The 72,089-nt window shown below is 40.6% G+C and overlaps 1 protein-coding gene across 1 annotated transcript; it reads right to left on the reverse strand.

The window, feature by feature from the left end:
* Nucleotides 1-33,291: 33,291 nt before the first annotated feature.
* LOC120537802 (kyphoscoliosis peptidase-like) lies at nt 33,292-48,629 on the reverse strand. Its single transcript, XM_039767047.1, has 5 exons — nt 48,364-48,629; nt 46,617-46,675; nt 43,262-43,355; nt 38,744-38,845; nt 33,292-33,421 (listed from the first exon to the last, which is right to left on the reverse strand). The coding sequence occupies exons 1-5, from the start codon at nt 48,405-48,407 to the stop codon at nt 33,292-33,294; spliced, it is 429 nt and encodes a 142-aa protein (XP_039622981.1). The 5' UTR covers nt 48,408-48,629.
* Nucleotides 48,630-72,089: the final 23,460 nt, after the last annotated feature.

Genomic DNA, 72,089 nt, shown 5'->3' on the forward strand with positions numbered 1-72,089 from the left:
CCTATTTTTTCCTTTAAGGAATGGCTTTCTTACTGCCACTCACCCTGTCAAACCTGCAGCACCAAGTCTCCTCTTCACAGTAGAAACTGAGACTTGTGACCACAATTAAGCTGTTGGGCTGTGAGGCGCCTATCACACAAGTCGGTGGCCCTCAGAAACCTGTGTTCTGATTGGGTTGTGACTTTGGCTCTGCCAGATTTCTTCCTATCAGAGTTTTGTTCCAGTTTCCAGTTGCGTTTGGATTGTGTCGGACACCACTGTGCTCACTGACACTTTATTTTTTTTTGCAGTTTCTCTAAATGAAAGGCCAGCACTTCTAAGGGTAATAATGCATTGTCTCATTTTTTGGTTAATTGCTGTTTTCTTGCCATTATTACTGGAATTGACAACTTTCTATGGTGTAAAGGGTCTAGGAACACAGTCTGTTCCAACTCTGCTTTAACACAGATGGAGGGGTTTTAAGTAATCAAAACAAGTTGGACCACCTGTACAAATTGTGCGCTTCAATGTGCAAGGCTTAATTTACTGTAATTGCTGCAGAATACCTGAAGGTTGTAACCTCTTAGTTGTTTCCTGAAGAAGGCCAATTTGTAATTCTGAAATCTGATGTTTTCTGTTTTTGCTAACCTAAACTTTAAATGTAAACCTCTGGCAGTTTATCACTTATCTTTTCACCATTCTAGGTCATTCATTGCATTCAGTGCTGTACATCTCATTGCAAATTTAATTAAATTTGAAGGAAAACTGAGGTGTTGTAAAACGTTTGACTGTTAGTGCATATACAGTATACACAATAATAAAAATAATAATAAAATAGTAATAATATAGGTTAATAATATAATAATTGTGAAAATATAGCAACACTGGAATTGGGTAACTGCCACATGGTCCACCGAGGCTCACGTGATCATTCTTTTCTTGGTCATGTCGGCTGTCCTGTTCAGTCATCCACTGAGTGAGTGAGTGCAGCACATATATATATATGTATATGGGGGCAGCAACATCTTTTAATTGCTTAGGACTCTAAAGTTCTTATTCTGGCCATGCCAAAGGCTCAAATACTTAAAATGTGCTATAAACATTGGTTCCACAATAAAGACATCTTCATTGAGTTCAATTAGCCTCGTTTAGTAACTGTTTTTGTGCCTGGATGGAGGATCAAGGTCTGTGCTTCCCCACGACGATAAAGAAAGCTATAAAGATATGAATATAGTGAAGATTTATAATTATATTATAATCTAGAGAAAAGCCAAGCAAAATGACACCTTTTATTGGCTAACTAAAAAGATTACAATATGCAAGCTTTCGAGGCAACTCGGATCCCTTTCTTTAGGCAAGATGTAATCAGCCTGAAGAAGGGGCCTGAGTTGCCTCGAAAGCTTGTATACTGTAATCTTTTTTAGTTAGCCAATAAAAGGTGTCATTTTGCTTGGCTTTTCTCTACATTCATAATGGCTAACACGGCACAACAACCTAATTATAATCTACAATTCTAAAATTGAACTGATATTATATTTTAATTTAATTAAAATAAAGACACAGTATCTTGCCTTGTGTTCTTGCATATCTTTTTTAGTCCTTACTGCCCAGCTGTTATTTCACTGAGAGTCGAAGTGTTGGTTCCTGGCATCTGAGAAAACTAAAACAAAAAATATCATTCTGCATGGTGTTTTGCAGGTGATGCCAACTGTTTCTGTGATCCCATACAGTTATTATGATATACCTGTCCTTAGCAGGGCCGGCTCAACCGTACAGGCGAACTTGGCAGTCACCAAGGGTGGCAAAATATGGAGGGCAACATTTTTTTAAAGAATACAGGCCTACGAACACTCAGACACAATACAAGTGTCAGAGTACTGTATACTGTTTAATATTATTTTCACATACTAGTGGTGTTTAATCTTAATGTCTGATGGGTTGTACAGTCCAACAGTTATATGACCAACAACAATTATACTGATGATTTAATAATCCTCAGACTGTACCATAGAAGACAAAAACATAGCAAAATAAAATTAAACAATCAAAACGGTAAGAAGACTGCAGCTCTTGAACGCATTGCTATAAACACTGATGTAATTCAAGATACAGTATAATCATCTTCCAAGTTGGGCTACTTTAAAACTTGTGTAATGGCAAATATTTTTCTTTGTTGTTGCCACCATCTATGTAAATTGCTCTTAGCAGGCTATAGCAATTCTATCCATAGCCCCCCAAAAAAATATCTGAGGCTGTGCATTGACTGGATAGTTATGCTGCTTTATGTGCATACAAGAAGATACAGTAAATAGAAGCTGTGGGTAAAGATTCCTATTAAAATATATTCATTATATTTGAATGCTGTATTTATATTTCGTTTATCAATTTCAGTCAGTCATTATCCAACCTGCTATATCCTAATACAGGGTCACGAGGGTCTGCTGGAGCCAATCCCAGCCAACACAGGGCACAAGGCAGGAACAAATCCCAGGCAGGGTGTCAGCCCAATTCAGGGCACACGCACACACACCAAGCACACACTAGAGACAATTTAGAATCGCCAATGCACCTAACCTGCATGTCTTTGGACTGTGGGAGGAAACCCACGCAGACATCAGGAGAACATGCAAACTCCACCCAGAGAGGACCCGGGAAGTGAACCCAGGTCTCCTTACTCCAAGGCAGCAGTGCTACCACTGTACCAGCCTATTTATCAATTTATTTTATTATTTATTTGTATTTATATTAAGCTTATCAAGTAGACCGTCACCATCATCGTAAAGTATATGTTTGGGTAGAGGTTTAAGTAGAAACCAATAGTTTTTATCTATAGTTATATGGAATAATATGATGATGTGAGAGATCTGGGGCCTCATGTATAAACGGTGCGTACGCACAGAAATGTTGCGTAAGAACTTTTCCACGTTCAAATCGCGATGTATAAAACCTACACTTGGTGTAAAGCCACGCACTTTTCCACGGTACCTCATACCTTGTCGTGACGCAAGTTCTCCGATCAGTTTTGCAGACTGGCGGCACCCAGCGTCAAAGCAGTGCTACTGTTCCTGTGTGGTTACTCATTATTTTCATGACGCTGCTTTATAAATACACAGAAACTAACCGCATATTGTTTATTAGTGTAACGCATTTGATTGTAATTAACTTGTAACAATATAATGGTTCAGGGAACAGCCATAGTATTCCAAATATCATAACTGCTTTAGCTTTGTTACTCTCACTTCTCCTCCTTCTTCTTTCAGCTCCTCCCATTAGGAGTTGCCACAGCGGATCATCTTTTTCCATATTTCTCTCACTGCACCACTCGGAGTATTTATATCACTGTATGTGAGTGTGAATCACAGCAGCAGCTGATCGGAAAGAGAATTATCGGTATACAGCTTCAAGGACACGCTGTCTCAGCCACTGCAAAACGTTTAAAGCCTTTCCTGTACGGACCTCGCGGTTCAGAAACAGTTTCATCCCAAGGCACTCAATCAAGAACTGTTTGTACTTATAAGTACAATCAGTAAACTTGCACTACGTTATAATATCACAACCTGAGCCACTTTATAAAGGTGAATATCATTTTTAAGGTGAAATGCAGCAAAATATGTTTATTAAATTATACAGATAAAACTTTAACTTCATTTAAATAATCTATATTCTTCACTGGGAGTGTCGTGAAGGATAGAATAATTAAGCATGTACTACGAAGATATTTCAATGTTCTTTAAACGTTTTGAAGAATCGGCGCTAAGCTTACAGATGGCTTAACGTCTATTACAGAGCTGATTGTGTGGCGATCGGTTACTTGGGGAAAGAAAAGCACTGACTGCAGTGGCGGCTACGCCAATATATATTGAATATAAAACAGAAAGAGAAAATAACAACACAGCTAAGAAAGCAGCACAAATTTTGGCAAAAGTTAAATGCTTGTGTCATGAGCACGAGGCGGCTATGCAGTGTCTGCAACGGACGAGGCCATCCACCGTGCATAAGATAACATATTGACATTGGCCGACGAAGGAGCCACCGATTCTGCCACCACAAGCCTAGAGCACCCCTGAGTACTGCTGCAATAAATTATTTCATCAAGTGAAACACATGTTTAATAACGTGCTTTAACTCCTATCATCATGAAAATGATATCACGTATACATCTCAGTATTTTAGTTATTCAGAGAGCTGTAATATCACGAATGTAATGGACTCTGTGTCCAGTTGGAGGAAGAGAGCCAGTTTAAGAAGCAAGTAGTGATTCACACACAGAGCACATAGAAGATCAAATACAAAACAAAGCATTTAACGTGCTACTTTAATTACGATGTGATTTGAGAAACTGGTTAATTAAACGATTTTAAGATGAAGTTTATGATGTTCTACTTTAATGACAAAATAAACTACGTGATTAAAGTGGAAATGTCGAGATTGAAGTTGACATTTTGTGCTTTTCCCCACCGTGTGCCTTTTTTCTCTGTACCCTAATAAGCTTTCATATGACACTCAGACAGTGGGCTACAACTCACCTTTCACGCGACTTTGATATGTGACTTCTTTTTTATTTCCGGCACTGTGCGATTTTGTGAATGTGAGCTTTCAAGTTTCTCCAACACGCTATGTCACTCGATCAACTTCATTTTGTTGATTATACCACGGTTTATTTGAACAAATAGTATGTTTTTAATTTGCCTCCACTTGGTATTCGCTGAAATTCTTATATTTTCCCCGTGCTTTTCCCATTGTCTTTTCACAGAAGGCTGTGCTTAAGGGCGATTTATATTGATTTGCATATTCAAATAGGCATAATTCTGGGAGGATTTGGGGCGTTACATAATGCGCATGCACGAGCGTTAGTTTTCATGCTGATCGGGATTTATGTAGCGGAAGAACGTGGAAGTTGGAGTACACACAGATTCCTGCATCTGGATTTTTCTGTGCGTAAGCACATTTCGGCTTTTGTGCTTACGCCATGTTATAGTGCGAGTTCTACGCACGGCGTTATATATGAGGCCCCTGGAATCTGTTCCACAGAGGTTAAAAAATTCTGGTTTGCTTTAATGTGAATTTTCAAAACCATGGATTTTAATCAGCTCAGGCAATCCAGGATACATTGATTTGAATTAACTCATGTTTACAGCAAAATTTACAACTCCTTACACCAGTTACGCCCTCGTGCAAGAACACTGGACAGTTGATCAAATAAGGATTATAAGTCTGAGAAACAGAGGTGCTGGTGGCAGTGCCTGAAGATTATCAGCATATCAGATAAAAGAGGAGCATTACAGCAGCAGCAACTGCCAACGAAAAGGAAATGACATGGTGGAATACCGCTGAAAGAATGAATATTAGAATGAATATATAGTTAGTAAAATCTGTGTAAATATTGTGTGGTCAATTTTCGCATGTGCAAAATGTATCCGGGCTATTACTTTACTTGAAACATTAAATGCCCTCAAAACACATCACATTCTATTTTTTTAATATGAATGATGATAAAAAAAATTAAAAAACATGGCAATAAGTGTTCAGCATACAAAGAGTTGTTTTAGTCGTTACTCTAAGAGAGAGAACCCTGTACTGTCTGGTGATTACATCCAAAAGAAAGCAAAGATTAATGATTTTCATATACAAATCTGCAACAGAAGACTGACAATACAAACTTGTATATAAAAATTGTAAATTTTATATTTTGTATACAGCTCTCCATACTTTGCTGTCTCCCAGTCCTGTTTCTAAGTTTAAATGTACAAGTCTGGTACTGATATTTCCAAAACTTCTCCTAGGGCAGCAAAAATGCTGGAGATGGTGAATGCCATCCTTGTAAAAGCTTGGAAGGGAAGAAAAACAAAATCAGGGTAGTTACACCACTTCTGACTATGAGGCATGTTTTGTTAAAATAGTTTTTGATGAATCAGACCAAATTCCAAAATATCAATTAGCAAAGATTTTGTTTCAGCTTTTTAAAAATTTTTTACATCTCATACTTAAGGATGTTTTAGGTCTCAAAGTGACTACAAAGTAGCTTAAATGGCTACAAATATTAATTTTATCTACCATTATTCTAAGGACTACAAATTATCCAATCTCCTGCCAAAACCTGTAGAAATTGACTTTAACCCCAAAATTGATTTAAAAATTTATTTTGTGCGGACTGCTTTTCGATAAAGATCTGATGGCGTTTTTATCATTACTTGAAGAGAAAATGGCATCTGAAATTTTATAAATTTTAACGTTTGGGGTCAATTTTAAAGTTTTTTTTTAACTGTACAGTTTTCATTTTGACATGAAAACAGTAGATTTACCATTTTGATTATTTAATTTATTTATGGTTTTTGTGTCAATTTAGCAAATCTATTTACACATATTCTTAGTACAAGATTTGAAGAATATTTCGTGAAAAGTTTGTTAATAAATCTTTATTAGTAAAAAAGTTATAAACAATTTTATCCAATAGTAATCAGCTGTACGATTTTCACATTTACATAATGTAAATGAATTTTAAAATACCCAAGAATAGACTTTAAAAATAGACTTACCAGAATATTTTTTTCTCAAACTGGGATGATTTTGTGTTTTTGCTTAAAACAGAAAATAACGCTTTCTACACAATAGAATTTTTTTTTAAGTTAAATAACAGATAATTCATGAAACACGACAATTACGTGATAATAATTTTTAATCAACTTAACTATTATTTAAAAATATAAAAACATATTGTTTTGAATCAAATTATTGTCACAATATTTTTACATAACATGGCGTTTAAGGGAATCACCATGAAACGGGAATTCCCATCATAGATGGCACCAGTATGCAGAACGCACTGTGTAAGGCGCCATATACGAACAATGATGGCATAGGGAGGTACAGGGAGGCATTATTCATTTTTCATTCAATTTTGAAAATGGCTATAAAAGTTAATTAATTTTATAATTTATGTGATAAATTCAACCATGAAAAATTTTACCCTTGATGCCCTAAGCATGTGCTTACTTTGCTTATATGGTTATTCCAGCACTGGTCTTGTGGGACATTTTGCAATGCATTTATAAAAGAAAAACTAGATTTCATACATGATGGCATGTGTGCCTGTGACAGTCTGGATTGGACCCACTCACCCTGGATGCTTCCAGGAGCATCTTCAACTTGGAACTGTCAGTAATGTACCCGTGGATTAGCCAGGCAAATGAGGAACATACAATCATCAAGGGGTTAGTGCAAAGAATCTAGTGCTTTTATTGCAAAAACAAACAAAGTGTCCAAAAGTCTTCACGATCAATAATCCATAAAATCTGTGGTAATCTGAGGGATAAAAAGAAAATCCTATTTTAAAACTGGAATAAAACCACACAGGAATCATGTCCTTTCTTTTTGTCTACCTTAATTCAGCAGGGAATGATCCACCTCATGGAGTACTGACTGCTTTGCTGCTTCGTCCAGGAACTGGCTCGGGTACGACTGCCCCCTACATCTGACCAGGGAGTAACTCTGTCATGCTACCTGTGCCCCACCCAAAAATACGAGTACATTATTTATAAAGCATGTGTCACTGTTTCCGATGGGAGTGTTAGCTGTTCTTTTATATTGCAGCGTTTTAATAAACCTTTATTTAAATAATTATAAATTATAACGGCGATATTCGTCTTTTCAGCGATAGGCGGCGACAAAATCACAGAAAAGAGAGAATATACTTAGCTTGTTTAATGTGGCTTACGTTGCTGTACAGACAGGAGAAACAAGTCAGCTTCCTTCCACCGAAGATTTGTTTTTCGGGGATTCGGTCGTGTAGAAACTGCTTTTTTTTTGTCACAACGGAGATGGCTTTTGGGTCAATATCTTTCCCCCACACAGTTTCTCAAAGTTGGCAAAGATCCAGCTTCTTTTATATTGTTTTCTACACGACCAAGCTCCCATTACATTTCCAAACAAGGCAGACAATTTTGTGCTGAACATCAAACAGTCGGTTCAAATGACACTTAGTCCTTTTTAGGGTTTACAACACAGCCTTCCAGATGTCCCTGTCTGTCTTTATGCTTTGCTTGGCCCAGGATTTCTGAATGCTGTCACTCTATGCTAAATCTGGCTCAGCTCTTTATGGCATGTTACACAGAAAAAGAATGAAAAGTACATATAAAAAGTTCTAAAACAGATACAGTGACGCAATTCTTAATATTATAACAGACTTATTATAACAAACCACCCTTTGTCACTGGATCTGTGACAAAACAATCCCTGAGGATCTTATTCACAAAGCAAAAGTTACTCAGTCCTCCTTCACAATGTAACCAGCTCCTCAAGAATACTTGTAAAGACGTGGGGTGTAGTGCCGATCTAGCTCCTGCTTCATTCGTCTAATACGCAAATGTAAGTAAATATTTGTAATAGTAAAAATGATAATAATAATAATTAACAGTACAATTGGATGAACAAGTGCATTTAAAATAGTGTTACTAGATGGTGGCCACTTAGTGAAAAAATCCCACCAGCGATGTGTAGATATCTCTTTAATTTCTTCTGCAGAGGTAATTACTTTCGTTTCATCAGTTTTCAATCTTTCTAGTAGGTCCCTTGCTTTTTGTAACTTACATTAAAAAGATGTTCATATTGTTTAGCATGCTCTAAAATAGCTTTATATTTAGGTAGGTCTATCTCATAAGCAAATTGTAAATTCAGGAATGGGTTGGCTTCTGCTTCCCAATGTATATCCTCCCATGTAGTTAACATGTAGGTTCTTCCATAATAGTCATCTCGTATAGTACTGACATTGGTTCGACAGGATACCCCTGGGCCCTTGTAGTGGGTACCATCACTCCAAGTGATGTTATTTATTGTCACTACACATGCAGAAGTGGTATCAGTTTGAAACACTTCAGTGGAATTTACTGCCATTTGGCGCCAATAACAGTCTCCAGCTAAAGGATGCAAACAGAGGTGTGGCAATGTACCCACCCTTTGACATACAAACCCTTCTTGCCAGTTATAACAAAAGGCAGGTTCAACAGTATTATTATTTAGATCTATCCATTGTCTATCTACTATGGGTGCCCACCATGTTCCTCCTAGTAAAACAGGTAAGACATGAAACGGACACCAAACATTGTCCTCTTCAGCAGTGGTTGCTACCTGAAATACAGCTTGGCATATTGATTCCTCACACATGAAGGACTTTGGCTGCAACCACCAGTCTGATGGTAATTTTAATTCTTTTCTCCAATGTTGGGGGTCTTTGAATCCCCAATCTGTCTTAAAATTTAAATACTGCTGTATAGCAATAATCTGTTTTAAATAGCAAGCTGATTCTTCATCTATGGCCCATTGGCTTTGCAAACCAGTCCATAAGGACTCATTTAACCACCCATGGTGAGTCTTCCATAAATGCAACTCTTGTATATGCCTGTCTGCCAACTCTGGCCCCCAATGAGCCAAAGTTTGCAAACTATTGGCTTGTTTCACACCAATAGATGATATTTTGTTATATATTGCTGCTATATCAGCAGTATTAAGAGACCCTAAACCTAAACCTAAACCTCCTACTCCTAAACCAATTCCTATAGCTCCCCATAAGTCTCGCTTTGGCCTTCGTTTTATTTCTACCTTATGAGGAGGCCATAAGGATTGTATGTTTTGACAATTATATGTTGCACCTGTACTGTGTGGTACTATATTCCCCTCTTGGAAACTCGTGACGTTTTATATCAAACCCACTAACATTAATGTTGAGTGCTACAGTAATTATTTTATGTGCTATCCTAGCTTTTTTACAACCTTTCATTTGTCTAAGTAATGTTGCATCAAATGGATAACCATTCCCTCTCCTAGTCTTATGAATTTCCCATAACATTACTGGTACTTTTACATTTGTTGTTGCTTCCTGTTTAAACACATATAATATTACATCATTCTCGGGTGTTGATATTGCAGTCAGCTGTTGCCCCCCTTCAATTGTCCAACATGATAGTCCATTAGAATCAGGTTTACAGTTCATCATAGCCAACCAGACAGATACGTTATTATGCACAGTCACAGTTATTGCAGTGTGTTTATAAGTCATCACAGGTAAAGGTAACAGGTCAGGATATTCCAGTTTCATGGAAAATGGAGCTGTAGATGTCTTGTCTCGTAACTGCCAGGTACAGTTCTTGGTAAGTGTGAAGTTCAAGGTCACATACTTTTCCGTTCCTGGCATATCAGCAGCACAAAAGACTTTATTATAGGGGTGCATCGACTCCATCCGGTCCATAAACCATCTGTCCTGATTATTCCACAGGTGAGGATAATCTGTGTAAGGGAAAGCATAGGGGCGACTGAGAGCCCGTTAAAAGAACCATTCTAGTGTCTCCTGGTCCTGCAGCTATTATTTCTCCTGCCCTAGGCTTTTGCCCTGGAGTTAAAACCCATACATTCCCTCCAATTTCTCCTTTAAACTGTTCAATACTGACGAAAACAGGTGTGACCTTTTCTATGTGCAATTTACATATGGCCTGTCCTTCAGCTATGTGTATGTTTTTACTGCCTTGATTTTCCAATACTAAACACCATTCATTTAAACAGATATCTAATGTCTCTGTTAAGTATGCATCTGTTACACGTATTTCAACATTTATTCTAACCTCCCATTCCTTTGGCCACTGACCTGTTATTCCCAAGCTTAGTCTTTCTGAGGAGTTTAACTTAATTGTAAGTGATTTAGGTGCTCTAACCCACAACCCTGTGGGAATTAATTCATTGTTTGCCAGTGGACTAATTGTTGTCAGGCGGAGGGCACACACAGGTGGCTCTCCTCCAACATTTTGATGTCTCATAAAAGGTGTGGACCCAGCCAATGGACGATTATTGAGATTAAATAAGGCTTGCTTCAAAACTTTAGTCCAGCCTTTAAGATGATTGTGCCCAGTTAGTTTTTTAACTTGTTCTTTCAAAAGGCCATTCATTCTTTCAATAAGTCCTGCTGCCTGTGGGTGATAAGGGATATGCAGAGTCCACTGAATGCCAGCTCCTTGAGCCCACTCTTGTATGTCTCTTCCAGCAAAGTGGCTTCCGTAATCACTTTGGATTTACTTCAGGCACTCCATATGCTTGGATTAAATGGCTCAGTCCATTAAGTGTAGCTTTCTGGTCAGCTCTTGTTGATGGATAAGCTTGTAACAGTCCAGAATAAGTATCTACTGCAGTTAAAGCATATAATAGTTTATTCCATAGCGATGGCAATAAGTTCAGCCCATTGGCTTGATTTACCTTCCCCTTGTTGCTGCAGGATGGTCTCAGTGTGAGGATGATAAGCCACTGCGCTCCAAAGCCTTTTTCCTCCTTCTACGGTCGCTGACCGTCTGTGAGCCAGCTGTTCTCCTGTTGCGCTGGTGTCAAATGATCGTAGGCTGGTGCTTCTTTAAAGGGCGACTCCACTACAGGCAGAACAGGTGGTATGTCCTCTGGATCCTCATAAATCACAGCTCCAGCCATGGCCCCTTGTAAGGCACTCGTGTCTTTGCCTTCATCGTGTGCTCTTGCTTGCAAATACCATTTCCACCTGCATAAAGTTTGAGTTTGGGCAGCGCCTGCTCTCGCTCCCAGGCCATTATCTCTAACCCACCCAGCAATGGGCAAGTTAGTGCGTAGCTTTACCGGAGCAGGACCTGTCTGTCTCTCAGTGTGCAAAAGAGCCCAGTATGCTGTAAGAAGCTGCTTTTCAAGTGGTGTATATTTAGTCTGTGAGCCTGTCAGCTGTCGGCTCCAAAAGCCGATGGGCACACGTTTACTTCCATGCTTTTGCCATAAGCTCCATGTAGCAATATTATTCTGTTCTGTGGCTTCAAAAGGCAAATTAGCTTTTAAAGGTCCCAGTCCTTGGTGTTGGACTAAAGCTTCTTTAGCTGCCTCAAAAGCAACTTCTTGTTTTTCTGTCCATTCAAACTATGCCTTCTTCTTGACAACATCATGTATAGGTCTTAAAATCAGTCCCAAATGTGGCACCAAAGCTCTCCAAAAGCCCATTAATCCCACAAAGGATTGAGCTTCTTTTTTGTTAGTTGGTTCCTTTAATTTATAGAAAGAGTCAATTACTTTTTGGGGCACTCGTTTTTCTGGTCCAAACCACATCATGCCCAGAAATGTAACTTCTCTGGCGGGTCCTTGGATTTTGTCTTTATTGATAGCCCATCCTCTGCTCTCCATGTGGGATATTAAAACTGGCAATGCATTTGTTACTGATGCTTCATCCCCAGTTAACATTATATCATCCACATAATGGAAACATCGTACCTTTTCTAAATCTGAGCAGGTAGCCAGATCTCTTGCTACAAGTCCATGGCACAACGTAGGGCTGTGTAGGTATCCTGTGGCAGTACTTGAAAGGTGTACTGTCTGTCCTTCCATGTAAATACAAACTGATCTTGACTTTGGGTTGCAATTGGAATAGAGAAAAAAGCATTAACCAGGTCAATAACAGCATGCCACTCTCCTGCATGTCTTCTATGATGGTAACAATATCAGGAACTGCAGTAGTCAATTGCGGTGCTTTAGCATTTAGACCTCTGTAATCGATTGTCATTCTCCATGAACCATCCGGTTTTCTGACTGGCCACACAGGAGAATTGAAAGGGCTAACTGCAGGTCGAATAATTCCTACCCGCAATAACTCTTCCACTGTTTCTCCTATTTCTTGCAAACCTCCTGGCAAAGCGATACTGTTTTAAATTTACAGGTGTGTCAGGGACTGGAATTTCTAAAGGGGTCCATTTTGCCTTTCCTCTTACTTTTGCTTTCATTACTCTACACATTACATTACAAATCCCAAAAGAAAATGTTCCCCATTCTGTTTGGAATGACTTTCCTGTAAGAATATCTATCCCCAGAATATATTCAGGCAATTCTGAAATAAGCACCTTAGCTTTAAAAGAGGGTGACTTTCCTATTGCTAAGTGTACTGTGATTAGTTTGCCTGGATATCTGAGCCTCCGTATCCGTTTACATTTACAATTGGTCCTGAAAAGTTATGTGGATTCCCTGAATTAAAGTGACTTCTGCCCCAGTATCCATAAGTGCCATAACCTAATGTGTTTTTCCTTCACACCTGTAAATGGTTAGTGGGATGTACGGGCGTCGATCTCCTGCATGAATGAGCCGTACCTCCCTGCCTACAGGAGACCTGCCCTCTCCTCAATATGTTGGTTGAGGTGTGCGCCACTCGTTTTGGAAAGTTAAAAAAGCGTTTGGTGTTTGTTCGGAGTGTTTCTGTTCCTCCTCACTAGGCGGTGTAGTTGGAGGGATTCTGCCCTCGTCTGTTTTAGACTTTCTCAGAGCTTGCCATCTCTGAAAAAGTTCCCCTGTTGGTTTGCCATCATATCCATTCTATTTATTCCTGCTTGTATCAAATCACGCACCATCTTTGTACAGCTTATTCTTTGTATTGTATGTCCTGCTATGGCTCTGACTGGTCTCTGCCCAGCCGAGACCGTTGCACCCAATTCATTTAACTGTCCCAATAATGCAGCCACATCCCATACTGTCTGCTGATTAACTCCGGCGAGCATAGATAATAGAGCCCCTTTTAAATGATGCGGTGCATTTTTTATTAGACGGTTTCGCATTCCGGCAGTGAATGCTTCATTATCAGGGCCAGCAAACGCAACTCCTGATGCGGCTTTATAAATAGCTGCCTGCACACCCATTTCTCGCAGCTGCTGAATTGCTTCAGAAGCTGTATGCCAAGATCTATCAATGTCTTCCGCGTCTCTCGTATCTGGATATGCGTGTTTCACGGCGTTTACGACCCATTCCACTATGGATACGATCGTTTGATTCTGTTCCCCTTGTAACACATTTCTTAATTTCGGATTCGTGGTGATAGAGCCTAAATGTTTGATCTCTGTATCTGTCAATTGACAACTATCACCCCCTTCATCCCACATTCGTAATATCCACTACATCAAGCTCTCGCCTGGTTTCTGTCTATATTGTTTACCAAGTTCCAGAAACTCTACTTGTGTAAAATCGCGGACGGTTCGCGTTACCCTGTGCTGTCCACCTGGGTGCCCCTTGGCTTTATTTTGCTCGACCGGTCTCGCATCTACTGTATAATTGTACACTTGTCATTATTATACGTTAGCGCATCTACGTCCTCATCGTTGTCCTCCCAGATATTGTCGTCACTATCTGAGTTATGTATACTGCCATCTCATGTTTCTGGGTTCCAATCGCCTTGCATTATGGCTCGTATTTTAAAAGAGGAAACGGGGTGTGTTTTGCCTTTTTTACGGTGCTTAGCATGCACTAAATGGACAGCTAGCATAGTACATTTAGTTTCCCACTCGTTCGCCCGAGACGTCGCATTTTCCATGCATTCTCGAGTAATAAGTTGCTTTTCTTGTAGGTTTTCTATTTCTTGTTTGAGTTCCCCACACTCTATAATCATATTCTGCAGTTTATGATCCAACTCACATACTGCAGTTAATAAAAGCCAGCCGATTTCACCGGCTGCTTGTTGTTCCTTTTTTCCCCTGCGTTCTAGCCTGAGTGCCAATACCGCCTGTTGGACATTTGAAGGATTAATATCTCCCTCTAACTCGGGCCATGCAATTGGGGCTGTATAAGTATTAAATAATTCAGCCACAGGTGTCCATGACAGTGCGCCCAACCACCCAGGCAGGCTGACACCACCTCGGCCAGCATTTTGCGAAGCATATATTTTAAATATTATGATTTATGAATATTAATATTGGTTATTAATATAGCCACAATCCTGCCAACTACGCCAGAATGTGTCCGATGGGAGTGCTAGCTCCTTGGAAATATGTTCTTTTATATTGCGGCGTTTTAATAAACCTTTATTTAAATAATTACTAGCAAAATACCCGCGCTTCGCAGCGGTGAAGTACTGCCTTAATATTTTTATTAAGAAGAAAATTAAACCTTTTTAAACTGAGGGAAAATATACCAATAATTATTTGTTAAGGATCTCTTTTTATACCACATCGTCAGTACAGCCCTCCGGTTGTAATATGACCAAGCTGTGCGCTGAGCTTACTCTTGAGCATGCAACGTACGGTTGGCCATGTGAACAGTAATCTTGGTTCAAATCTCACAGCTTGGATTGCTGCTGTCATAATCGGTTTGAGTTTCATGATTTGTTTCCATTACGACAGTATTTGTAGGACTTGTGTTGAAGAGACATTCGGCATCTGTCAAGTGTTGTAAGCATACAACCGGTTTCATCGATAACTTCACATCCAGCTTTTGAGAGTTTAAACATTCATAAACATCAAAGTGTCCACTACTGAAATCGTCACCTGTCAATCTAAGATGTTTAAGAGGCATTGGCGGTTGTCGAAAGGTGTAAAATATTTGGCCATTTCGGTACACTTGAAAGCAACAACCGAACAATTCACCGGCATCCATCAACTCACATGCAGATGCATAGGTGAAGGGCTTAAGCATTTCACTCTTCTAGTGCTCCTGTGTAGAATAATTATCTCCTGTACCGTCATCAGTCCACACCTTGAACCTGTCCCAGTCGTTCAATACATAAGACAGAATGTTCCTCCGGATATCAAGAGTGAGTCTGATATGGCCGTGCAATATGTAACAAAGAGAATGGAAAAGGTAGGTGCCATCTCCGGGCATGGAAACCACTCAGTAAGTGACAGTTCTTTGATCGATAGTGATCACCTCGATAGACATGTTAATGGGGGTTGGAATGATAAAGCAATGTAAAGTAAGTGTAAAATACCTACACAATAACTATAATTGTAATAAACAAACAATGAAACAGCGGAGAAGCCGTGGATTAAACAAAAAGGCTGTAGTTATCAGTAGGGAGACATGAATCCTGTGGCGAAGCAAGGAAGGGAATGTAGAGACCGGAGCGACGGACGGTCTTATATAGGCAGGCAGCCAACAACGTGGGAGGTGTTGGGATCGGGGACCCAACGCCACCTCACACAGTGACCGAGGTGCAGGCTATGGATGTATATATGTACGTAAGTAGGATTCAGTTAGCGTTGGGAACCCGTGTACTAAATTTCTTGAAGATGGGCCCATAAGTAACAAATACTGTTGAAAAGTTCAATATGGCGGCCGACAGTGGCATCATACCACTGGTATAAGTAACAAATTTCAGCCTTCTACCTACACGAGAAGTTGGAGAATTAGTGACGTTGGAAAGTTCAATATGGCGGCTGACACTGGCGTCATACCACCAAAATAAGTATGTACATTGGTTTCAGTTAGTGCAGGGTAGCCGCCTACCAAGTTTCGTGAAGATGGGGCCATGAATAAGAAAGTTCAACATGGCGGACGTTGTTGACCGTTATGACCGTTATGTGTAGAATTTCGAAATGAAACCTGCTTAACTTTTGTAAGTAAACTGTAAGGAATGAGCCTGCCAAATTTCAGCCTTCTACCTACACGGGAAGTTGGAGAATTAGTGACGTTGGAAAGTTCAATATGGCGGCCGACAGTGGCATCATACCACCGAAATAAGTATGTACATCGGTTTCGGTTAGCACATGGAAGCCACCTACCAAATTTCGTGAAGATGGGGTCAGCCTTCTACCTACACGGTGTCACGCATGCGCGACTAGGAGACCGCGGATGGATCTTTAAACACATCGAAGGACGTTCGCCGTCCGGGGAATGGCGGGGTACTAACCTTGTTTCTTTGTTTTCCAGGACTAAAGACGCTCCGCCATAAGACCTTGCCCGCAGTACATTCACTTCCGCCCTTCCTCCTCCATCTTCCCTGACGTCAGCAGTCCCATCATCCATCACGCCTCCTTCCCAGCATTCCTGCACTTGCGGCTCCTCCCATATAAAATTGGCCGCCGCGCATGAATGTTGTTTTCTTGTGTTTTGACCCTGCATTATTTTGTTGGAAAAGTCTGGAGTGTCGACAATATAAGGGGCCGGAAAACCCCAAACCTTTTTGTTGTCTTCTATTGCATCTTTTACATTGGCGTAGTCGGCAGGATTATTGTCCGAAGGAAATGTCTGAAGGACAGGACTTGAACGCGGTACTCCAGGGATTGAGTACCCAAATCGTCGCCCTGCAGCAAGCACAGGCCGCGACCAACAGGGAGTTGGAGCAGACGAAGGCCCAACTGGCCGAGGCCCGGAGAGCAAGACCTGATCCACCTTGTCTCACGCCTCCACCCCTGGTACCTATGACCGAGGCCGACGATGTTAAGTCGTACCTCGGCATCTTCGAAAGGATGGCCACCCGAACGAAAGTGGCAGCGGTCAGTGGGCGCCCATCCTGGCCCTACCTGAAGGGACCCGCAGCAGCGCACTTATTACGACCTCCCCGAGGAGGAGGCCGCAAACTACAACGTCCTGAAGCAGGAGATCCTGGCACGCTACTGCATAACGCAGGGCCAGTAGGCGGCCGAATGGTGAATCTGGCAGTTCGACCCGGAGAAGCCGGCCCGAGCGCAGGCCTTCGATTTTTGGGGAAAGATGGGACGATGGCCACGTCCAAGGCCCCAAGCCAGAAAGGTAGTCGAGCAGGTGGCCTGCGAGGGCCTGGTTAATGCCCTACCTAGTTCTCTCGCCCAGCAGGTCCGGCGCCATCCATATAAGGACATGTCAGGTCTCCTGGAGGTCTTGGAGCGTCAGCTGGCAGCCTACCAAGCCAGGGGGTCCGAAAGGGGAACCGACAGGGACGGTGGCCCACCGAGCCTCTCGACGCTGCGGAAGCGCCGCAAAAACCAAAAGAGAAGCCAGCCTCTCCGCGCTGTTACAAGTGCGGGGAGACCGGTCACCTACTGCCGACCTGTGCACTCAACAGCACAACGGAGCCAATGGACTGCACCTGGGCTTCCAGAGAAAGGTACTGTACTCCGTTAACACCCGCTGGCAAGTCTAAACATGGGAGTGGTGCTGGTAAATGGGCACTCGGTGGTGGGTTTGTTCGACTCCGGCAGTAACATTACCATTGTTGCTCGCCGTTACGTATTACCGCGACAGTGGCTTATGCGACATTTGCGAGTCACCTGTGTACACAGGGAGACCAGGTCTTACCGTTCTGCCCGGTGTTACGTTACCTGGAAGGGGCAGGTTTCCAGTTTGATGGTGGCGGTGTTGCCTGAACCCCCTTATCCGTTAATCTTGGGGCAAGACTGGTCACAAACTATCGGCGGTAAGACGAACACCGCTCCCGGAGCATCCCTAGGTCTACCAATGAGGGGACGAGGTACCCTTCCCACGGTCTCCACGCCATGCTCAGGGGCAAGCCAAGAAAGCGCAGGCACGTCGGGAGTTGTTTCCCGAGCAACATCCTCTGACCCAGAAACTTCCACAGGGGAAGGGACAAGCCGGGGAACACTTCCGCAAAACCCCTCTCAAGATCCGCTGAGCAACCTGGACTATCAATTCCGGTCCACGCCTGCGTCATTCAAACGAGAACAGTGGAATGATGATTCCCTGCGGTTTGCACGGAATGCAGTTGTTCTTCCTGGCAGCTCACACGCTGACGGTTCCATGCCACGCGAGCCCTTCTTTGTTCTAGAAAATTATCTGTTGTATCGGGTGGCAACTTACGAGGGTGAGGTGCGGAAGTTGCTGCTAGTACCGCGTACCTTCTGGCGGGAGGTGTGTGAACTAGCGCACGCTCACCTTCTAGGCACCCACCTCGGGGCCGAAAAGACATCAGAGAGAGTCAAACTCTCTTGAGGAGGTCCAACGTTTCTGTCAGTCCTGTCCGGAATGTCAGATTCGCCAGATTCCTAGGAGGGACCGCGCTCCTCTCGTCCCTTATTCCCTTAATAGACGTTCCCTTTGACAGAATAGGGGTCAACTTAGTAGGACGCCTTGAACCCTCAAACCGTGGCTACAAATACATACTAGTCATGGTTGATTATGCAACACGATACCCAGAGGCGGTTCCCTGCGCTCTGCTAATACGAAAAACATCGCACGGGAATTAGTCAACTTATTTTTAAGAGTGGGTATTCCCAAAGAAGTCCTCACAGACCAGGGTACTCCGTTCACCTCGGATACATTCAAGGAGGTTGCCAAATTACTCCGGATAAAGCACCTAAAGACGTCTGTCTACCACCCCCAAACAGATGGGCTGGTAGAACGCTTTAATCAGACGCTGAAACAGATGCTTCGCAAGGTAGTCAGCGCCGATGGCAGGAATTGGGACCAGCTCCTACCGCTCGTCCTTTTTGCCTACGAGGTACCCAGGCCTCTACGGGCTTCTCCCTTTTGAATTATTGTATGGGCGACAACCCCGGGGACTTTTGGACATACTAAAAGAGGGCTGGGAGGCTGAGCCCCTGCCCTCCTCTAATGTATTGGAGTATGTTGCGCAACTGCGCGTCAGGCTCGCTAAAATCAGGCCTATCCTAAAAGACCACGTGACTCGTGCGCAGGCAGCGCAGGCCCGGTGTTACAACCGCAACTCCGTCCTCCGAGAGTTCCACCCGGGGGACCAAGTAATGGTACTCGTTTCCACCTCCCATTCCAAGCTGCTAGCTCATTGGCAGGGGCCATACGAGGTTAAGGAGAGAAAGGGACTCGTCGACTATTTGGTTCTTCAGCCAAATCGTCGACCGAGCGAGAGGATCTACCATGTCAACTTATTAAAGCCTTGGAAAGACCGGGAAGAGTCTCCCAATGCTTGTAGGTCCCTCTCTCTATTCGCTGGTACGACTGCCCTTAACCTCGGGGACGAGCTGACCTCCTTACAACGGCGGGAGATCACACAGACTATCCACTCCATCCCTGAAGTGGTGAGCGAGACACCCAGTCGGACCACACTGATTGCACACGATATAGTCACAGAACCCAGAATGATCGTCCGGGAGAGGCCCTACCGACTCCCGGAGGCAAAACGCGCCGAAGTGGAACTGGAGGTGCAACGGCTGTTGGATATGAACATTATTGAGGAAAGTAATAGCCCCTGGTCCAGTCCTATCGTCCTTGTTTCCAAGCCGGACGGCTCCTTGAGGTTCTGTAACAACTTTAGACGTCTGAATCAGGTCTCCAAGTTCGACGCCTACCCGATGCCCCGCATTGACGACCTTCTCTTGCGGCTGAGTGCCGCCAGGTACTTGACTACCCTTGACATGATGAAAGGGTATTGGCAAATTCCTTTAACGGCATCCGCGAAAGAGAAAACAGCCTTTAGCACCCCTAGTGGTCATTGGCAATACAAGGTCCTCCCATTTGGGCTGCACGGGGCCCCAGCGACCTTTCAGCGTCTGGTGGACAGAGTGTTGAAACCCCACCAGTCCTATAGTGCCGCCTACCTGGATGACGTCGTCATCTATTCCGGCACCTGGGAGGAACATCTATTGCAGGTCTCAGCTGTCCTCGCAACACTGGCTAAAGCCGGCCTCCGTATTAACCCCCGTAAATGTTTCTTTGGTTTGAAGGAGGCCAAGTATTTAGGCTACCTTGTGGGGCGAGGACAGGTGAGACCACAATGCTCCAAAGTCAAAGACATCCTAGAATGGCCCCGTCTGAGTACCAAGAGACAGGTGCAGGCTTTCTTGGGGCTGGCCGGGTACTACCGCCGGTTCATACCCCGTTTCTCCGAAAGGGCAGCACCCTTGACTAACTTAACAAAGAAAGGCGCTCCCCTTCAAGTGGTATGGAACGATATGGCGGAACATGCATTCACTGACTTAAAAAAGGCCCTAACGTCCGCACCTGTGTTACGGACTCCGGATTTTGGAGCTCCATTTATCCTCCAGACCGATGCTTCGGACACAGGCCTAGGTGCCGTGTTGAGCCAAAGTGTCGATGGTGTTGAACACCCAGTACAGTAATCCCTCGCTATATCGTGTTTCGACTTTCGCGGCTTCACTCTATCGCGGATTTTAAATGTAAGCACATCTAAATATATATCACGGATTTTTCGCTGGTTCGCCGCTTTCTGCGGACAATGGGTCTTTTAATTTAGGTTACATGCTTCCTCAGTTTGATTGCCCAGTTGATTTCATACAAGGGACGCTATTGGCGGATGGCTTAGAAGCTACCCAATCAGAGCATGTATTACATATTAACTAAAACTCCTCAATGCTATAAGATATGCTTCCCGCGTAGCGCTTGTTTTGTTTGCTTCTCTCTGTCTCTCTCACTCTCTCTGCCTGGCAGAGGGGGCTGTTTACACAGTGGCTGTTTGCCTAGAAGATAGGACGCTCCTCTACAAAATGCCGCTTTATCGCGGTGCTTCTGTATACTTAAAAGCACGTATTGATTTTTTGATTGTTTGCTTTTCTTAGCGAGCGCTCTCTCTAACATTATCTGCTCTTCACGGTGCTCCTTTGAAGATAAAATATGTTTGCATTCTTTTAATTGTGAGAAAGAACTGTACTCCCTACTCTGTCTTGTAATGAAGCACAGTTTAAACATTTGACTAAAGGGTGTCATTTCATGTCTAGAGGGCTCTAATAATGTTAACAGTGTGGGAGAGTTTATAAGGGCTTAAAATATATAAAAATAACCATACAAACATATGGTTTCTACTTCGTGGATTTTCACCTATTGTGGGGTGTCTGGAACGCAACCCCCGCGATCGAGGAGGGATTACTGTATTTAGAAGGTTGTAAACAGGTTTTCTATGCTCTAACTGCGAAGATATTCGATTTATAAATAAAGAATCCTACTTCGCAGAAATTCATTTATCGCGGCAGAGTCTGGAACGGATTAACCGCGATAAACGAGGGTTGACTGTAATGTACTTGTGCCGGAAACTGCTGGACCGGGAGACCCGCTATGCGGCGGTGGAGAGGGAAGCCCTGGCCATAAAGTGGGCCGTGACTTATCTCCGGTACTACCTGTTGGGTCGCGAATTCACTCTGGTGACTGATCACGCCACATTGCAGTGGATGTCCCTCCATAAAGAGTCGAACCCGTGGGTCACCAGGTGGTTTCTGGACTTGCAGCCCTATAAGTTCACGGTCACTTATCGCCGCGGCGGCCTTCAGGCCAACGCCGATGCCCTCTCTCATATCCACGACCTCTCGGTTCGGTCCGCCCGTCCTGACGGTTTCGGGCTAAGGGGGGGGTCATGTCACGCATCTTAAAACACATCGAAGGACGTTCGCCGGCGGGGAATGGTGGGGTACTAACCTTGTTTCTTTGTTTTCCAGGACTAAAGACGCTCCGCCATAAGACCTTGCCTGCAGTAATGCTCACTTCGCCCTTCCTCCGCCATCTTCCCTGACATCAGCAGTCCCATCATCCATCACGCCTCCTTCCCAGCATTCCTGCACTTCCGGCTCCTCCCATATAAAATGGCCGCCGACGCCTAGTATGGCGTCGCGCATGAATGTTGTTTTCTTGTGTTTTGACCCTGCATTATTTTGTTGGAAAAGTCTGGAGTGTCGACAATATAAGGGGCCGGAAAACCCCAAACCTTTTTGTTGTCTCCTATTGCATCTTTTACAACGGGAAGTTTGAAAATTAGTGACGCTGGAAAGTTCAATATGGCGGCCGACAGTGACGTCATACCATCGAAATAAGTACGTACATCGGTTTCGGTTAGCGCAGGGAAGCCGCCTACCAAATTTCGTGAAGATGGGGCCATAAATAAGAAAGTTCAACATGGCGGACGTTGTCGTTTATGACTGTTACGTGTAGAATTTTGAAATGAAACCTGCTTAACTTTTGTAAGTAAGCTGTAAGGAATAAGCCTGCCAAATTTCAGCCTTCTACCTACCTGGGAAGTTGGAAAATTAGTGATGAGTGAGTGAGTGAGTGAGTCAGTCAGTGATTAGTATTAGTATAGATAAATTATAACGGCGATATCCTTCTTTTCAGCGATAGGCGGCGACAAAATCACAGAAAAGACAGAATATACTTAGCTTGTTTAATGCGGCTCACGTTGCTGTACAGACAGGAGAAACAAGTCAGCTTCATTTCACCGAAGATTTCTTTTTCGGGGATTTGGTTGTGTAGAAACTGCTTTTTTTTGTCACAACGGAGGTGGCTTTTGGGTCAATATCTTTCACCCACACAGTTTCTCAAAGTTGCCAAAGTTCCAGCTTCTTTTATATTGTTTTTTACATGACCAAGCTCCCATTACATTTCCAAACAAGGCAGACAATTTTGTGCTGAACATCAAACAGTCGGTTCAGATGACACTTAGTCCTTTTTAGGGTTTACAACACAGCCTTCCAGATGTCCCTGTCTGTCTTTATGCTTTGCTTGGCCCAGCAATTCTGAATGCTGACACTCTATGCTAAATCTGGCTCAGCTCTTTATGGCATGTTATTAAGAAAAAAAATGAAAAATACATATAAAAAGATCTAAAACAGATACAGTGACACAATTCTTAATATTATAACAAACTTATTATAACAGTCACCAAGTACACTATACACAAATACATAAACTGTTTAAACTATTAAATAAAGTATGGCTTAATATTATAGGGTATCTTTTTAAAAAGCTATAGTACTAGCATATTTTCTTCAAAATTTTAAGGATTCAATTTGAAAAATCAGAACACTTTTGCCTGGTTTCTCTGAATTGTATTCTTTAGTGCTTTGTAAAAACATTATGGTGATATGTTTTGCAAAATTTGCTTAAAATAGATTACCGATCAGAAAAACAGTTAAACAGGGGACATGTATTACTATCTGTATGTGAACCAGCAACAGCGAGCACATAACTCCCATCCTACTTCGCCCTCACTGGCTCTCTGTATCTTACAGGATCTTATATATAAACGTCTATGCATGGAAGTGTGTCTGTCTGTCCGGCCCGGAAGTTCGAGGCTACAGCATGAAGCTTTAGGAGCCGGCATGGCGGCCCAAGTTAAAAGCTGAAGTTATGAAGCTGAAAGAAAATGACTCTGTCACCAAGGTCAAACCACCGAGGAAAGACAAACGAGACAGAAACTTACTTAAATGCTGATAAACAATGGGTATGAGCATGCCCGACTCTGCAATTCAGTTTTTTTTTCTGCTGATTTCAATAGTTTCTAGGAGCCGGGCTTTTTACAGCATGGGATTACACAATTAGTTGAATATAAAATCCAATGAATTACCTACAAAGCTTTAAATGGCCTTGCACCAGACTACATCTGTGAACTTCTCCATCACCGTGCTCCTGTTTGTCCACTAAGGTCTTCTGATTCTGTCAATCTTCGTGTGCCCCACACTAACCTGCGCTCTATGGGTGACAGGGCTTTCAGCTTTATAGCACCCAGACTTTGGAATGACCTCCCAAAAAACTCCAGTTGACAATATTTTCTGGAGAAAATAAACCACTAGAAGGTTCACAGATCTTTTCAGTAAGCAAAAGCAAACCTTGGATGACCTAGTCCAACTGAGCATCGGTACCCTCCCAAGCCTCATACAGTATGTTATGGTGTACAGCATTGCTGCTCTGTTACTAGGTAGGAAAGGCAGGTACAAGACTGATAAAGAACCAAAAGATAAACTGTTATTGTTGAAGTGGGTGTCAGAATGAGAAAGTGTCATGGCAGAGGTCACGGCAGCCAGGCTTCTCAAGAAGGCACACAAAGTCTCAGGAAGGCAGTAGAATCAGGTTTTATTGTGTGATGCATGCACAGACTCAAATCGAGTGAAATGAGCGCCCAATGATGGGCAAACCATACTTCTGTTGTAATTCTTATCTCCCAACACATTTGTCTCTGTTGTGGTAGATTGCCGGAGTCATTACCTGGCCGGGATGCCTGGAAGGACCGGAAAGGGACATTAATAGCTTCCGAGTCATGAGGGGGCAACCACCCTAGACAAAGAGAGGACCACAGGAAAGGGACAAAGAGGTTCTGGCCTGTTGGGAACTGTGGCCACCACCAGGGGGCGCCTTGAGCCTCGTTGGGCCTGGGGAACTGTCACTTCCGCCATATCAGGAGTGCGTCTGGTGCAAAGGGCAGCACTTCCGCCACACCAGGAAGTGCTATCGGAAGATCATCACCAGCCACCTGGAGCACATCCGGGCGAGAATAAAAGGCACCGCCTCCTTACAGTCGACGAGCCAGAGTCGGGAGTGGGAGTAGGACAAAGCTCCCAGGAGGAGAATAGAGGTGGCTAAGGCTTGAGTTAAAGTAGAGTTCATTGTGGGAGATTATTGCTGTGTGCTTTGTGTAGTGTTTGGGACTGAAACCTGTATTTGTTTATGGAAAATAAATGTGTGACTTTGATAAAGATGTGGTTTCCAACTGGTGGTGTCCGGGTAAGTCTCACACTGTCATCTGAAACCCCAACATTCCATTCCCCTGTAGTCTGAATGTGGATCCCAATGCACCAGTGCAGTATCAGAAACAATGTGCTGTATAAGTGGCACCGTCCTTCAGATGAGGCCATAACACATGCCTGGGCACCCTTGGTAAAGAGTAGGGGGTATCCCAATGTCCTGGCTAAGTTGCCCACCATGGCCTACTCAGTCTGGCCCCTCTCTCACCACTTGATCACCTAATAGCTAATGTGTTGTAAGAGTACTGGTGCAAAAATGGCTGCCGTTGCATCATCCAGGTTTATGCTACGCATTAGTGGTGATTTAAGTGGCTCCCTACTCACTATGTAAAGCACTTTGAGTAGTGAGAAAAGTCCTATGTAAATGTAAACGGTTATTATTTTCACACTCTATGCAGAGTTGACACATATGTCAATCATCATCTACATTTCTCTGAAACAAAAATAATTTTGAAAATAAGTAGCCAAGTTAATTGTTGTCAGGCACTGTCTAACACGATTATCTGCTTCTTAATATATCTGACCTTCCATTGAAAGTCTAATAAAAGCAGTCATTTTTAAACTCAGAAAATAATTAAACAGCACATGTTACATCCCATGTTATAATTTAACATGTACTGTAAGTCAATAAGGTAATAATTAGTCAATACACGCGGACTGTCTGGAAATTTCTCAGATGCCACAAGTCAAATTAAACCAAACTTTCAGAAAGTTTTCCATAAAAATAACTTCTGATTTACCAGAAACATGCTTTTTTTAAATTGGCAGGGTTTTCCAAGGTTGTTTACAATTAAATATATTTGAAACATTTTTAAACACGATATGACTATAGTCTAGAAATTGCTGGCCAGGTTTTGACCAGGTTAATAAATGAATTGAGACCAGTGTAGCAGTGATAAAGCACACATGCACAGGGGACCGTTTTGCTTTTCCATTGGTGTAAATGAGTTAAACTGTCTCTTAAAGTAGATTAGATTAATTGTGGTAACAGAATCTTTAAAGTCAGGAACAGAAGTTGTGACATTCTCGGCACCAAAATACACGACATAATGATGGAATGATCAGGTCAGATTATTCTGATTTTAGTAAATAAAAGTTCTGATAGTTTGTGTGGTTCTATTATGAATCAAGTCATTATGTGGAGGCAGAAGGATCAAACTAGCATCTGATATGGGTATAAAAGGAAAATTAATTTGAACGATGATCAAAAAAATGGTGACAGCAGGCAGGCATATTAGCACCGTGCCTAACTAAGATTAGCTACGAAATATGACTATTTGTGGGAACCACTGAAAGCCAAAAAGAATCTGATGCAGTAGATCCTAAATATAAGACCAATTCAATTGCTCAAATGCTTAGATAAGTCATAAACCATGAAAAGCAAAGAAAGTAAAAATACAAAATTAATAATAAGCAATAATTAACAGAGATATTCAATTGTGATTTGGGATTTGCTAAAACCAGTAGATTTGGATTGATCAAGTTTGAAATAACTAGTTGTAGCCTTAGTTGATGAACCTTAACCAGTGGAAGAGACGGCTGGCAGCTCAACCCGGGCCAGGACGTCCCTGATGGAAGGATGGGGGAAGGCAGCTTTTCTAGCAACTGCCTCCCCCAAGACACTAGATGGCAGCTCCCCTGGACTGCAGTGGTGTCACAGGTTCCCGCAGGGCACTATGGGACATGGAGATCTCCAACACAGCCCTGCTGGGTACTGTGGTTGCCACAAGGGGATGCTGTGGGAAGATGGTGGGAGTCTTAGTGCTCACCTTGACAAGAAAACTCAAGTTCTCCATCTGATCCGGAAGTGCTGGCAAGTCACTAGGACGGAAGGAAGGAAGCACTTCTGGGTCAAGGACTATATAAAGGACTGTTGGAGGCTCAGCAAGCGATCCTGAGTCTGGAGGAGGTGGACAATGCTTGCTAGGTGGTGTGGAGGAGAAGATTATTGTGATTATTGTGTTTTTTTTATTGTGTTTAATGTGGCTGTGGTGCTTTGGAGACATGGTTAGAGAAGATGAGAAATATTAAAATACTTCTAAGTACTTTTAATTTGTGACTATCTGCCTGTTGGGTTTAAAAGAGGCAATATTGCCCCAAAGCATCCATTCATTTACACTGTCTAAGCACTATTTTTTATCTGTATGTATCTTAGTTTAGGTCTGGTATCCCTGGCATGTACTTTTAATATGTAAGTTAAAAAAAGCTTAAAGCAACACAAAAAACACCAAACCTGCTATTGTTTCCTTCACTTGCCAACCACTGCCTCCTTTTCTTGAATTCTTCAAGGAATCAGTGTTAACAAGTTGTTTCTTTCTCCAGTCTCAGGATTGGAAGTTGTGAGAGCATCAAGTTCACCAAAAAAAGAAGCAACGAAATAAATTATGATATCCTCTCGCATGCAATGGCACTGAATTGCTGCTACATTGAACAAAAGGCCATTTGGCACCTGAATCTCAGATTTTAATGCAACAATTCAGAAGGTGAGCTCCTCCCTTCTGTTTGTACTGCTTCAATGGCTTGGTGATGGAACTCTGATAGTAATGGGGCATGGGAAAGGGCAAAAATTAAGGGTTTAATGGGGTTTTCATGAGTCAAAAGTTTTGTCTTCAGTTCTATCATGCTTTGTGTTACCTTTTGAATTTTAACTAATGTCTGTGCAATAAATTACATGTGTAGTACCTGTAACTGATGTACCTGATTGAAGTAACCCAGATTAAGGCAAACAAGAACATTTATTGATAAATTAGTCACATCTGCATCCTATAAATCTATGAACCATTGCACTCCTTAAATGTAAAGCATATTCATGCAGTTTCCCACCCAGAAAGTAAATTTCTGATTTTGTGAATGAGTGACTCCATTGATAGATCAGGATAAAACACTCAAGATCATAGAAGGTCTTTCTAGAAATTCATTGAAGTCAGTGAAACCAATATATGTTATTAGTGGCATAATGATCAAGGGAACTGCCAATGGAAGAGGCTGGGACTTGGCATGGAAAGGGCAATGCAAGGCTGTAGATGTGAGTGGGCTTTAAACTGGCAGGAACACTGCATATTATCTTGCCAACACAAAGGAAAAGGCACTACTATGTGGATAGTAAGCTGTATTGGAATCCAGAATTTAGAGTGCAGAATGTGGAAAGCAAAGCAAGTAACCAATGTCATTAAAAGACTTTTAGGATAATACAGGTTAAAATATGGTCCTTAAGCAACTGAGTGGGCTCCCTTAAAGGCTGAAGGCTTGGAGATACAGTGGCCACTAGTGGGTGTTTGATGTTAATGCGCACACTCAAGTACACAAAGATTATTATGAGAGCCAAAAAGAAGATGAATGGCAAGACTCCCAAAACACAGTCAGACAGGCAAGTGTCTGAGTGACAAGATAAAGGGGACAATTAAAAAATTTTTTGCTAAAGTCAAGAAACTGTAAGAAATAATAAATGAAACTAAACTTCCAAAAACTGCAAGGATGTGTTTCTTTATCCATCCAGGGATACCTCAGTGTGTAATTGCTGCCAAATTTATGCATGGCAGAAGTTATATCTTTAATGTGACAGAATGGGTTGTGTGACTACCAGATGGCATTGCACAAATGCAAAAATAAAATAATTTAAAAAAATATTAACGTGACTAAAAAAGACACGGAGGGCAGAATAAACAAGAGAGTCAATTTCTCCCCACAGAAATAATAAACAAAGGCAAGTAAAATATGTATATAATTAACAAAAAACAAACACAAAAAATAACCATAATCATAACACTTTGCCATATTCACTGGAATGGAATGGTTTCTCATTTGTGTGAATTCCTTTGTGACTTACCAAGTGAGATTTGCATTTTAATATCTTTAATACACATTCCACTCACTAACAGCATTCTCAGATAGCTTCATCAAAGACAAGGAGCTGCTTTGCACAACGACAGCTTGACTGTTCACTGACTGACTTCAGACTCGACTTTGTCAGGAAATTACATTTCAGACATCTTTGGAGTAAGTTGTCCATCCATCCATTTTCTAACCCGCTGAATCCGAATACAGGGTCACGGGGGTCTGCTGGAGCCAATCCCAGGGCACAAGGCACACAAGGCAGGAACCAATCCTGGGCAGGGTGCCAACCCACCGCAGGACACACACACACACCCACACAAGCACACACTAGGGCCAATTTAGAATCGCCAATCCACCTAACCTGCATGTCTTTGGATTGTGGGAGGAAACCGGAGCGCCCAGAGGAAACCCACGCAGACACGGGAGAACATGCAAACTCCACGCAGGGAGGACCCGGGAAGCGAACCCGGGTCTCCTAACTGCGAGGCAGCAGCGCTACCACTGCGCCACCGTGCCGCCCTGGAGTAAGTTGTGCTATTATTTATTTTTTATGGTTTATTATGTCTTTTCCCTGGCAATGCTATTTTATTTATTGTTTTCTATGGAGAATCTAGCATTACCACAGGCTTTATGGTTTATGGCTTTTATGTCCATTGCCAGTCACATGACGTATTATGTTATCATGTCCTGCCTTAACACAGTTTCTGATATGCAAGTATTGGATCCTCCCTAAAAAAAACTTTGCGGTAATGATAGTCAGGACAAAGAATTTTCAAATAAAGATCTTTGTTTTTGATTTTGTTCTTGTTTTTTTATCCTCTCTGTTTCGGGTATAGCAATTTAGTTTTTCTCTTCTAATTTTCATTTTCTCATCTGTTCCCTGACTATGAATTTGTCTGTTGCTTAACTATACCTGTCATCTTCTAGTTTTTCTTTGCTCAAGAAGTATATACCTTTCCTGACATTCACAAAAGACAGCAGAGTTGGTTTAGGCCTTGCATCTGATGGCATCAAGATAAATTCCACTTCTACATAAACACAGTGATTGATTGACTTGGAAGACATTGTAGATGTACAAGTCTTGAAAATGTAACACATTACATTGGAAATTGCATGTTTCCAGCAGTCTTAATTCAAGATAATTATATATAAATGTGAGATATGTCTAGATGAATCAACATAAAAAGGTTCAGACTCACTCACAGAAACTTACTGAACTCTCTTCATATCTTTCTATTATAATAAAAAAAAATATTGGGAGTAGAGACGAGACATGACTTTCACAGAGAGACACTTTCACGTCCCGCGAGATGAGACTTTGTGCCAAGAGATTTAACCACACCCAGGGTTGGAAATAAAAGACAAAGAGTAGATGAAAAAGTAGAATGTCATAAAGAATTCAAAAACGTTGGTGTGATACACATGGAGAGCAGGTTAGAGATAACGAAAGTACTAAAATTCGAAAAGTCTCAAAAAATGATAGTAAAGATCGCATTAGCACAATCAAATTGAAATTATTACTAGGTGAAATAATGGAACAGCAAAAATAGATTGAACATATTGTTTGGATTTAAACTTTAAGTTGGAGACTTATAGATTGTGTAATTCGTGTTGCCATCAGGTAAAAGTAGTGTTTCTTCCCAATGAAGAGGCGTATCCGCAAGAATTAAAAGATTTGTTGTTTGGTGAAAGTGAAATCCACATACACTGTCATGCTTGGGTCACAGAGTTTCACAGATACTGTACACAGGAGATTTTAGAGACAGAAACGTTATTGAAACATTTCAAACAAACATAAGTCTCTTTCAGGTGTGAATCGAGCTCTGTGTGTAGTCAGAGGGGACAGTTCAGTCCCTCAATTAAAAGAATAGAGAATCTATCTATCTTCCTATTCATAGGGGCACGCCTAGGCAGTGGGACCCCCCACAGGAGCAGAGGATGTCTGGAGGAGAAGAGAGATAAGGCAGTGAGACAAAAGGACAGCTGCTGTACAGGCTTTTAAATGTTCATGCGGCATGGCAGCAGCAGCAAGCCAGCAGCTGATCGAGCAAAGAGGAGGTTAAAAAAAAAATTAATTTGTTTCCCAGTGTATCACCATTTAAGACGGGTTTTTGGAGGAGCAAACGCGTCTCTTTGGGTTGCATTCATCATCCCTCTTCACAACACGAGGAGAAAAGATGTGAAGTGGCTGGTGTGTAGGGGGGTGGTTGGCGAGCAAAGTGAGCAGGAGGCAAAGTCCCCTAGTATGTCATTAAAATTGTTTTCTTTATTGTAATTTTTATTTGTTTGACTTTAATTGTTGATGGGTTTCTTGAAGTCTTCAAGTTAATAGATTTGTGATCTGTTCATCTATTGTCTACCATTGAGCTGGGAAAGCTAACCAAGTTGTGGAATGATAGTGGCCAAATGGCCACATGTATAGAATTTTGCATACATGAAAACTTTACAGGCACACATCTACAGACATCATGCTATAAGACTTGGTGCACATCCATATACATCTTGCCTGAAGAAGGGGCCTGAGTTGTCTTGAAAGCTTGCATATTGTAATCTTTTTAGTTAGCCAATAAAAGGTGTCATTTTGCTTGGCTTTTCTCTACATTCATAATGGCTAACATGATACAACACCCTAGTACTATTTTTTGTTAGCAAATTAATTTATAAAGGTTCTTTAACTGACATTCTGTGTGCAAACTGGAAGGTTTATGGTCATCATCCTCCTTCTTGTGGGTCCTTTGCTATGTTTTGAGATATTTCTTATTATTTTGCCAGGTGCTGTTGTTTGGGGCCAGCTATGACAGAAGCCTGCAGCTAGCCATTGTCAGACAAGCTGAATTTGAGGTTTTGTGATTCTTTTAGGAGGCCTCACAGCCATTTCAACAAGTTTGTGACTCCTAATCACAACAATAACACTGTTATTGTTACTGTATACACTTTTAAAAGGAAAGATGTTATAGAGTGAGAGCAACTTAACTCATGTTTGACCTAAGATATCCCCAGATATCCCCAACTAACAGCTAGCTCTCTATCATGAAACACTTTTCTGACTGGAAAAGAAAAATTCTGGTCAGTATAGTTGTTTGATTTTTCACTCCTAACACGGGTGTTATTCCAGCTCTAGTTTTAGGTTGACATATCAGGACAGTGATAAAAGGATTTTTACATGCAATAAGCACTAGGGTGTTGTACCGTATTAGCCATTATGAATTTAGTGATAATTATAGCAAAATCACACCTTTTATTGGCTAACTAAAAAGATTACAATATGCAAGCTTTCAACTCAGCTCAGGGCTAGGCTTCTTCAGGCATGTGTTCTTTACAGGACGTGTTGTAAAATGCAGCCTTGTTCACTAAATACCATTTGTTTACATGGTGGTTGTTGGCAGTGGGACTGAGGCCAGCATATTAAGGGCTGTCCCAACCAAGGATTTACAGAATGACGTGTATGTGTCTGTTTATGATTACATTTTGCCTGAAGAAGGGGCCTGAGTTACCTCGAAAGCTTGTATATTGTGATCTTTTTAGTTAGCCAATAAAAGGTGTCATTTTGCTATAATTCTTACTACATGCAATAAGCAAGTTGAATTGCAATGCACTTACTGTCACTGCCAAAGCATTGTTTTTCTTTGATAATAAAATGTCCTGATAAATCTATTTTCTAACCTTTTGATTTCTTTGATTTGTTTGAAGTCTGAGTCTATCCTGAAGTATCAGGAACAAGTTATGAACCAACCTTTGATGGAAACCCCATGGCACAATCATGCATACACAAACCTTAATCTATACCTTTTCAATATTTATATTATTCAATAACTTTGGGCAGTATAGGATTATAAATTTAACTAACACACATGGCTTTTTGGGTGCAGGAGACAGAGCCTGGAAAATATTTGGGCAGACATGATGCATAGATGCAGACTCCACACAGTCAGTAGGCTAGCATTGTGAGGCAGTAGCTATAGCCATTGTTCTGATCCAGGGTTAGATATGGTGCCAAAATGTGGTAATGTTTTGCATGATGACTAGCACATACAAGTAGAAATTAACTCTGTACATGTGACAATATCGATCCCATAAACTTATATAACGTAACATTAATAGCAATATAATGTTTCCTATACTTTTTAACTGCACCTTTGCTCAGAGTAGTCATTTTCTTACTTGATCCTGAAGGGATTTATTTTAATTATTAATGCATCTATCCAAAAGTAAGAATATGTAATTATTTTTTTACTTTAATATAAATTATATTGCTTTATTCTTTCTGATTTCTTGAAGAGTAAAAAGATAAAATAACAAAACATAAGCATCATAAAATCAGGCAAATTTCATTGCTTATTAGATTAGATTTTAAGTTTCCATTCAGTAGATTCCACTTCTCTTCATGTGGTGTGTGATCCTTTTGAAAAATTTCAGGATGTGTCAAGAAATATTCCTCTCTGCAAAAGAAAAGAGAACATTATGAGAGGCAAGAAATAAGAGCAGATGTAGGGAGGCACATGAGAATATGAAAGGCATGAAATTGTTACTTTTGCTTCAAAGTTAGGAATGACAGAGTATTATCTTAATAACTACACAATCAGTTACTCCTCTTTAAAGACATGGGAACCAGTGGAAGCTATATACAGTATTACTAGACTGGGCATAAATGGATGAAAATTCTTTCATTTCATTTGGTATGTTGTGTTAATCCCCAAGGGGAGATTGTCTTTTCATGTAAACTTTGGGGGTCAGAGTGCAGGGTCATATGCATAACTTCAAATCAGTGCAATATACTGGTATATTAGAAAGAGTGGTGAACAGGACTTTACAGCCGGTTTTATGATAAACCAACTTAATTTTGTTAAACCTTATATGGCTTGACTTGAACAAATTAACAATGTCTGTACAGAGGATTGAGAGAGAAAGAATTTGGACTAAGAAATAATAAAATGGATACTGTTACTTTAAGAAAAATACACAACAAGAGATATAATGATGATCACAAAAATCTTAAATGTTTAGACAAAAATACAAATCTGGAAATTATTTGTTTAATAATACACAGTAATACAGCATTTTCAAACCTGCTAACCCCAAGTCAGAGTCATGGGGCAAAGCTTATAATGGCAGCACCGGGAGCAAGGCACACAACAGCTAGTCCATCATAGGGATCACACACACACCCTCAAAGGGCCAGTTTGGAACCATGATGTTAGCTCGCCATTCATGTCTATGGAGATGCGGGAGAAAACCAGAATAACCCAAAGAAAAGCTCAAGGAGAAAGTACAAACTCCATATGGACAACGGCCGGGCAGGGGATTTAAAGCCAGGATGCTTTATCATTGAGGCAGCATGACTGACTTACTGCTGTACCTCCCTGTTTCCTAATTCTGAGCTTCAAATTAGTTCCTTCTAAATTTTGACTTGATATTTTTGAAAAGTGATGTGAAATTAAAGAGTGACATTTAATTTTCTTTTATAATAAAGCAGAGCTGTGCCATAAGGAAGCCTAAACTGAGTGACTGTCAAGTGCTTCAGTGGTAAAAGCAGGCAAACTGCCTGCCATTCGGGAGTCACTTAAAGGCTTAAGTGCAGAGATCAGGGTTTTTTTGCATTTTGCTTTTCATAGTTAAATCCCTTGAATTGAATGAATAGCAGACAATTCATGCCAACAAAGCACTGTAATACCTATGCACTTAGCACATCTGAAATAATGTCAAGACTTGAAGGTATTCTAATGTGTCATATCTTTTTATCTATGTTTAAGCAAAATAGCGATTCTCAACTTTTTAAATCTATTCTTATAGCTAATATTCTGGTTTATTCAACTTCTTTCGTTCTTAAATCTATTCTTATAGCTAACATTCTAGATTCTAGAGTATTTATTGTCATTTCATCCATATACTGTAGTACAGCACACAGAGAAACGAAACAATGTTCCTCCAGGACCATGGTGCTACATTGAACACAGGACAACGAAGAATCCACGACACATAACATAAAGACACGTAATATATAGCAAGGTGCATATATAACAAGGTGCATGTGAGTCAAATGTGCAAACATGTGCAACCATGTGCAACATTGTAGAGCAGGAGACATATATCAGATATCAGATAGGTCCATGAGTGTTCAGGAATCTGAGTGCTTGGGGGAAAAAACTGTTAGACATTCTGCTGATAAGGGCCCGAATGCTTCGGTACCTTTTTCCCAATAGCAGAAGTGTAAACAATGAGATTGAAGGGTGTGTTGGGTCATTCACAATGCTGGTGGCTTTGAGGATGCAGCGTGTGGTGTAAATGTCCATGATGGAAGGCAGAGAGACACTGATGATCTTCTCAGCTGTCTTCATTATCTGTTGTAGGGCTTTACAATACCTGACCGTGCAATTTCCAAACCAGACAGTGATGCAGTTGCTCAGGATGCTCTCTATGGTTCCTCTGTATAATGTTGTTTGAATAGCTGGTGGAAGATGGGCTTATCTCAGCCTATGCAGGAAGTAGAGCCACTGCTGGGCTTTCTTGGCTAAAGAGCTGGTGTTGTAGGAACAGATGAGGTTATCTGCCAGGTGGACACCCAGGAATTTGATGCTATTGACGACCTCCACAGTTGTGCCGTCAATGTTCAGTGGCAGATGATCACTCTTAGTCTTCCTAAAGTCAACAATCATCTCCTTTGTTTTGTCTACATTCAGAAACAGGTTATTGGCTTTACACCAGTCCTTTAACCACTGCACCTCCTCTCTGTATGCTGACTCGTTGTTGCTGATGAGACCCACCACAGTCGTGTCATCTGCGAATTTTATGATGTGATTAGAGCTGTGCATTGCTGCACAGTCATGAGTCAGCAGTGTGAACAATAATGGACTGAGCACACAGCCTTGAGGGGCTCCAGGGTTTCCAGTCTTGACTCACTGAGGTCTCTTTATTCGATTGCATTTTGCAGCTTTTCTGCAGATTTTCTGCACACAGCTTTCCAAGATAGGCCTCACAAATGTGCTTCACGACTTAACCTGGCTTCTCTTGACTTGTCCTCAATGTGGCATGCTCTACAACTAGTCAGTTTAATTATTTCTGTACATCTGGTTGAGAGCAGTGATGAGTCCACTAAGATTCCCAAGTCTTTTTCATGAAGTTTATTTTCTAACTCCAGACCTAACAATGTACAGTATATACATGGACACCATCTGTGAAAAACTGTATTTGTTAAGAGTCAGTCCACGAGAATTATTCTGAGTAACCGACAGATCAGGAGATGTAAAGTTCTAGTCAGTGCCAGGCAAAAGTCAAAACTGGAGATCAAAAAGAGCAGCACAAATGAACAAAACACAGGGATAAATCAAAGTCAAAGGTAAAAAGAGATTCAAAACTGAAGAAAAAAAACTTAACCTTGGGCATACTTGAATGAAAACTAAGTGTCACTAAGGATTTTGTTTATTTTATCCTATAGAGGTATGATTTTGTATGTTGCTCCTACACTTATGTTATTTGTAGATCATGTTGTGTAAACAAATAACGGAACAAGTTAAAAATAATTCCAAAATGTATTGAATTACTTACCAAATTTTGTGAAATTTCAAAAAATAAATTCAAACCAAAGAGTAACTCCATACATATATCAATACAATGAGTATATTATAACAGTATTATTATGTCTATCTAACCTTATTTACTGCATTTGCCTCCAAATAAGATTTCTGGCTGGGTTCATTTACAGAGATTCTAAAATATCTCCTAATCCAGTTAGCTAACTCATTTTTTAAATTCTATCCAGAATATTCCTTAAACATAGGAGTAATGGATAAACTGATTCTCAGATACCTGACATTAAAAAGCACCTAATTCAGAAAAAATACTCTTCTAAAAACTTGTGTCAGGCATTCTGACCTATTAGCTAATAAAACTTCCTGTGTTCCCTAAAATAAAACAACATATACAGTATATCTCAGATGTATATTTTTTCCAAAAACTGAACATTGCCAACCCTGATGAAAATCTTTGACCCGGATGGCACTCAACAATCCTTTAAAGGAGATCCCAGTACCAGGAGATAGGCCCTGGAGAGACAGGCCCTGGCCTATGAGAAGCAACCTTTTGAAAACTATGTAACTGCCCGGAGCGTATCCTGCATTTTCTTTTCCAAATGTGAAAATTAAAAAGGGATTTTTCTATTTGTGATCCCTACTGTTCAACTTGTTTTTCGGTTCAGTGCCTGTTTTAAAACAACGTCAGTGTCTCGCTATCACCTTCATTTTCTTTAGTACTTTTTTGCTCTCCTTAGTCTCTTTCCTGTATTTTTTTTTAATATCTATTGAAGTCAAGGGGATGAGGCTTGGTAAAGGATTATGGCATTCAAGTGCTAGAGCTATTAGAGCTGAAGTCGCCTGAAAGTTCTAAAAGGCATCCATTTGTCATGGCGCTTTGTTGTGGTATTTGCTGCATTTGCTGCTGTATCTTCCTCCCTCATCTTTTTAAGCTGAATCTACTGCTCTTTATCAAAAATGTTTTTGTTAAGTTTGGATTGTCAGGTTTTAAACTTAGCTTGTTTTTACATAACCATTATTGTGCTGCTCAGACTAATAATTTTGGCTTGAGGCATATTGGTTTTGAATTAGAGTTTATAGTTTTCTTATTTCTGGCTCTTGGTACATAATGATAAGATTAAGAATTCCTCTTTTCATTTTTTTGTCCCTTTGTATTATTTCCTTATAGTTGCCTCAACAATCCATTGATTTTTTTACTTTTTTTGTTTGCCTGTTTTGCCCTGTACCTTATTATTTGTAATTTGTGTTGATTATTTTATTAATTATTTCACACTGTATTTAATTAATTATTCAATATATTAATTATTATTTGACTGTAGCAAGCTTTGGATATTAAACATAAAATTCTGCTGTTTGCAATATGAAAACTACTTTTGCATGACTATTACATTTTCAGCATTATTTTTATCATACTATTTTGTATCACTTCTATACAAAATTCAAACATATCTGTAAAAGTAAAGCCCCTATTTAAACTTTTCAGTTAAATCTCTCTATTATAATAAAAAAAATCCTGGGACAAGACAAGACTTTTTAGCCTGGGATGAGATGTGACTTTTTCAGAGAGATACTTTCAAGTCCCGCGAGATGAGAGTTTGTGCCAAGAGATTTAGCCATGCCCGTGGCCGGAAATAAAAGACAAAGAGTAGATAACAAAGTAGAACGTCGTAAAGAATTGAAAAATGTTGGCACGAAAACACATGCAGAGCATGTTAGAGATAATGGAAGTACAAAAATTCGAAAATCTCAAAAAAATGATAGTAAAGATCGCATTAGTGCAAACAAACTGAAATTATTACTGGGTGAAATAAAGGAACAACGAAAAGAGACAGAATATTTTGTTCGGTTTTAAACTTAATCGGAGACTTGTAGATCGTCTGATTCATGTTGCCTTCAGGGAAAAGTAATGTTTCTTCCCAATGAAGAGGTGTATCCGCAAGATTTGTTGTTTGGTGAAAGTGAAATCCACATACGCACACAGCAGAGATGTGAAGTGGCTGGTGCGCGCAGGCTGGGGGGGTTGGCAAGTGAAGCGAGCAGGGGGCAATGTCCCCCAGTCACATATACTATCCAGCTTATTTTCCGTCTTCTATATTCAATCCTAAAAATGCAGAACCCTCCATTATTTGCATGTCTAGGTTGTTAATTAAACGTTGCTAGTGAATGTGTCTTTTAGTTTTTCACTAACAATTCTCAAAGAATGGATTCAGTAGCAGATAAAGATAACATACTTACTTAATCCATGTAACATCTAAAAGGTGCCATCTGTCTTCAATGCAAACTGCATTCCATCTGTGTCTTTGTCCAGAAATGACGACACACTCAATCCCTGCAAACCTAAAAACAAAATACATGAATGATGATTCCTTTCATTTTAACAAAATAACAATAATGGAGGCTTCTCTAGCTGACAATTACAAATTCAGTATGTCTTACTTTATCAGCCACAGCTTCTGCCTTCTTTGAAATGTGCCCCTTTCCCCATTGGTAATTGCTGTGAGACCACTGAAGGTGTACAAATTTCATTAAGCATGCAGAAAAGTGCAACACACATCTTAGAGCCAGGCATATTCCAAAATGTTTCTGTCATCTAATATCTGTTGACCATTTTCAGTTTGCAGCAGCCTCTTGTCCTCCCTGGAGGCTCTTCAGATTATACGGTAAAGCGTGGAGGCTAATACTTGATGGCAATTGGTCTTTTATAGCGAATATTGTGTCAGTCAGTCACTTTTCAGGTGAATGTGGAAGAAACATTTTTTAAATTGCAAGAGATTTAAAAAGGACTCATCTGCTATCTTAATCCTATCATATATACTGTACTGAAAGAATATGGATACCTCAAAAATAGCATACAGACCCAGTAGAAGAATGAGATGCAACAAGCAGACAACATTTTCTGCGCTGCATTTTTCTGGTGTACATTCACCTTTAAACCTGCATAATCCAACTGAGGACCAAAAAGGGGGCTGTTGTCTATCCCAACAACTGGAAAAAAATGAGAGGGGCAGCTTCATGTGTACACTCATATGCACACACAGACAAGGCCAAATTAGAATTACCTCTTTGTGATGTGGCACAAATACTGGAACACCAACAGAAAATCTATTAACACCATACATGCCGTGAATGCACTTGGAGTCAAACCTAGGAGAGTTAACTTTTAATCCTTAAGTGATTCATTTGGTCAAGTCAATTTTATTTATAGAGAACATTAAAAACAACAGAAAGTTTTAAATTTTACTATGTAGTAGTAGTTCATGCTTGGTTTAAGCAACAGCAAGCAGGTGAAGCTAGCAGGACTTCCCACCAGCAATCCGCTTTGTTAGTTCTGTCACTGTATGTGTGTGCTTTGTGGAGAGAAAGAATACTTGTATTAATTGGAACAGCATATTGCGATCATAGAATATATGTTTGTACAGGCTCTATCAACTTGACATGTGAGGGACTCTTGGAAGAACATCTTTCCGTTAAGAGCTCCTTTGAAACACACAATTTACTAATTAGTGAAAAACTGATGTCCTACTAGCTCTGTGAGCAGTGCACCTAAACCAGGAGACTGTTCTGTCCACACAGTACCCCAGTAGTTGTCAATAACATTGCAGATTGCATGGAAGGAAATCTTTATAAGTTGAAATGGTGATTATCACAGTAGATGGGCTAAGGTCTGGTTTCATGAACTTTGCATGTTTGCAACACAACCTTTGAAATGGTTATTTTATAACAATTGGTATAAACATTATTTAATACCATTCTCTAATAATAATAGAATCTATACTAATAAAAGGCAAAACCCTCACTGACTGACTGACTGACTGACTGACTCACTGACTGACTCACTCACTCACTCTCTCACTCACTCATCACTAATTCTTCAACTTCCTGTGTAGGAAGAAGGCTGAAATTTGGCAGGCTCATTCCATACAGCTTACTTACAAAAGTTAGGCAGGTTTCATTTCAAAATTCTACACGTAACGGTCCTAACTGAAACCTACTTACATACATATATATGGCCATAGCCTGCAGCTCGGTCGCCGTGTGAGGCGGAGTTGCGTCCCGCATCATCACGACTCCTATGTAATTGAGTGCCTGCCCGAATAAGGCTGTCCGTCAGCAGCAATCCAATAGACACGCTGCCGCTAAATATTCGCGGGTTAAGGACTGTGCTTATGCAAACAAAGATGAGATGGTCAGGGATAGACTAGTGTTTGGCACAAACTCAGCGAAAGTGAAGAGAAACTTTTAAGTGCCGGGTCTTAGCTAACATTAAATAAAGCCGTGAACATCGCAAGATCACACGAGATAGCACAAGCACAGCTGAGATCCTTCGATGCATGTACTCCGAGCGGCTCACGTGAACTGACTGTGAAGAGCTCCAAAGAGCGCTGAACAAAAAACGCATTACACAATTGAGAAGGCAGCAAAAGAATATGAAGCGAGTGACGCATAAACGCATATTCATAAGTTCATCTACTGTGGAAACAGACCACACGGTGGAAAAAGTCAATGTCCAGCTAAAGGAAGACAGTGTAAAAAATGTGGTAAATTGCACCAAAGTTTGCAGGACTGGGAAAGGTAAACCCGTGCATGCAGTGTGTGATGTTCTAGATAAAGAGGAAGACAAGCTGCTTATTGATGCAGTAAGAAAGGAACAACCCTCTGAAGCTGAACAAGCCTTTGTGGACATATCAATAGGAAAGTTTAAGTTTAAATTACGTTCATAGACACGCTGCCGCTAAATATTCGCAGGCAAATCCACAACTTAACAACCCTCTGAAGCTGAACAAGCCTTTGAGGACATATCAATAGGAAAGCACGGTGTAAAGCTTAAGTTTAAATTAAGTTCATAGACATGCTGCCGCTGGCGTTTGTCATGCCTACGACGAATATGATATTCGCGAGATACAAGTTTAATGAGAAGACGCAGGGTAGAAACGAGACTTTTGATCACTTTGTAACGGAGTTAAACTTGCTGGTGAAGGACTGTGCTTATGCAAACGAAGATGAGATGGTCAGGGATAGACTAGTGTTTGGCACAAACTCAGCAAAAATGCAAGAGAAACTTTTAAGTGCCAGGTCTTAGCTAACATTAAATAAAGCCGTGGACATCGCAAGATCGCACAAGATAGCACAAGTAAAGCTGAGAACCTTCGATGTATGTATTCCGAGTGGCTCACGTGAACTGACTGTAAACGCAGCACGCAGACAAGAAGCAAGAGCTCCAAAGAGAGCTGAACAAAAAACGCATTACACAATTGAGATGGCAGCGATAGAATATGAAGCGACTGACGCATACATGCATATTCATAAGTTCACCTACTGCGGAAACAGACCACACGGTGGAAAAAGTCAATGTCCAGCTAAAGGAAGACAGTGTAAAAAATGTGGTAAATTGCACCACTTCGCTAAAGTTTGCAGGACTGGGAAAGGTAAACCCGTGCATGTAGTATGTGATGTTCTAGATAAAGAGGAAGACAAGCTGTTTATTGATGCAGTAAGAAAGGAACAACCCTCTGACGCTGAACAAGCCTTTTGTACACATATCAATAGGAAAGCAAGGTGTAAAGCTTAAGTTTAAATTACGTTCATAGACACGCTGCCGCTAAATATTCGCAGGCAAATCCACAACTTAATACACGGAATGCCTGTTAAACATCTTAGATTCATGAGTACCAATTTGGGTAGTGAACACTTCGATGAATGAAACCTGTTATCTTTACAACGGTTGACAAACATGGTATTTAACTTGAACACAACACATCCTCCAAATACAAACCTGATTGAAAGAAATAATGATAATCAAATCCTTGATGACAGCAACACTCATAACAGTCACAAAACAGTTACATTGACAATCAGGTTATGTTATTTTTAAAATGTTTCCTTTTCTTTTCCATAACTTCTTTAACACACTACTTCTCCACTGCGAAGCGCAGGTATTTTGCTAGTAGCAAAATAAATAGTTTAATACTTTTATTACTAATAAAACTCTCGTTAACACTGAAATTAAGATTAGGGTACTTTTTTGTTCACCTCTTGCTATCAAACACAACCAACAGAAAAGCAAGACATTTGAGCAGCAAGTCATTTTTAATTACTCAAAAGTGAAAATGAATATAAATCAATATAAATAAACCGTGTTGTAATGTCTGAATGCTCCAAATTTTCCAGCAACTTGCTATTGTATATTACACTCTTATTAAAATAAAATAGATTTTTGGCAGGCACACCACAGCAGCTATGGCTATGACAGGATGATTGGTATCTAAATTTAATTCATATGCACCTTTCAAAGCAAACATCATCCTGAGATGCTTTAAAAAGGAAAAAAATAAATAAATAAAATACAGTGATGCATAAAACAACAATATAAATTAGAATATAATTTAACTTAACCAGCATTTCAAAGAGTTCTAGCTCAGGTATTTTCCAATTTTAAAATTATGCAAACCTGGCGAAGTGTTTCAATTTTACCTTTAAATCTGCCTGCACATTTCCAGTTCCCTCTTCCACCTTTGAACATCTTGTATCTTTTAGAGGGATGTCAGACTTTTTAAATTTAGTTTACACAAAGCTATTTGGACTTCTTTAAATACAGAGGATAACAGCCACAACTGAAAAGATGCTTTGCACCTTTCTCTTGAGGTTTATAGCAATTAGAGAGGATTTAGACTAGTAGTATACTGCAGCTTTCTTAAGATTTACAAGATTTCTTCTTACCTAGAAGCAACAAGTTTTGTTTCTGCTGTTCATTACCTGCACATTTCCTTGAAAAGGTTAGCCTGGCCAACACACTTTGCTTTTCTTCTTCGAAACACTTCTTCAGGATCCCTGGGACTCTGTTCAGTGTCTGAAAAGCATTTCCAGTTTTGGTTACTATTGCTGTAAGACAAAACTGTTACTAATAATGAAAAAGCTCGCAGTGCAGTTTGGGTCTCTAAACCATTTTTTGACTTTTGAAACACTATTTTCACTAAGTTGTAACTGACTTAAGAATTATATTTTTTTCTGTAAGGAAGGACACCAGTATTTATTCTACATACCGTAGTTGCTACTGCGTATATTATTTTTGTGTCAAATGCTTTCACCTCATGTAACCATGTGTCGCACAGAGCCACTTGTCTTTTCAGCATTTGTAATACAGTACAGCCTTTACATATGCTCTTTTGGATTTCTAGGGAGATGGTGAGCTAATGGTACTAGATGTGTGGATTGGAAATTAGGGTTCACCGACAAAAGCGTGATAGACATATGCACCCCTACAAAACCGCGACGGACAAATAAGCGGCGACAAACCCGCTAACTGGTTTTCAACAAATGCGCGCCGAAAAAATCGCCACGACAAAATCGCGAGAGAGGCCAAGAGAGTGGGATGTGTACATGCGCATTATGTATACATTATGTGCTAGGTTATAACTGTTATAACTGCTGATGACATGCCAAGAACAATTAACTCAGTCGAGGGTTGGCATAACACGTCATATACAAAGCGGAATTACCAGCAGTCAGGCAGCCAGCAAGTCTAAATACGCTCAACTATCAAGACGTCTGGCTGCATGCAATTCTTCCTACATATGCAGGGTGTGATCTTAAGGACTATCTGCGTGCCGTGCTGATGGCATGCCATGTCTCATAATATTGACTTTTAAAATAAACATTATTATATCTATATATATAATTCACTAAGTCAAGACAACCATGAAAAGCACGCCGGAAAGGGTGTGGATTCACTAAGCCGCCGACAAGTGAGACACCTATGGCGCACACAGGAAGGAGCCACGCCCACCAACTCCAAGACCATTGGATACGACGACAACTCGCAGGGCCACGCCCACCAACTTGGACGCGATGACACAGAAAAAATGGCGTCATTTATGTTTGTCTGTCGTAGAGGCCACATGCAGTGCAGGTCGGGTTAATGTCATGTACCTCCGAGCTACGTTGACTGTTTATAGAGGCATGTTTCTCGTGGAGGTGAATCGCCATATGCAGCGTGTGAAACGGTTTGCGAGGGGTATCCCATGGGATCCTTAAAACAATCCTTTAAAACTGAGGTTAAAGCACAATGAAGGAATCAGTCTTTAAAAACCAATAAGCCCTGTGCCTCTGTTTCATTACCGTCTCACCTGCTTCACCAATGCAGGCCCTGCAACAGTCGAGACGCTCTCTCAACAGCTGACCTTCTCTGTGCCTGACCGGTTCACACAGAGGCAGCGCAGGGGAAGACGCGCCAGAGGCAGACAGAGGCACACACACAGGCAGCTGGTGGGCGGCTCTCCGTGAGTTTCTCTTGCGAGCGGACACATGACCAGGCGGTGTGTATGCTTCGAGAACGAGGCTGGATGCGGCTTGCGACCGGGCACATGAACAGGCAGTGTGTATGCTCCGAGTGCGAGGGTGGACGCGACAGGACCATCTAGGAAAAATCATGTCGCGGATGTGATTCGCTGTATGCGTGTGTAAAACAGTTTGTTTGTCGCAGATGTGAATCGCTGTATGCGGCGTGTAGAACAGTTTGCGAGGGGTGTGCCTGTGTCTTTCCAGAAGTGTTCAACCATCAATAAATAATTATGCAGCGTTTGTTATGCCGCGGGTTCACTTTTGTGTTGTATTTTGCTCTCTCCAGAGTTCCATCTTTTCATTCACTTACTGTTGTATTCTCACACTGTTTTAGACAACCGTGTCTTTCCAGAAGTGTTTACCATTCAATAAATAATTATGCATGAGATTGAGCGTGTGTATAGGCGTGGGTAAGCCGTTGAACCCCATTCAGGCTGCAAACCGTGGAATTGCCACTAAGTGCGACTCATACGCTCCCACTGTTTTCGTCCCTACCCTTTGTACACACCCCCTCCCACACGTTGACTGTTAAAGAGGCATGTTTCTCGCGGAGGTGAATCGCCATATGCAGCGTGTAAAACTGTTTGCAACGGGTATCCCATGGGATCATTAAAACATTCCTTTACAACTGAGGTTAAAACACAATGAAGTGAGCAGTCTTTAAAAAACGAGTTTTCGGTTACGACACACGACCGCGTGCAGCATAGCAGAGTGTTGTACACCCTACATACAGCAATTCACATCCGCGACAAACATGCGTCTTCTTAGATGCTCCTGCACTTTGTACACACCCCCCTCCCACCTCGCTACGCCGCACAGACGATTGTGTGTTGGTTCGTTCCGTGCATTGTTACAATGTTGCTTTTCTTGCTGATTTATTACATTACCGATTTTGCAAATGTTAAATTTTCTCCCTGTGCTTAAAAATTATTAAAAAACCGGCCTGATTATGCGGCGTATGGTATGCCGCGGGTTGGCTAGTATGCTTTAAACTAGTAATTCATATTTAATGAAACTTTCGCGATTTTGTCTGCGCGATTTTGACGCCGCGTTTTAATCGGCGCTATTTTGTCGCCGATCATACGTCCATTGTGCAAATGTTGGGTCACAGGAAATTAGTATCTAGTTAGGAAATTTAAATAGAACAGCATGATATGCGAATAGTGATGAATGAACGAGCTGATTTCAATTCACCATGCTCACGTTGAGGAAATGCTTGTGATATTTACCAAACTTGGCAAGCTACATTAAAGTCAATGGGGAAGGACTAGCTGAACTTGATTTGACTGGGTTATAATGGTGCAGTAGTCTTTAAATTGTCCCTGAGGGCTTTGGTTAACGTCTGGCAACTATACTGGACCAATTATTGTGGCCAAAAAGGTGACCTGAGCTGGGCGGCAGCAGTGCCAACCAATGCAACCATCATGCCTCCATGATATCAATGAAGAAAGCAGTCAGAGACGCATAATCATGTATCTTATCCAAAAAAATGCCAAAACTGTAGTCAAAAGTCAGAAAAAATATTTTGAAGGCAGATCATTTTATGATTGAAACCGCTGGCTTGTTCTATTTTTTGAAATCACGCTGAAGGCTCTCTAAACTGGCTGTGCTGATCCTTTACACTTTTTATTCTATCAAAAGGAAAGAAACATCTTGTAAATAGTAATACATATTGCTATTATGCTATTATCCCAAAAACAATGGAGGCATGTAGCACATTGTTTGGATATGCAAGTAAGAATTTGCTACTACCAGTTCTTTCAGAGCTCACCATAGGCGATATTGTTGATTATCCATGTCCAAATTGCTCGGATCTTCTGCAGTTCTGTCCTAGAAAATTTGAGCAACTTTAAAACCACTCCTCTTATAGATATACAATTTACCTGGTAAAGGAAACAAGCAGAAAAGTGTTGAGCAAGAGACTATTTGACCAAACTTGAGGTGATCTAAAGTAAATAAACAACACAAGATAGCTTTAATTTGAAGATTAAACAGACCAATGGAATGGAGTCCCGTTCAGGTGTTGCTTCCCTCTTGCACCTGATGATTGCTGGTATTGATTGCAGCTGCCCCCCATCTATGCCCTTGGTAAGTGGGTTAAAGGAATAGATGGATGGAAGGAAGGTTTTGCTTTCAGTTTAAACTTTTTAAAGAAAAAACATTCAAAGAATGACATTTTGAAAGCCCCTGATTCTGGAAGTGATTCTTGGGACACTCCAAACTTAAAGAACAAAAGGAAGAAGGAAAGTATCTGAATACCTAAGTGTGAGAGAGGTGGACAGGTGATTTTGTTTGTGTACTTGTGTTTCTCCCTGTAATTTCCCTAGGATTCAGAATAAAAATGTTTCCTGGTTATATAATCTTCTTGTTTTCTAAATCAAAGGTGGCATACCCAGTCACGGTATCTCAAAAAGATATCAGAAAAAAAATGACTTATATACTGTGTATAGTCAGCAGGGAGTGCCTAAAATCCAGACACCAATGCACCCAACACAGTCCCGGGATCAAATAAAGGGTTTGTTTATTAGAGACAGTACTTTTTCAAATGAACAAGATCCACTGTTATAACCACAGGTAATACTGTTAGTTTCCCCTCCTTTCACTCCTCCAGGTGAGTATTGTCTTCTGCCTCCCAACTCTGGCTCACCTCTTTGAGGTCAAGCGGCTTCTTTTATGTTGGACCCAGGAATACTTCCAGTGCCATAGAACTTAATGGAGGAAGTACATCTGGATTACACAGAAGCCAAACGAACTGGAGTTCTTCTCCTTGCAGCGCCCTCTGGTGCCACCCAAGGACCCAGACAGCGTTGTCCTTCAGGACTATGAATCCTGCATGTCCATACTGGGTCCATGCCAGAGGAGCACTGCCATATATTGTACTGGGGGAGGAATTGTTCTGGATAGACAATCCCTCCCTGTCCATCCACTATGGCCTCTTGGCCAGGACAGGTGCCAACAAACAACCTGGCTGGAAACCTGTCCATACACCTTTGCACCTACATATGATCACATTATTTCTCCAGATCTTGATGACCAAGTAACATTTTAATTTCTCCCATTATTTACTCTAATGGCAGTTTTCATGCCTACTCTTCTTTCATCTGTCCTCATTCCCCTTCTTTATAGATGACCTGGTCTTACCTTTTCAATTACACAGCCAAATCATTGCGTCTGTTATCTTTTGTCATTTTCAGTGTGAAAATAATATTTAATTTTTTTCTGTTGTACACTATATATACCTACCCTGGCAGCAGGTGCAAGGAAGGAAACTGCCCATTACAGGGCACACTCACACAGATATTCATTAAGATGCCAATTATCATGCATTACCCTAATGGACATGAAAGGAAGAAGAAACACATGCAGCCATGGAAATTCTGCCCAGACATTGTCCAGGTACAGAACATATTAAGCACTGTGCTGCCATGCCTTTGGTTAAACTCCATAATTTAATAAGAAACATCCCAACACTACTTGAAAGACTTAGAAGACGGATAAACAAACCAAAAAACTCTTACTTTTGAAGCTCGTCGGTCAAGAGATAGAAATTCCAGTACGTCATACTGTAGAGATTTCTTGCCAGACATACTCTCTGAATAAAAAAATTGAGAAACTGTTGATAGATGCTGACTGTGTGAAATTAAAGAATAACTAAAGCGTATTGTTTGAATTCTTCAGAATCCAGTACAGTCAATAATTCCCATGTTAAATTTGTGAATCCATTTTCCTCTTGAATGTTTTGGCTTGAATTGCAGAGGTTCCTTATTTTGATTCCTAACCCCAGTGTGTGTGACGAAGCACTTTCTGTTCTTCTCACTGCTATTAATTTCTCACCTCTTCAGACTTTGCTCAGATCCTTTAAAAAATAATCCAAACTTAGTTTCCCTTTCACTTCTTTTATTAGTCATCGCAGTATTTTGTTTCACTGAAGTAGTTTGTAGGGTACCTAATAATTCACAACAAGAATTACAGTTTCGGTTTAAAACTTTAATATTTCTTGTTCTGTAGAGCCATTTGGGTGTCATGCCAGTACATTAATCGACATCAGTTTAGTAATCAGATAAAATCAACCTAGGACGTGGCTGCCTGCCTTCAAACACAAACACAACCATTTGCCCTGCTTGCATATCTTTAATGCACAATGAAGCCCTCTTTATAATTATTTTTAAGTAAAATGTAAGAGTAAGCCATGGATCCTTCTCTATTATTGATGTCCCCAGTTAAGTTTGCGTTGAGTCTGGAGCAGCTACAGTCTTCTAGCTGCGGATATATTCTGTGAATAGGGACGGCTTTTTAAATCACATTAATTGACCAATAAATTGCTTGGGTGAAACAGTCCAATTTACTAGACGCACAGTTTTCTTGGTAGATAAGTAAAACGGTGCATTATATAAATGTTGCATAAATGGATATAAGCAGTTTTACAGAAAATGTTAATATGATGCTTAAAACTAAGATTGGTGTCAAAGACCTCCATATATTCTATTTTTAGAGTTTTTGCTTTTAGAGGAACCGAGTATATTTAGATTTGGAGCCTCTTTGCTAACTCTAACAACCTCAACCATTTCAGCATGGAATTGCAAAATGTTTTGTGATACCCAGACTTCAATAGGATTGGAGCAGTCAAAAAGAGCTAAGGGAGTTTAGGCAATATCAACTGACAACAGGAAGATGTATAGCCCAGTGCCATTAGCGTAACAATGAAAAGAAACGTTAGATGTAAGAATAATCTCAGGTGAAGGAAACTTAAACAGATTAAGTGATACATTGCCATGATTCAAAGCTCTAGGAGTCACTGTAGAACACCACATAATGCTTTGAGTAATAGATGTCTTGTGCAAACTATCCTGACGTCATCATGGATAACAAACCTACGGCCAAGTAAAATAGGCCAACTCCCTCAAAACTCCAAATTATCAACAACAAGGCAACATAGGTGTGCTCAAAACAGTTACTTGTCTATTGAGAACCCAAAATAAAAATATTTTTATTATATAAATATTAAAAACTCCTGGATATAGGTAAAGAGATAGGGGCACTTCTTGAGGCAATGCTTTCAACTCCATATCATGACAATAGGCCTGCCTGATGACATTTTCAAAGTTGCTGCCCATAATTGTTAAACATACTTACCACCCAACATCTGCTCCCTCAGCAGTTTATTCTCATGGTCCAAAACCTTGTTCTCCTTTTCCAGTTCTTCTATTTTTGCTTTAAGCATACCAGCACTGTCTATGCTATGCTGAATATCCCAATATTTGCTTTCCTCCTGTGAGTGGCCATCTTTATGTTCTAGTAAAGTGCCATCTGTACCTCTGCCATCTCTGCATGCTGTGAAGATGCAGTTTCCTTGCCTTTTCATTTTTCTTTCTTTAACATTCCTCATTACTTTCTGAAACAAGAGATAAAACAATGTACATGGTACATGACCATGAGAGTAAATGATTACTTTATCCAAAGAATGGGGTCAGCAGTGTTTTTTTTTCAAGAAGTACCTTTTAAGGTTTAATCTACCTGACCACTCATCCACTTTAAAGATGCTTATACTGTAAAATTAAAAGTATTATATATAAAGCAGGTTGTTGAAAGAAATTGTGTTTTTTGAGTAGTTTCATATAATTGGATTGTCAGATCTTGACAACTTCAAGATCTTTTACTTAAAACAGCTCAGTACTCTCACTTGAAGAAGTGGAATAAGATTAGAGAAGCGGGATATGCATATTTATTAATGTGAATGCAAATGTCAAATAAAGAACAAATGAAATAGCAAAGGCATAGTTTCTTAAAACACTTTTCAAACTCCATACTTTATATCTCTGTAATCTTTATTAAAGAATTCAGCCTCATACCGGTGTTTACTTAATATTCAACTACTTAATAATTTTGTTTTAACACTTTCTGGTGTTACTAGCTGGTGAAAGGGATGGCCGGCAGCCCAACCTCGTCCAGGATGCGCAAGAGACGGATGGATTCCAATCATCATGGGGCTTGGAGTTCTCAACCACAGCCCTGTTGGGTACCGTTCATCCACTTTGGCCATTTCTTCCGGATTTGGAACCTTTCTCTCCCCTGGCTGGGATGCTTGTCTGCCTGCTAGGAGCCTCATGTTTGGGTAAGGAACCATCCCCTCTTCTGCCCGGGATGCCAGTCCAACCCATGTGACACTTACAGTACGCAGAGTACTATTTTTAAAAAAAATGTTGCGCTACTGATGTCATGGCCTGTGGGAAATGCTTGCAAGCAAGTGGGCCTTGCATCCTAGCAACCTGTCTCAAACAGCATTTAAATGAAACATAACATTGTCTCGGGAGAATTTAACTATTTTAACAATGTCAAAAACATAAGAGGGCGTGTGTTGATCTCCTCACAGGCTCTGTCAAGGTATATAATGACCCTCTGGACAACGAGCGGGCGCGGCCATTAACTCTATTTTCTCCTTCTCTCCCCACAGTGCCTGGAATCCACCCAGTGAGGGCACCCAGCCCTGTTCTCCCAGAAGACTACGACAGATTGATTTGCTTCCACTTCTTTCTGCATTTGACCTTCTTAAGCCCAATGTAAGGGTAAAGTAACTCCACGATTATTTTGCCTTATCATTAAATGGGATGACCTGTCTTGGTGTCCCAAATTATTCTGAGATCACCTGTCATTCCTATACATGTCCACAATGTATAATACCTTTACATTATTCAGCCTCAAAGCCATACTGAAATAATTTTTGGAAGCCAAGGAACACTTTAAAATAATCAAACTTTCAAGCTAGATCATGACAATAGGTTGCATTATCTTAAGAAAGAAATTCCGGTCCTCTCAGCTTATTGGAATATGAATATACTGAAGATTTACCAAAATAAGTGGTCACTTTTTTGTTTTTAGGAATTTGACTACAAGGTAAGCCATCACTCCATGTCAAGAAATAGAAAAGCAAAAAAAAAAAAAAAATGTCAACTTTATGTTACAGTACAATGTCACTGCTTCCTTTAGAGCATGATAAGCTAAAGTTAACATGTCCAAATGAGCCTGCTCAGACAATAAGGAGAACTGTTTATCAACCCAATGCCATCACTGAACTACAGTGCATCCGGAAAGTATTCACAGCGCATCACTTTTTCCACATTTTGTTATGTTACAGCCTTATTCCAAAATGGATTAAATTAATTTTTTTCCTCAGAATTCTACACACAACACCCCATAATGACAACGTGAAAAAGTTTACTTGAGGTTTTTGCAAATTTATTAAAAATAAAAAAAAAGCACATGTACATAAGTATTCACAGCCTTTGCCATGAAGCCCAAAATTGAACTCAGGTGCATCCTGTTTCCCCTGATCATCTTTGAGATGTTTCTGCAGCTTAATTGGAGTCCACCTGTGGTAAATTCAGTTTATTGGACATGATTTGGAAAGGCACACACCTGTCTATATAAGGTCCCACAGTTGACAGTTCATGTCAGAGCACAAACCAAGCATGAAGTCAAAGGAATTGTCTGTAGACCTCCGAGACAGGATTGTCTCGAAGCACAAATCTGGGGAAGGTTACAGAAAAATGTTCTGCTGCTTTGAAGGTCCCAATGAGCACAGTGGCCTCCATCATCCGTAAGTGGAAGAAGTTCGAAACCACCAGGACTCTTCCTAGAGTTGGCTGGCCATCTAAACTGAACGATCGGGGGAGAGTCAGGGAGGTGACCAAGAACCCAATGGTCACTCTGTCAGAGCTCCAGAGGTCCTCTGAGGAGAGAGGAGAACCTTCCAGAAGGACAACCATCTCTGCAGCAATCCACCAATCAGGCATGTATGGTAGAGTGGCCAGACGGAAGCCACTCCTTAGTAAAAGGCACATGGCAGCCCGCCTGGAGTTTGCCAAAAGGCACCTGAAGTACTCTCAGGCCATGAGAAACAAGATTCTATGGTCTGATGAGACAAAGAGTGAATTCTTTGGTGTGAATGCCAGGCGTTACGTTTGGAGGAAATCAGGCACCGCTCATCACCAGGCCAATACCATCCCTACAGTGAAGCATGGTGGTGGCAGCATCATGATGTGGGGATGTTTTTCAGCGGCAGGAACTGGGAGACTAGTCAGGATAAAGGGAAAGATTACTGTACTGAGACATCCTGGATGAAAGCCTGCTCCAGAGCGTTCTTGATCTCAGACAGGGGCGATGGTTCATCTTTCAGCAGGACAATGACCCTAAGCACACAGCCAAGATATCAAAGGAGTTGCTTCAGGACAACTCTGTGAATGTCTTTGAGTGGCCCAGCCAGAGCCCAGACTTGAATCTGATTGAACATCTCTGGAGAGATCTTAAAATGGCTGTGCACCAACGAATTCTGAGGAAAAAAATGAATTTAATCCATTTTGGAATAAGGCTGTAACATAAAAAAATGTGGAAAAAGTGATGTGCTGTGAATACTTTCCGGATGCACTGTATTCGTTTATTAAGTGAAAACATTTTGGTGGGCTATCCTTAAGTCCATCACACTTCCTGAGATTTGCTACAGCCGAAGCACTGGTAGCAGTGTCAGGCCTATCTACAGAACAGGACACTCCTTCACTGAAACAAAATAATTGCTCTCACTTAATACAGTACTGTCATTCTTGTAATGTTTTCTTCTTATTCATGTCATGGTAACTGGAAAGCCACCATGTACTTAGCATTGTTAAAAGGAATTTGGAATTTCTGTTTACCTTAGCAGTATGTGTCAGCTCCTGATAGCACAGGTTATTTTCTTCACAGAGACGTTTTGTTGCTTTAGCAATCCTTTTTTGCAGAATGTCAATGTCTTGTTGTAGCAAACTTCTCTCAATAGCACATAGATGTTTTTCTTTATCTAAAAAACATGGCATTGATACTGAAAATACTAAAAGCATACAATAACGTAATACACTATTATCCATGCTCAATATCTAGTTTAAAGTAGTAAAGCTGAATAAGTGGTGTTACTGACGAGTGTGAGGCACAATTAAACCAATTCACTCTCCATACGTAAGTAGTTGGTCATTGAATTTGTTCCAGCAGACACCTTGTCGTGTTTATTGCCCATCTGTCAACAGTGCTTCAGCCTTCAATATTACCACAGATCTCTTGCTTCCGTCATATTAACTTTGCTTTCAGAGTTTTGAATTTGTTAAACTGAATACAATTTTTAAAAAATTCTCAGGAGTCATTCCTGGAGGAGGCAAGGGTGTTTTAGCATTTTTAATATCCATCCTTCCATCCATCTATTTTCTAGATCCATTTTTTCCTCTTGACTTCTGTTGGATGATGGAAGGTGGAGGAATCCATCCGAAAAGGGGTGCCAGTCCATCACAGGCCTCCCTAATAATGATATTAAAAAAATGGATTTAAAATTCAAATCTTTTCATTAATATGTTTGAATTAGGTAATTATTTTCTAAATCCAGCTCATGGTCAAGAAAGTACCCAGATCTTTCCTGGTAGTTTATCTAGGGGCCACATTTATGGGATGATAAATTCAGCTGACAGAGGCTAGGAATAAATCATCAGAGTAGTGGTGCAGATGGTAGTACTTTGGGGATCTTCTAATCTCATCTTGATAGTATGCAGAAGTAAGATGGGAATGGATTGACAAACTATGTTGAGCTTGTTCTCATCAAAGTAGTGATGGGGAATATTTATATTTCACAATAGAAGCACACACTGGCAGCTGGGGAGCCCATGTAAGGACTAGTGCGGTTAAACACCTGCTGAAGGTGCTACAGTATGATGTATCTGGAATTGTTGAAATGCTAGGACAATTCACCAAAAAGAACATTTGAATAACCCCCACATGAGACACATGGAATCCTGTGTTATATTATGCAGGGTGGGCAGTTGTGGCCCATTGATTGTGTCTGTAAATCTCATAGAGAACTTTGAGAACAGAACAGCTCTGGTGAGTGCCCTGAAAGGCCACTTGCTGTCAGTCACCCTTGATCTTGGAATTGGTAGATAAGATGGGACCATGATAGACCAGTAAGGAGATACTTTGGTGAAAGATAAAGAGATTTGAGAGAAAAAGCAGACAGGCATTCCTCAAGTTTGAGGTGCTACGTTATCACAATGGGAATTTCGGTAAGACATTAAACTTAATATTGACCAGACTTCTTTTAGTTAGGAGTACTGACACAGCTAGAGCTTGTATCCTTCCTTTAGTCACTGTTTCCTTTGTAAGAAAAGGCACTATATTGCGCCCGACCCGACACAGACTCACACGGAGGCACATATAAAATGAATAAACTATTTATTTCTCTTCAGCTGGAGGGCACATCTTCCTCGTAATCCCCTCAGCCACAACACAGTCCCAATCACTAAACACACTATAACACTCCTGTTCTCTTTTCCACCACTCTCTTCCTCTCCTGCACAAGCATTGTCGTCCTCCTCCCGAATCTGGCCCCTGAGTAGTGGCTGCAGGCTCCTCTTATAACCCACCCGGAAGTGCTGCAGGTGCTCGTTGACCTACTTCTGGCTGCACTTCCGGGTGTGGCTGCGCTCCCGCCCAGAATGCCTCATTCAGCTATATGCAGCTCCCCCTGGCAGAGGCCACGGAGCCCAACCCAGATAAGCTTCGGTGTTCCATGAAAGTGGCCCCGATGCAAGCCAGGGGGGCTGCCAACAAAGGTTTCGAGGGATATAGCGTGGCTTCCATGGCTGCTCCCCCGGATCTAGTGACAAAGGGGCGTCCTGGCTGGGCCGTCTGCCAAACCTTGTGTGTTCCGGTTTGATAGAATAGCCATTTTTGATAAAATGTAAAACTGAAATGAACAGTAGCCAAAATGCTTAGTTATTTCTCATAGATTGATTACTCATCTGTCATTATTATTAGCATAACTAATATGAACTTGAAATAGAAAGGCCCCAGTTACTTAACTGCCTTTTCACCTGTAGCTTAAGAAGACTGATACTTCTGTGCAGTAGCCTGCTAAACAGACTATAAGTCCCAGAAAAAGATAACCACACTGGAGCTTCTCTAGAAGAAAACTTTGTCATAATGATCTCTTACCCGACACTTCTAAGATCTTGACTTCCTGTACTGGCCAGCCTTCTGGTGGCCTCTTCTTTCCCTTCACAGGCCATTGCACACAATATTTTCTGTCTAGTTTCCCTGGATGAAACTGGCGAATCAGACTTGTCCTGACAATAGATATGTCACCTTTATCAACCCCACTTGTGAATCGTACGAGTGCAAACCGGGACATTTGGAAAAAGAGATCCTCTCAAGACCAGGAGAAGCTGGAGTTGGTAGTGTCATCTGTCAATAACTGGGAGAAAACATACATGGTCCTCATTAATGCTGGAGAAATTTTGTTTGCTTAGGAATGGAACTACCTTTTCACTACACTGGAGAAATTTAGGTTTGGCCTGAACATGTGTGCATAGATTAAACTACTGTATACCAGTCCAGAAGCTTTAGTTTGTATTAACAACATTATCTCAGACTATTTCAAACTAGAATGCGGTACTAGACAATGATGCCCTTTGTCTCCACTGCTTTTTGCAATTGCTAATGAGCCACTGGCAGTTCACTGTCAAATGCTTATGAGAAGGACTTGAACAGAAAATTTCACTATATACAGATGATATGGCATTGTATATATCAGACCCACAAAACACTATGCCTGCAGTCTTAACAGCACTAATAGAATTTCAAAAGATTTCTGGTTAATTTCAAAAGATTTCTGGTTAATTTGAATTAAAGTGTGCTCTTTCCAGTGAACTCTCAAGCACACAATATTAGATTGGACACCTTCCCTTTTATCATCGCAGATCAGTTTAAATACTTAGGGGTAAACATCACAAGTAAACATAAAGTTCTTTATCAACACAACTTGGCTGTCTGCATGGAAAAACCTAAGCAAGACTTGTATAGATGGTCAACCCTTCATCTCACTTTATCTGGAAAAATTAACATTGTCAAGATGAATATCCTTCCTAAGCTTTTTTCTATTTCAAAATATTCCAATATACATCAATAAGTCATTTTTTAAGAAGTTAGATTCAATCATAACCTCATTTATTTGGAATTTAAAACATCCACGTATCTAAAGGGCAATCCAACAAAGAACTAAGGCAGAAGGTGGCATGGCTGTACCTAACTTTCAATTTTATTACTAGGCAGCAAATATACAAGCTATAAAAATGTGAATATTGACACAAATAAATGAACATACACAGGCTTGTTCCGCAATAGAAATAAAATCCTCACTTTGTGCCAAATAAGTACAAGTTATCACCAATATACAAACAACCCAATTGTGCTTCGTTCACTCAGAATATGGAGCCAATGTAGGAAGTACTTCAAGATAGAGAAGCTTTAATCTGTGGCACCTCTGCACGATAACCACCTTTTTCCACCCTCTTAAACGTATGCAGTTTTTAATGTCTGGAAAGCATTCGGGATTAAATCATTTAGAGATCTTGTACACAGACAACGTCTTCGCATCCTACGAACAATTACACTCCAAATTTAACTTTCCAGCAACACATTTTTTTTCACTACCTCCAAATTAGAAACTTTGTTAAACAGAACCTGCCCAATCTTCCTCACCTCCCACCAGCCTCTATTCCGGAAGAAATATTGATCAATTTTCAGGACTCAGACAGCATTTCTGTAATATATAAATACCTTTTAAAGTCCCTCCCTATTAAAGATCCCAAAGTACAGTGGGAAAAGGATCTCTTACTCAATGTTTCAGAGAAGGAATGGAAGGCAGCCATACACAGAATTCACTCAAGCTCCATATGTGCAAAGCATACAATTATTCAATTGAAAATTATATATCAAGCCCATTTATCTCGTTTAAAATTGTCCAAAATGTTTCCAGGGCAAAATCCAACCTGTGAATGTTGCAATCAAGTTCCATCTTCACTGGGCCACATGTTCTGGGCCTGCACCAAATTAGCATAATTTTGGACCAAAATCTTTAAGTGCCTTTCAGACAGCCTTGGTGTAACAATCCCTCCTAATCCACTAACAGCAGTACGTGTACTCCTAGATGGGCTTAAAGTGGAGAAGGACAAACAAACTGTAATTGCTTTTACTACACTATTGGCACGTAGACTTATCTTCCTCAACTGGAAGAATCCTAACTCACCTATTCTAAGTCACGGGGTAACTGGTGTTATATATTATCTGAAATTGGAAAAAATCTCATTCTCACTTAGTGGAACTGTACAAAACCTTTTCAAAACCTGGCAGGATCTAATCAATAGCATTTTAGAATAAGCATTTAAATTGAGGAAGCAGATTCTCTTCCATTTTGTATTCTATTCTATTTATTTATTTATTTATTTATTTATTTATTCTACAGTAAAAGTTATATTCTTCTAAAAGTTTTACTCTGTTGGCCTAGCTCTCTTTGTCATCGGTGGGGATTGATTTGTTTCAAACCTAGTTTTGTAAAACTTGACTTGCTTGTCTGAAATGTTATTTGATTTTTAATAAATTCAATAAGATGTTTTAAAATAATAAAAAAGGACAGCGTGGCAAAAAATTGTCTGCTACACCATAGCAGCCACAATATAAGCAATTTACAGTACACTGTCTAGCAATGGGTCTCTAAAAATGTTATGAAGATAATAATGCTAACATGCCTGTCCTAGCTTTTGGCTCTTGAACAGTATCCCACAGCAATGTGGCTAAGGATTAGATAGGATGAGGAAATTAGCACCCAGATCTAGAATGCCATGAGCTCCTGTATGTGTTTCTATCTTTATACCTTATAGAACAGAAGGGTCATCAAATATGGGGGTTATTCACTGGTTGTGAATGTACAGTATTGCTTTTTTGTCACTCTAATCACTTTCCTATCTTCAGAACTAAAACACTCAGCACCAGAAAGAACAGTAAATTTCAAATGTCATCAGACTAATAACCTGCGTCTTTCAGTATTACAGCTCATCTCAGCACTGGAGATGGACTCTTACTTCTGAAACTGTGCTGAGAATTAGACCACACTTAAAACAATCATCAGGAGGAAATGGACAGATCCATTTTAATGGGGAAAGGGGTGTATTGTGAAAGAAGGGAGTTAGTATTTTATTTAAATAGAACAGAATGACCTTAGCTGAGTATCTCCGTTTGTCCAGGGGTTGATACTGCAATTCTAGCAAATAATCCAGAAACAGAATGTACAGATCTCAGAATTAACTGAGCAGTGGATTACTTTTGTCTTAAAAAGAAGCCTAGCGCAACATAATCCAGCTCAGCTTATCCCAGCAGCATGGAGTGAAAGGCAGAAAGCAACCTGAGACAGTATTCAGTGCGCTGGCCTATAAAAAGTGCTTTGTTTAAGAACATGACTACACAGTTTAATGCATGTGTGTTTTTGTGAATGCCCTAAGCTGTCACAGCATTCAAGGTTGAATGTCAAAACAAAAATTAATTAGAGCACAAAAAATAAGAAAGAAGAGGGAGCAAAACAGTCAACAGTCTAGTATAGGGGTGGGCAACGTCGGTCCTGCAGGGCCACAGTGGCTACAGGTTTTCATTCTGACCATTTTCTTAATTAGCAACTAGTTATTGCTACTAAATAAGTAAGTAATTGGTTAATAAATTGATTTTAATACTAATCAATTAACTTGCTATTTAAGACTCAGGCCCTTTAACTCAGGGTGGACATTGTTGGTCCTGGTGGGCCCCAGTGGCTGCAGGTTTTCATTCCAAACCAATCAGTTGCCAATCTCAGGCCTTATTTAATTTTATGGCTTACTAGTCTGCAATGTCAGGTCCTTCTATCGTAGATTTGTTCCTTTCCAAATGATTTGAAGCCTAAAACGTATCATTTTCAGTCTGTCACATTCTTCTCTTAAGTGTTTTATTAAATCAAATAGTGCAGGATGAACCCACATAGGTGTAAATGGAGACAAGTGAGATGGAGAACTGCTGTCTCTTTAGTCATTCACATCTCATTGCTAATACGGAGCCATTAAAGACAGCCAGCTGTTTAAGACTGAAATAAACAATGAAGAGTGGGGAACCTTAACAAGTGAGACCACTAAATTGAAACAACAAAATGCCACTTAAGCAATAAGAGCGTCATCAGCAATAACTGACTTCTCATTAATGCATTGGGTTGGAACAAATACCTGCAGCCACTGCGGCCCTCCAGGACCGACGCTGCCCACCCCTGGTCTAGTAAAACAGCCTTCTCCCCAAATTAGAGGCTTTTAACAACATCCTAATGAAGACTTCAAGGGAAATCATATGATCTGTAAATTGTATCCTAAGATAAATTAAAAGGAACATGTTAAACTTTATTTAGTCAGGTTTACCAAAAAAAAAAAAAAAATTCTTTGAAAGTATAACCATGAAAATAAACATAACTTAATGTTAGACTTCAATCTTTGAGTAATCTACATCCCAAAAGCACTCTGCACAAAGTCATTATCATAAAGTCTGGAATGATATCCATAAAATGGACTTTATTTGTAAGGACAGTGTTAAAGGCCTTGCCTATACAGACTGTTTCCATTCTTCAGTGGGTAATATTTCTGTTTACTGTAGGACTGAGGATATGTTTCTGTGTAATTCCTGAAAGAAAATGTGAGGATTTTAAAGTATCTTGTCTCCCTGATTTTCTGGGGTCAAATGCTGTATATGTTGGACAGACATGGAAATAAGAACTGCACTGTATTTTGAATATGATGCAACACTATTAACAATATTCTTCCAAAGTTGTATCTTAATCGATTTTTGAAAGCAAATTGTCATCCTGAGCAGGGACCAAACCAAACTACTGAACAAAAAATGTCAAAGGAGAAACAGGACACAAAAGGGATATTTTGGACTTCCACCTAGTCCTCACTGTTTCTCAAGGCTGTATGCCTGCCAACATCTACAATGCCTGTGATGTTTGCTCTCAATGCCCCCCAGTTTTATTTTCCATTCTTGGTATATACTCTCAGTAATATGGAAGACCCTCCCTTTCAACCTGTCATGGACTCTCCCTCACTTCTGACAAGATCACAGAGAGAATCCAATGCTGTCATTTCTGCAGTGTAAATGCCCTGTAGGAAGGACGGGCATCCTGAATGGGATGGAGGGTGATTTCTTGCCTGGAGACCATAATGGAAGGATGGCAGGGGTGACTGGAACGCCTGACAATCTTCATCCCAACTGGGGAAGAAGAATAATGGATGGATTGGACGAATATGGGTACTGGGAGCGGTCCATTCCCACACATGGCAGGTGGTAGTGTCCCCACTGCTGAACCCAGTTAGAACACCCACAGGGTGGTATTGAAATTGGAGGGAGAAATGCAGCCCTGTTGGGGTCCTTGGGGGTGCTGCTAGGGGAAGTTTGCCCTGTTTTCCACAAGACCCGGAAGTGCTTCAGACGACCATTGCCATAACACAGAAAGCAGTCCCAGGTCCAGTTTAAAATAAGCATGCTGTCTTACCTCGGTGAGTCAGAGTTGGGAGGCAGTGGGTGACACCTGGAGGAAGGAAGGAGGGAAAAAAGTGATTGTTTATTATATTCTAGTGGTAATTTTGTCTGGAGATTAACTGAATCATGGTTTTAACAAATAAATACCCTTTGTTTGGGTGACATTGTGTGTGTGGTATGGGGCTCAGTGACCTCCCCCTGTGGTTACAGCAGGTTCTTATGATATCAGCCTTAAGGTTGATCTGCATGTGTCAGCCAATTATGTGGCTGCCGCAGTCACAAAAGGTTCCGCTGCTGTGAATGATACTCTGCCAAAATCCAGTACCACAAAAAAATAATGTTATCAAACTGAATGACATTAGGGCTGGAGCCTTACCATCAAATATCATAAAAACCTTGGAAAGACGTGTACTCAGCCTCCGTCAGTCACCATAAGATAACAGCATTGGAATGCCCTGCCTATCAGACGTGCACTGGAATGAGCAAATTCCATCTTCTATCTGCTTTAACTTTCACTCCAATCAGTAAAGACAGGGAACTATGTGAGTGTCATATTTTGATTTCTCTAGAACATTTAGCACCATACATCCTTCACTGCTGATTCTATGTGTGTCAGAATAGGTGGTCAACAGCACAGAGCCTTCAGGAACTGTTCTAACACCCTAACTGGTCACCCCATGCTTGTCAAACCTTGTTACCTCTGTTGTGATTGTTTAGTTATGCTTTTGTTAATTATTTTACGTTCAGTTAATGATTATCATGATCTGCATCTTTTGATGACTTCAGGGGAGAGAGTGAATATTTAAAATTGTACACATGGATAGTTGAATAAGGTTAGTGAATAAACAGCATTAGAAATGTATGAGTGTTTCTTTGCTTCATCCTTAAGAGCACTGCACCCTCTTGAAAAAATCCTGCTGTAGACCCTGCAGGCAAATACAGGCAACTTCTAGATGAACTGTACAATCTCTTAAAGAGAAGCTTGCCCTCTCAATGCATTTTGTAAATGCAGGATAAATACTAACATTTTAGAAGGCACAGATGGGGGAAAAAAGGGTATTCACTGGTATTCAAAATGTATTTTCTGTCAACGCTGTGTAATAATTATAGTAATGTAATTCAAAATAGACATTTTTAATGAAAAGCCAGCCAATTTTGGCATTTATGCAAAAATAAAATACCAAAACAAAAAAACTGATTAAAAAAACCAAGAAATTTCAGGTTATTTAGTAGTTCAGTCCTATTCTTCCACGTCTATTAGGTAGATGGACCAATATTCACAAACTCTTCTTTCTACAGCATGTTTTTGCTACCTGTAGCACCTCATTTAACAGAAATTATTTCCTGGGAAATCTTGGAGCTTGGTTTCTTTTAACTAACGTAGAAGTGATCCTAGAATACCTGAGGGTGATGCACTGCTATAAGAATATTGTTTCTGTAAAACTGAGATCAAAATACGGTCAATTATATAATAGAAATTAGACGCCAAAAATTTTTTGAATAATGAAAATAATGAACACGAAACAGGTTTATAACACAAGAAGACATAGGAGGGGAATTTAGTTATATTAGTCCATAGGAATATTTTAATAAATTTAGTTTCTAAGAAATTACATAGCTATATGGTAAAACTAATAGAACAAAAAATGACATAATTATGATAAATAGATAGATAGATAGATAGATAGATAGATAGATAGATAGATAGATAGATAGATAGATAGATAGATAGATACTTTATTAATCCCAAGGGGAAATTCACATAATACAGCAGCAGTATACCGATACAAAAAACAAGATTAAATTAAAGAGTAAAAAAAATGCATGTAAAAACAGACAATAACTTTGAATAATGTTAGCGTTTACTCCCCGTGTGGAATTGAAAGAGTGTGGGGAGGAACGATCTCCTCAGTCTGTCAGTGGAGCAGGACAGTGACAGCAGTCTGTCACTAAAGCTACTCCTCTGCCTGGAGATGACACTGTTCAGTGGATGCAGTGAATTCTCCATGATTGACAGGAGTTTGCTCAATGACCATCGCTCTGCTACAGATGTTAAACTGTCCAGCTTCAATCCTACAATAGAGCCTGCCTTCCTCACCGGTTTGTCCAGGCGTGAGATGTCCTTCTTTTTTATGCTGCCTCCCCAGCAAACTACCGTGTAGAAGAGGGCACTCGCCACAACCGCCTGGTAGAACATCTGCAGCATCTTATTGCAGATGTTGAAGTACACCAACCTTCTAAGGAAGTATAGTCGGCTCTGACATTTCTTACACAGAGCATTGGCAGTCCAGTCCAATTTGTCATCCAGCTGCACTCCCAGGTATTTATAGGTCTGCTCCCTCTGCACACAGTCTCCTCTGATGATCATAGGGTCCATGATGGGCCTGGGCCTCCTAAAATCCACCACCAGTTCCTTGGTCTTGCTGGTGTTCAGGTGTAAGTGGTTTGAGTCGCACCATTTAACAAAGTCTTTGATTAGCTTCCTATACCCCTCCTACTGCCCACTCCTGATGCAGCTCACGATAGCAGTGTCGTCAGCGAACTTTTGTACGTGGCAGGACTCCGAATTGTATTGGAAGGCTGATGTATATAGACTGAACAGGACCGGAGAAAGTACAGTCCCCTGCGGCGCTCCTGTGTTGCTGACCACAATGTCAGACCTGCAGTTCCCGAGACGCACATACTGAGGTCTGTCTGTAGGATAGTCCACAATCCATGCCAGCAGGTGTGAATCTACTCCCATCTCTGTCAGCTTCTCACTAAGGAGCAGAGGTTGGATGGTGTTGAAGGCGCTAGAGAAGTCCAAAAATATAATTCTTACATCACCACTGCCTCTGTCCAAGTGGGAAAGGGATCGGTGTAGCATATAGATGATGGCATCCTCCGCTCCCACCTTCTCCTGGTATGCGAACTGCAGAGGGTCAAGGGCGGACCTGTGGTCTCAGGTGGTGAAGCAGCAGCCGCTCCATGGTCTTCATCACATGTGACGTCAAAGCAACAGGCCGGAAGTCATTCAGCTCACTAGGACATGATACCTTTGGGACAGGGGTGATACAAGATGTTTTCCAAAGCCTTGGGACTCTCCCCTGTTCCAGGCTCAGGTTGAAGATGCGCTGTAGAGGACCCAGTTCCTGCGCATAGGCTTTCAGCAGTCGTGGTGATACTCCATCTGGACCCGCTGCTTTGCTGGTAAGAAGTCTCCTCAGCTCTCTGCTTACCTGGGCTGCTGTAATTGTGGGTGGGGATGTCTCTCCTATGCTGGTATCAGCAGAAGGATGGTTGGAGGACGCAGTACTCTGAGGTGAGAGTGGGTTAGGGTGGTCAAACCTGTTAAAGAAGTTGTTCATTTGGTTTGCTCTCTCGATGGTGGCACCTTGCTTCAAGCTGCAGCCAGTGATGATCTTCATCCCATCCCACACTTCCTTCATGCTGTTATTCTGCAACTTCTGCTCCAGCTTTCTCCTGTACTGCTCCTTTGCCGCCCTAAACTGGACTTGGAGTTCCTTCTACACGTGCTTGAGCTCATGCTGATCATCGCCTTTAAAAGCCCTTTTCTTCTGGTTCAGAAGGCCCTTGATGTCACTTGTAATCCATGGTTTTTTGTTAGCATAGCAGCGTACTGTTTTTACTAGAACTACAATGTCCATACAGAAGTTTATGTAATCAGTAGTGCAGTCAACAACCTCTTCAATGTTCTCACTATGTGACCCTAGCAGTATATCCCAGTCTGTAGTGATGTGATGATAAAATATTTTATATTTATGTATTAATATTTTATGTGATGATAAAATACTATAGTTCATGATTCATTAGAAAGAAAGAATGTCATGTCTTCTATGAATTGCTCAAATGGATTTAGCTTTTGCTTTTTTAAAATTATTTGTGGTTCAGACTCATCTGAAAAGGTCATTATCACATTTACAAAAGCAGATCTACCTTAGTGACATTGGCACAACACAGTTATTAAACATGAAAGCATCTCATTAACACAAAGAAAAAGCAATACTTGACATTTTAATAAATCGTATTAATGCACAGGTGTTGGGCTTGAATACTGGGCACAGTCATAGGCTACAGTACAGAGATTTTGTAAGTTCCCTCTCTCCTTGTGTGACTGGATTTTGCTCTGGGTATTCCTGTTTTCTATCCACATGCCAAAGACATACATGTTAGGTTCTTTGGCAGCTCTAGAGGAGATAGTTTTTCTCACTTTGATAGAACCTCTAACTCAGTTGTTCATTTATTCCTCACTAGAACAGCTTAGACCTAAACAAAGGTTTCAGAAACAGGGAGTATACCTGAGCAAAGTGGCATGGACAGAGGGTTAAGAGTTATGTCAGGTAAGCTGACTTGTGTTTTCTATTAATTAAAATGATTTTTTTTTGTTTTAATAACATTGTGTGAATATTATTGCTTGTTATCTTGACACTGGAGAGTGCCATATGGGTAGGGCATGGAGGAAAAAAATGATTGTACTCTGTACATGTGGCAAAATTATTACCACCATAACTACTAATACTGCTTCTACTACTAGCAGTACTGCTACTAATACAGCTAAATTGCAAGTAAAATAGTGTGATCAATAGACTGTCACCCAGCCTGGGATGATTTTCACCCATTTATCCCCAGTATCACAAGGATTGGCATCAACTTTCCATGAATCAAATAAACGGTTTAGAATATTAAAATAAGAATAATTATAGGCTATTTGCAGATTTTCTCCTGGTATTTTTTAATTTACTTCCTACACATTTATCCTGTGCTCATGCATGTTATGTTAATTATTGTCTCTATATTGGCCCTGAGTGTGAGTGAGCGTGATTTTGTCTGTGATAATATCCAGTGATTTACAGGTTTTCTATTCAAGGTGTTTTCTGCCAACTCTACAGTTGTACACCCAGGCCTCTCACAATCGTAGAACCCTGTTTAAGATTATTGATCATTATATCCAGCATCATCTGTTACAGTAACAGGTTTGTTACATGGTCCACTTCCCTTTGTAACCTGGGCATTGATTCTAGTTATTCCTCTAAATTTTACCTGCAAGATATTTTTTTAGCTCGGCTGTAAAATGGAAATTGATAGGACAAAATTGAAAAGCTGAAAGAGAATTTAGGATGGAATATTAATAGAGAAAAAGGATCCTCTGAGCACATACCTGATACAGTAGAAAAAAAGACAGAGGAAGTAAATAGGAAGGTCTGTGTTCCAGAAGTGAACAAATAATAGAAACAAGCTTTTCAGTTACGAGTCAACAAAATATCCACAATTCTCTAAAATCACCAGATTGACAATACCTTACTTTGTGTATTATTTGTTGCTTTAAATCATTTCAACAAACCTTCCTACTGAACAGCACAATAGCAATATGTCCAACAAACAAGATGATGTGGAATTACAATTATTGGATTCCTGTAGAAAGATCAAGTAATTCTTATGGTTTCCCATCATTGAGGCTCACTCATGGTTCCTCATCACCACCAATCTTCCAACTGCACCAACATTTTGTAAAAAGGCTGAGGATCTGTCAGTCTACCACCCTGAATTTTCACTAATATTTACAGATTCACAGTGGATTTGACACTTAAAAACAGCATCAAAGTCTGGTAAATAATGGCACTGTGGCATACTGCAAGGATACATAAATTGGCCCTATTTTTCAAAGGAGCCACAGTTCATCCTACAGGAATTTTATAAAAAGGGATGCGTGAAGAAAACACCTCCATCATTGTAAGCCCTGCACACCTCAGCAAATAAAATTTTGCCACCTGCCATCCAGCAGTTGATACCATTAAATTTGATGACAATGCTAACTGATATATTCTGCTTGGCCAGCAACCAAGATATCATTATATAATTACCTGCATTACTAATTATTCTGCAGCACAGATTCAATGTTAATGATGACTTTTAAGTGAATTGTTTAAATTGTCTGCTGTAGTGATACTCTGGGTCTTTTTATGCAAAATGGCAGTGCTGTGCATCCGATCCAATCTACTCCTTAGATGAATCCTCCCAAGCAGTTATAATTTTGTGCCATCTCTATCTCCTCCACCATTAGGGTGGCTGATCTTTGGGGCTCTCTGAAACACCTTCTTTGCTTTGGCCGTCTTCATTCACAGGTCATTGTCCCTACACCACATGTGGAAATCCTCCACAGTCCTACTGTTCTCCTGCACATCTGTTATTTTAAAGCTTCTGTCAATGACATAAATAGGAGTTGTACATAAAAACATTTTCCATGGTGCTTCTGTGTTGTTGACTATAGTCACACTTGCCAAAGCATACTATGGGATCCCAAGGTGTTCCCAGGCTATCTAGAAAATATAATTTTCCCAGCAAGCCCTGGGTCTTCCCCGGGGTCTCCTCCCAGCTTCTTGTGCCAGTAAAACCTCCACTAAGTGGCATCCAGGATGCATCTGTATCAGAGGCCTGAAGCTGATATGGCTTCTCTTGATGTGGTGGGTCAGAGGCTCTACTCAGAACCTCTCCTGGATGTTTGTGCTTCTCATCTTATCTATAAGGGGGAGCCTAGCGAACATGAGGAGAAAGCTCATTTTGGCATCTTGTACCCATGATCTTATTCTTTCAGTCATTACCCAAAGCTCATGACAATAGGTGAGGGAAGGAGCATAGATTGACTAGTAAATTGAGAGCTCTGCCTTCCACCTCAGCTCCTTTTTCACCACCACAGATTGGTATAGTGACTGCGTAACTGTGCTCGCTGTCCCTGTTTGTCTGTCAATCTCATCATCCCATTTCCCCTCACTTTTGAACAAGACCCCGAGGTACTTAAACTCTTCCACTTGAGGCAGGATCTCACTTAGCACTTGGTGAGGACAGTCCACCTTTATTCTCCTGAGGAACAACGGCCTCAGATTTGGGGGGGCTGACCCTCATATCTTCATCTTCACACTCGGATGAAAACTGTCCCAATGTGTGCTGGAGTCCACAGCCCGCTGAAGTCAATAGGACCATGTAATCTGTAAAAAGCAGTGATGCAATTCTAAAGCTACCAGACTGGACACCCTCACTTGCCTGACTGCATCCTGATATCCTAGCCATGAAAATCACAAACAGGATAGGCACAGCTCAGCCCTCGTTGAGACCCATGCCCACTGGAAGTTTTGCTGATGTTTTTCCAAGTATGCGGACACAACTCTGAATATGCAGGGACTTGAATAGTCCTTATTAGGGGCCCTGGAACCTCATACTCTCAGCATCCCCCACAGCATCCATCAAGGAACATGGTCGTACACCTCCTCCAAGTCCACAAAACACATGTAGACCAACTAGGTATACTCCCATTTCCTCTCCAGGATTCTCATGAGTATAAAGAACGGGCCAGTTCCATGGAATGGACAGAATCCACACTGCTCCTCCTGAATGTAAGATTCCACAGCTGGATAAAGTCTCTTTTCCAGTACCCTTGTATAAGCTTTACCAAGGAGGCTGAGGAGTGGGTTCCCCTGATAGCTAGAGCACACCCTCCGTCTACCTTTTTAGAAAATGGGGACCACCACTTTGGTCTGCTACTTCAGGTGCACAGCTCTCAATGACCAAGCAGCATTTATAAGGCTTCAAAATCATTTTAAAACAGCTTAATAAAAGTCATTAACAGCATAGGGATGCTATCTTCTATTCCAGAAGTTCCGTAAAATTAAACTCTCAGTTAAGTAACACATTAATTCTCGGTAGAAATGATGAACAAATACTACCTTCTAGTTGCAAAAATATCTGATATTGATAATTTAAGAGGAAATTCAAAACAATAGCCTAGCATTTCAGCAATATCCAACGTAGCATAACTTAAGGGTTAACCATTCCACTTGCCTGAAGATGAGAATTGCTGTTTTTTTCAAGAAGTTTACCCATAAAATACTGTAGGGCATTCTTAACAGATCCTGTCAATTTCTTTTATATTTATGAAGTCCACCATGAGCATCATTTGTTCCAGTACACTGATGGTGTTGGCAATAACCTACCTCAATTGGTTTGCCTGCTGCCATTAATTTGTTATGGATAAAGAAGTACAGTGAGAAATTTGAGCATCTTCCTTAACAAGATCTGTGACCCTTTTTTGAGGAATTCATTATATCACTTTATCATCTTTTGTCTAGTACTTGTATGTGAAACTTAAAATAATGTACAAAGATGTCAGCTTCACTTATCTTCTTATATAATACGCTACCGTGGTTGTCCGTTTGTCTGTCCAGGATTTTAAATCACCTGTAACTCGCAAACCGTTTGAACTATTGACCTGAAATTTGGTACACATATATGACATGACATCTATTATCCGCTTTCGGGGTGATGATTGACCTCCAAGGTTATTCCTCTTTTTATTTTTATTTTATTTTATTGTAGAATCAAATCTCGGCAGCGGCCAGCAGGATGGCTGTGTGGTGAATTCTCTTCCACCTTCTCTGTCACTTCCCCTACCTCTTTATATCTTAAATCATTCTTGAAGTAGATTTAAGTGCCAAATTAAGTGAAAATTTTAAGGAAAACATACTAAGTAATTGCAACACAAACACTGACTTAATCAGTTTTAACATGAAAAGATGCCGATGAAAGAAGAAAAGAAGCGGGCCACTAGGGTGGAGAAAAGAGCTGTTCAGGAAGGAACAAGCACATCAACCTCTGATCTAATGAATGCTAAACGTACAGAGAAAGAGGATGAAAACTAGGAATGCTCAAGTCAAGTGTATTCACTGCATGTTATCGTGCAGTGCGCCGTTACTGCTTTCAATAATAATTACGTACAAGCATTGCACTGCACTAATATTTAAAGTTTTAAAGTAAGTGCTCCACACTCATGCAAGTGTCATGTACTTTGATCATTAAGTCTTAATCATAATGTGCAAACATGAACTCTCTTTATTATCATTCACCTCCCTGTTTATAAAATACTTGTCTGTTGAAATTCAAAAAGATATTTGTGCATCAGCATATAGATGTTGACTCATATAGGCTGCAGAAAGAATTTAATTCTGTCCCAAACGTCAAGTGTTTTCTCCGCTACACAATCTAGATTGGGCAGGGTATAAAAGAGGATGCTTTTCTGGGTATAGGAAATCTAACTTGAATGTTACACATTAGTTATTTTAGCATAAAAACAACACTTGTGTTTCACTGAAATCAATGAAAAAGTAACAAATGCACCTCTCTCTAGTCTAATGTGTCTGGAGAGTAACAATGGTTCAAAGGAACACAGCACTGTCCATGACAAATTAAACTGTAGTCTTGTTCGTACTGCCAATGTGTGAAAACTGATCATTCCATTTTAGTTTCAGACCTACTGTACAATCAATGTTTGGAAGGTTGCATTTTAAAGCAACATTTTCAGGTTCAATGTACATCTTTGACAGGTTTGTAGTTTTTTAAATAATGATTAAAAGTTGTGCTGTTTCATAGGAAAAAACATGCAAATGCTTTTCAGATCCTGTTCTTGTCTGTTTTTTTTTTAAAAGACGCAATGATGTCAAGTTGGTGCAATGGTTAGATGAGTTGCTTTATAGCTACAACATCCTGAGGACAAAGCCCACAGTTTTTTCTCTCTCTTATTGTGTTAAATGGAGTTGACTGCATGAAGGTGTGGCCCATTTGCTGGGTCCTCAAAGTCCGCCAGTGTTTTTTCTGGGGTTTTTTTCTGTTCTGCTGAGCTTAGTTCTGGGGACTTGGAAGGTGTTTATGTGTACAGAGCGGAGAGTACGTGAGGAAGTATAAAGAGTGAAAAGTTCCTGTAGGTAAAGAGGGGCATTTCCATAAATGCACTGATGGGTGAGAAGGGAGACCTTGTACTCTATTCTGAGCTGGACAGGGAGCCAATGAAGAGTTTTCAGGATGAGGGTGATGTGATCGTGCTTTTGCACCCTCATCAGGATCCTGGCAGTGCTGTTCTGAATATACTGAAGTCTCTGGATACTCTTGCCAGGAATCCCGATGAGGAGCGCATTACAGTAATCCAGCCTGGAAGAGGAAAAGGCATGGATGAGCTTCTCTGCATCTACCAGGGTGAGTGTTGGGTGTAGTTTGGCGATGTTCTTGAGGTGATGACTTACAGAGGTGTCTGATATGGGTGTCAAAGGTGAATTGTGAGTCCATTTTAACACCCACATTTGTAACAGATGTGGAAAGAAGGATATTTTGACCAGAGAAGTGATATTGGTGATAGTAGAAGAACAGAGATGGTGCGGTGTATCAACTAAGATGACTTCTGTTTTTGATCTGTTCAGCTGAAGGAAGTTGACTGTGAACTGTGACTACTGTCTCTTGTGTTAGGCTTTGGTTTCATTTCACTTCATATATATTTTTTTGTTTTGTTTTTTATGTGTATCTACTGGTCTTTGCTCAATCTGCTGGTTCGCCAACAGAACACTGTGGTGCTGGGATAGGGTCAGTGCCTTGTATCCCTGAAATGGACTAGGTGGATTTGTTTTTCATGCTGTTATTGGGAGCACAAAAAGTTTTCCATCTTAATCAAAGATGACATGATCTAAAGGGGTACAACAAAGGTCTCAAACTTCACAGGCCTGGATAAATGAAGAACTCATGAACCTTTCTTGAGGCCCTCCAGCCAGTTTACATCCCCTAGTCCTGTGTAGCTGCAATCCCAGTCCTGATTGCCATCATTTTTAAGTGGCCATCTCTAGTGATGCCTATTTATTCCAGCAGGTGTGCCAATCCCCAATGACACTGGTGTGTAATCTTCACATCTTGTACAAAATAAGATGAGCAATAAATCATCAAAGAAAGGAACAAAAAATAAGAAAGGGTGCAGCGGGAAGTCATGATGCCTACTTTGTGGGGTTTTATGGGGCTTCCAGAAGCGCCCCAGCACCAGAAGTACTCCCAA

The sequence above is a fragment of the Polypterus senegalus genome, chromosome 1, assembly GCF_016835505.1.
Source record: "Polypterus senegalus isolate Bchr_013 chromosome 1, ASM1683550v1, whole genome shotgun sequence".
NCBI classification, from domain to species: Eukaryota; Metazoa; Chordata; class Cladistia; order Polypteriformes; family Polypteridae; genus Polypterus; species Polypterus senegalus.

Bases quoted from the DNA above. Each gene is read 5' to 3' on its own strand.
- LOC120537802 (XM_039767047.1), bottom strand. From the start codon at position 48,407: ATGACGTACTGGAATTTCTATCTCTTGACCGACGAGCTTCAAAA. The intron at 46,676-48,363 runs GTAAGAGTTTTT...CAAATTTTCTAG, and splicing joins TTGACCGACGAGCTTCAAAA to GACAGAACTGCAGAAGATCC. The intron at 33,422-38,743 runs GTAAGTATGTTA...TTTCTTTTGCAG, and splicing joins TTAGATGTTACATGGATTAA to AGAGGAATATTTCTTGACAC.